The following is a 72,089-nucleotide window of genomic DNA, read 5'->3' as shown; positions in this document are numbered from 1 at the left end:
GAGAGAGTTGCCAATGCAATTAAAAAAATGTAATGTTGTACTTGAGCCCAAACATTCAAATAAATATTCTAAATAAGACATTCCAGCAATTGGAAACATTTGTTTGCTTGTCCTTTTTCTAAGCGAAAGAGTGTCTTAGGATGCTTAGTAGAGCTCGAGTTAGCTAAGCCATGAAGGTCATTTTTCCATTTTTAAATTTGATTTTTTGTCATTAGAAAATTATTATATGTAGCAACAATTTATTTGACTGCTTTAAATTTTCATTTGATTTACTATTATAGATTGAAATGTTGATTGTATTTGTAGATCCTTTTTAAATAAAATGGGTCATGTATTCAAATAAAAATATTTTTATTGGGATAATAAATACTTTGAGTGTTAGGGGTATTATTGTAAAAAATAAAATGTTATCATTTCCTTTCCTTTATGTAGTCTTAACAAACATGATTTTAACAATTCCTTTTCTTTTTTTTTCCTTTCCTTCCTATCCAAACAATCTTTATAATTAATTCATTCATTCACATTCTTTTCCTTTCTTTTTCCTCCCCATTCCATTCCTCTCTCTTTTCTTTCCTTTCTTTTCATGTTCTTTTAGATCCTTCCTTTTCCTTCACTTCCCCTCCAACCAAACAGAACGTAATGCATCACTTTGAGCGGAGCTCGAGTTTACCGTTTCACTCGCTAATTTTTATTGGGTCGAGTTCAAGTTCATTTAATGAAGCTTGTATAACCCAACTTGGTTAGTTTAGCTTGAGTAGTGGGTGTTCTTCTTTGATTCTAAGGGTGAATAACAATTCAAGCAACTCGAACTCGGCTCATTAAAGTTCTGCTCCAACTCGAGTTCTAGCCAGCTTTTCTACTCAACCATCCGAGCTCAAGTTGATCATTCAGCTGGTTTATTTTATTGGTTTATTTTATTGAGTTGAGTTCGAGTTTGTTTGACGAAGCTTGCTTAACCCAATTGGGTTCGTTAGCTCGTGTAACGGATATTCTTCTTTGGTTCTTCTATCGATGCTTCATTTTCCCATTCTTTTTCTCTCTCCTCACTCGCTTTCTCCTTTGTTCTCGTGAACCCCCACCGACTCCGCCAATTGTAGGCTAGAACATTGAATGCCAGTGTTCCTTGCTGGTGGGCGAGGGCTTCTGAAACCTCGCTTGTTTCGAAAACCCTTGCTTGGCAGGGGTTTTGCCCAAGCAAGGTTTCACCTTGTTCGAAAGTCTACAGACAAGCACATGAAATTGCAGGGTGTGGAGGTGGATTCTGGGTGGGGGAGAAGCAAGTAACGGCAGTGGCTGAGTCCGATGGCATCCACATTTGCGATAGTGAACTGTGTGAACAGGAAAATGCCTGTAGTTGGTGTTGGCAGTGGTGAAGATGGTGATTGGGGGCTGGGGTGGTTTTCGGTTCAACAGAACAAAGAAAAGGCGATAGTTGTGGCGGTGGTAGATCTCCAAGATTCCAAGGTGAGGCAGCAACCATCTCCATGGGCATAACAGTAGACGAGTTTATCGACTCGAGCTCGATGTTGTACTGTCGAGTCGATTTCGGGCTTGAGGGAGCTATGCGAGCTCGACTCAGCTCTTCTTCACCCCTAGGTTTAATACTAAGTTCTTTTCTTTTTTTTTCTTTTTTCTTTTTTTTTGTCTCAAGGGCGGAGCCAGAAAATTCTCATTAAGGGATATTAATTATAAATTTAAATTTTTAAAGGACACGAATGTGTAACGAGAAAAAAAATATGTTGATGTATCAATGTGTAAATAAGCCCTTTTTTTTATTTGTGTGGGCAATTGCCATACAGTACCTACACCTAGCTTGGCCCCTGCTATGTTTATTTGGAATCATTTATATGGGTTATAAGGTTTTGTGTTATTTGACATCAATTCGAGTAAGATAGATCATGATGTCAATAGCATCTCTTTCCACTGAATTTCAGGCAGGGGAAGGGCGGAGCTAAGATTTGATTCACATGAGGCACAGGGGCACTAATTCAAAAAAAATTTGATCCTGCCGTAAAAATGATCAAGGGGCACCAAATAAAAACAACTAGCAAACTCATTTGGGGCGAACCACTATGTAAATATGTAGATTTTGTTGGACTGTGTGGGCAACTGCCACATGCAGTCGGCCCCAGTTGGGTGCCCAACACACAGCAGGCATCTTCTCACAGAGTCATATGCGATGAGTTTTTTGTTCATTTTAATAAAGAAGGGATATTTTTAAGGATGTCAATGAATTGGATTCGTATCAGGAATAAGATCAAGCTGCTTCTAAGCAATCGGAAAAAGAAAAATTTGACATATGATTAAGAAATAAGATTAGAGATGGTTTTAAGAAACGACATAGATCATATTCGGATGAATTCAATTTTGAAAACATCCAATATGATTCAGGTTAGGATGCGGTTTGAAATGAATATTCAAATCTATGTGGTTTTGTATTCGAATTCGGACTCTTATCCTATATTTAATATTCATATATTTTGACTCAAATATGTTATTTGACTTTGCTGCATTCTTCTATGAATCTGAATTCTATGAACATAAGATAAATCGGATATCATTAAGGGTATATTGAATTCAAATATGAAGTATTTTAGTTATTTTTAAAAGTAAAGGGACCCCCTAGGTAGAGGGAACGTGAAAAGATGTATGTAGTTTCATTCCTGGGTGCTATCACTCTACACTTAAGGTATTGGGGTGTATACCTTATTTGAAGAATTCACCACATTTATTACCGACACTGATGCAAATCGGGACTCCAAAGGTATGAGAATTAGTGAAGGCCTTTTGACCTTTTTTCTAAGAATTATTAACTTCTTGCTCACCGGAAAAGTGAAAGGGTAGTTTGGTTATTTCAGACCCAAAAAATACGGACTATGTTTGAACATGATACATCCTTTATTGCATTTTATCTTTTGGTGAAAATGTTTTATTTCTGTGTGTTTGTTCAGCCCATGGGCTTCACCCAATGAGGTGAGCAGAAAAAGTATTTCATCTTACCGTCTAGATGAAGCTTCACCTAACTCTTTTTCTCCCTAAAGTATAAGACATGCTTTGAGTGCATCACGTTCTTGCCATACATCAACTTGCATGTCAGTGGCTTCTTTTTTATCAAATAGAGAATTGAAGCCCAAAAGATTTAAAATGAGAATTAACTGCATACAACCCCCACCTCAACCATTGTGACAATTTACTCAGGAATCATGAGCTCCACCCAACTCCTAAAACATTCTACACTAGCAACGTGCTCCAATGTCTCCCGGATGGGATTCCTTTCAAACCAATTGGACTACGAGAAAGTTGCCAATTTCAAAGATTATGATACAAGCAATTTTGATCATGATATAGTCAGCCATGTGAGGGCAAGTTTTCCAGTAGGTGTGAGCATGATCAGGTCCCAATCAGATAGGTATGTTAACGTAAAAAACATGGAGATTCCTGATTCTTTCACTTTGTTTAGAACTCAAGCCACGCTGACCGCCAGCCACATCGTCTTTTTTTCAGCCTGATCTGATTAATCCACGCGTTTCCACCTCACTGTTCGCCATGAATCTTTCTATGAAGAAAATTCGATTTTAATTTCTCCCTTTTATTTTATATAATATATATATATATATATATATATATATATATATATATATATATATATGCAAAAGAGAAAGAGAGATTAGTAAAAACTAGACACTTTGGTAGGGATAGAAACCATACCTTTTGATTTTTTGTTAAAAAATTATTTTAAATGAAATATAATCACCTTAATACGTTTATAAAGTTTATTTTGATATAAAACATGCCTTGATTTAAGTCGTTTTAACTAAAAATATATTATCATGGAATTGGAGCTGTTTATTTTTTTATTATAAAAACATCGTTAAAATCAAACAAATGATCAACATAGTATATGTTTTGCATCAACCTATTTCCAAGATCATATCAATAAGGTTAAAATATAAAAAAACATTTTAAAAACCAAAATCAAAGGGTCAGATTTTTATTCTTGACTTAAGTGTTTGGTTTTATATATATATATATATAAATATATATATATATATATATATATATATTATAAGTTGGATTTTTGACTGACCTGACTTTGAATTTTCCAGCCTCTTACTTGTCGGAGCAATGATCGGTTTTAGAAAGATATTCAGCATGCAGTCAAAAAGTTCTTTTGACTCAACTTAAAATGTGATCGTTCTTGCATATTGAATTCGAGTGACAGAAATATTAAACTTTTTTGAGATCAACCTGCTGTCTAAGTAGTTAAAACTTCGACTGGCTGTGGCTGGCAAGTCTTGGTTGTCAACCGATTTATGCTGTCAAATATTGGCGGCAAGTTGGTCCAACTAGTCAATTGGTCAGCATATGCTGTTAGTCAGCCCCACTCATGCCAGACCCTCGCTTGGCGTTTTGCTCCATTGGTTGGGGGTCCTTCACAGAGGACGTCACCTCCCCCATTGAGGAGGACGTCACCTCCCCCATTGTTGCCGGTAGGCTGCTGCGGCCTTCCACTGTGACTACAGCCTCCCTGTTTTTTTTTTTTTTTGACATTAATTAAAAAAAATGAGGCAAGGGAGGTCCTGCTGCTCTGGGGACGCGTCGGCCTGACCAGGAATACTGAAATACTGAAAAAAGAAAAAAAGAGGGAGTCCATCACCAAGAGGTGAGGATCGGGTCAAGCCAAGGTCTGAGCATAAGACCGGTTCGGCCCAGCCCGATAAGAGTCGGGTCCAAGTAGACCTGATACTCAAAAATTGAGTCAGGGCTTGGCCTGGTACCCAACATCTGAGTCCAAACTCAGTCTGATTAAAATAAAAATAAAAAATTTTAAATTTTAAATATATTTTTAATAATAAAATATATATTATTATTAAATAAACATAATTTTAAAAAAATAAATCAAACCAAATCGAGCCTCATCAGACCAACCCAAGCCTGAGCAGATTTTTTTCGGACCCGATCAACCCGAATACTAAGTACCCATTAGGTACCCAGACCTGATGCCCAAGCCTAATCAAGTCAACATCTGTCCACATCAAGCTTGACTCTAGGTGGGGAAGATATTGATATATTTGGTCAGCAACCAATAATTGGTTCAAGATGAAAACGTGTTTGCAACCAATTATTGGGCTGAGTTTGGGGATCAACAAACCATAAAATGCTTGAACTAAGATGAGTTTTGCCGTAATTTAGCAAAAAAATTCTCCAATTATTCATTATGAACCTTATTGTGAAAACGAAAGAGCATCACCTTTATGAGTTTTGAGCCCTATCTGCTTCCGAAATCCATTAGACTCACAAACTTCACACAATAACGAAGGTGAATTAACTGCACCAACAGCAAAAGAATTCTGTTTGTATAGCAGAACATCGTTTTGCTGGCCCTTGGTAATTAATCTTATACATGGAAGGAAACACCACGGTAATCAAGCACTAAAGTCAAGTAAAGCTAGTGTAGTTCATGTTTATTCTTGAGAGGTTGGTACATTGGATAGAGTAGGGATTGGCAATTAGCTAGTCTACAGTTTCAGTTTTTGGGACTCAACTTTTTGTGCTTCAAAAGTTGGCACTAGTATCAAAGTTGAAATATAGCGAAGATATCATTGAAAAACACCAAAACAGATCTGGTATCTTGGAGGAATGAAGAGAAAGGTTAGGGCCTTGGCTCTCTTGTTGGGCGAAAATGAAATATTCTTAATGTCCATCCAACAATAGGCAGTTCATGCTCGGAATCTGCCACTATCTTCAACGTTGGACCCTTCACATGGCTGCTATGTGGCTGTGGAGGGGCTTTTCTTCTTTTTGTCTTGGGCGAATTAAGTTTTTTCTTCTTTGTCCTTACAAGGAGGTGTCATCTTTTTCTTTTTGCTATTCAATAATGTTTGGTCATTTGACCCAAAGCATTGGCAGGGGCCATGGTCCCCCTTTGGATTTTTTAAAAAAAAAATCAGATTCAGAATGATAAATTTTAATTAAATCTATATAAAATTTGAAAATTTTATATTTTAGCTCTTGTTGAAATTTGAAACTATAGTTCAGTTCCAACGATGAAAAATTTCTAGCTCTGCCTTAAGTATAACTACAAAGGGCCTCAATAAGTACACAAAGTGGTCACAATCTTAAACTCCATCTTGGGTCTCTTTTATGCAGAGTTGTCCGTGCTTGCTTGAGTAAAAGTTCTTATGATTCAATGAGCCCTAGTTTCAGAGTTTTATAATACTGGAGATGCTGTGTTACTCTAGTTAAAAGTTCTTTTCATTTTAAAACTTAAGGGGCCATTTGGTAATAAAAACACTGCATTTTTTGGTACAAGTGTTCCTATACTGCATGGAACATGGTGTTCTATGATTATATGTTCCAAAGAAGGCAATGGCAGGGCCTGGAGGAGCATTCTATTAGAAATATTCAAATCTGGTGGGGCACTTGTGTGTGTGTGTGTACATATATATAAATATATATATATACAGACACACACACACACACATTACCTTCTTTCAGTGGCTGAGCAACATGATAACTGTCCACACCACTCTCTTAATTTTTTTTTAAGAGACATCTTTATCTTTATATATATATATATATATATATATATATATATATATATATATATATATATATATATATATATATATATATATATATATATATATATCTGTGTGTGTGTGTGTGTGTAAATGTTTAAAGATGTCTCTTAAAAAAAATTAGGAGGGTGGTGTGGACAGTCATCATGTTGCTCAGCCACTGAAAGAAGGTAGTGTTCATGTTATCAACCCTCCAAAACAATTTAGAATCGCTTTGAACTAGCTTACTAAATCTGACGTAATTGGAGTACATCTAGAGTTTCGTTCAGGCTTAGGATTAGATTGGAGGATTATTAAATTTTGAATCCACGGTTCTCAAATCCTGAGGATCTCAATTCCATTCCTATCAAACACACCCTTAGGTCTCTTCTCCTTACAATACACCTAGAGACCAACTACATCAAAAACCTTGGCAATGCCTTGTGAAAACAATTGATAGGGAATAAGCAGTTCCCACACCAATTCCCCATGTAGCCTTAAACTGCCCTGTTCATCCACCATATGATTAATTAATGAGAGCAACTGTGCACTCCATCAGCATAAAGACTAACCTCTAGACTTCACCAGCTCAAGTAGATAAGCCGCAGTAACTTTTCAAAAAAGATCCACCCTTTTTATTGACGGAAGCATTTAGCAACCGACCTTCCTTTATATCTGGCAAAGAAACCATGTATGGGTTTTTCTTTTATATAGAAAACTCATTTTAATGGTGAACAACTTTTGAGTTTTGTTTGGTGGGTTGAGGTCTGTTTTTGATTTTTGAAAAGGCAATTTAGTTCTTTCTTCATTGTGTTGATCCACTTAAAACTCTTGGGGCTTCCTGTAAGCTACTACTTGGTTATTTATCATTTCTAGATAGACTTGATGACAGAGGAAAAAAATAAGTGTTCAGAAACTGAAAATAGCCAGACTTCACTGTACCATGCATGCGATGATCAAGTTCTGAAGACCCTAGGTTGGTTGGGTCAGTCTCATTTTGATTCACTATCTTCACCAACATCGTTAGGGTTATTTGCTGACAATGACTCCACATTACTAGTCTGACTTGAACCGACTTCAGTTGCTTCTTCTTTGTTGTTGATGTTATAGTCCTGATTAAAAAATGATTCCTTCATTCTTAAAATTTCCTTCAAGGACAAGAAGTTTGGCAGTTTGTCTTGTTTTGATGGCTTTGGCAGTCTACGAGAGGCTGAGCCGCCTCTCCCAAGGTCCAGGGTTGCTTCGGGACCTCAGTGGTCATGGTACACCCTTGAGTGTTGTATATTGCTTTGATGGCTTTGGCAGCTTAAGAGAGGCCAAGCCACCTACTTTCCAGCCCCAAGGTTGCTTTGGGACCTCAGTGGTCCTTCGGTACACCCTCGAGTGTCGTATATGCTACAATTTGCAGTCCAGCAATACCCATCAGTGTCGAACTGAATACACGTCATCAACACGACACTCTGGCCCACCAGCTGATACAAACTTTTTTAAGTTTTAAATTTATGATCTAAAACTAACTACATTTTTCTCCTTCCTTAATTTACGCAGTGATGGATATGACTTGTCCACAGATTTGAACAGATTTTTTACTGATCTTAACCGACTCCAAATGAGATTCCTAAGGTTAGTAGTTGCTTCTATCAAGTTTAATAGAAACAAAATTAATGAGGGATTATACTGGATATGGTCGGTAGGAGGAGAATTTGTTAAAATAAGAATTAAAGTTTTTTTTTTTCTCAGGATTAGCGGTTATTTTTCCATCGCTCCAACAAGAGAGGCCATGGCCTTTTCTGTGTCCCTCACCTTTAGGGTTTACGGAGCATTCTTTAGGACCTTTTTATAATCCTGAAGAGTAGAACGGCGAACATAGGTTTCGTAACACAGATCCTCTTTGAAGTGGACTGTCTTGCCACCGACTTCGTAAGCTGATGGCTTCGACGAAGAAGAGAAGGCAATACCACAATAAATCTGAAACAGAGCACCAAACAACACTCATAACGAGCCTCAAACCTTTCCATGCAGCTCTTTCTCAAATTCAACTAGCAAGGTCAGAGTCCCAATTAACTTTTATTTAAATTACGCCATATGATAAGGGTACAACTTAGATACATTCAGATTATGACATACTTTGTTTACATTTTCATATCACATTGTTTTTACTGAGTCACAGGTTATATTCAAAACTCTTTTAACCCTCTTCTCAACTTCATCAAATCTCTGACTTTTTTCTTAAGAGATATTATCTCCAGTTAAACAGATGATGACTTTGCATTTTTATTGTTATCATTACCTGCAGTAACTTATAGGCTGTGCTTCTGTGAATCAAGTTGATAGGCCAATTCATACTTAGCACCAATAACCCTCAAATTTACTTTGTGCTAGTAATGAGTTGTGATCTATCATCAGATCTAACGGTGACAGTTTATTTGCTAAATTTTGCAGGACAGTTTTATTTGAATCACAATGAAACTTTGAGTTCCACCGTGAATTATTACTTTTTCTTTCCTAAAAGGAGGACTGCTGGATACTTTAAATTGAGAAAGAGACCATAAAAGGAAAGGGCACCCCAAATCTCATCTAAAAGGTTATCATGATTCATCTGTCTCAAGAGGCAGCTAGGTTGAATGATGGAATCAAACAGTACACCACTTTTTACCAATGTGGCAGTGCACCAGACATGTTCACACACACACACACACACACACACACATACATACATATATATATATATATATATATATATATATGGAGAGAGAAAGAGAGAGAGAGGTATTTGAACATATGTTCTTATGCGTAGTGTTCCAAGAAACATAATGTGATGCATACAACACTATATGGTGATCTCTTCTTTCTAAAATATCGAAGTTAGGGCCCATGGATCTTAGCGTTCGTAGGATCAGACCGACACCTGGGCACAGATTTGTATATCATTAGGAATCATTTGATTAATGAACACGCATCTTGTCCCACAAAACTTGAGCTATTTCATTGTCAAGTGCTTGATGAGCAACATAGTTTGAAGGAAATGTCACAGTCTGGACAGAATACTACTTGCCCATGCCAGCAGGCCTTTGATCATGGTGCAATTTTTCATGTTAATGATTTTAAAGAAAAGGAAAAAGGAGGGCACTGGTTTCTGAAATACTTGACACAGACTGCTGATCCATTCCATTTCCTTATACAAAAAATAGTATGACTACCTTTTTGCAGGAACTTACAAGAGAAGTTTGTGAGAGACGAGTTGCATATATTCGTAGGTGGGTTTGCTACCAGAACTTTCATACTTACAAGAGAGCAGAGAGGAAGACTGAGTTTACAGAAAAGAATGTCTAACTAAAATTTTGAGTGCTGCTCCCTTCTTCATTTTCCATCTCCAGCAGCTGAAACCTTACATGCTTTGAATGGTGATTTGGAACTCTGCGCTGAAACCTTCTCATCATGGCTGGCTTTGTTGGAAACAGCTTCCTTGAATTTGTTCCAGATTGCTACCTTCACCTGTCCCCTCTTTGGTGGCAATGGCTTCACGGCAGCTCCTGAACCTCTTTTTGCAAACTGTGTTCTGTCCATGTTGTTTACTCTGCACTATCTGATGGCGAATGGTTCGATGGTAGGCTAGGCGAAGAGCTTTCAGTTTGAGAAACAGTGGCAGTAGGAAGTAAAGAAAAGTGGTGTGTGCAATTTAAAGGCAGTGTAGAGAGAGAAATTCTTTGCTTCTATGCCAAGTCTTTGAATGGATCCATGTAGGGCCCCTTAAGATTGTAGAAAACACAAGCCTATTTTACGGAAATAGGACCCGGACAAGTGTTCATCTTTTCTTCAAAGTTTGACAACAGGAGTTTTTAGGGCACGTGACTGTCCATTGATTGCTTGACATGGGTCGATTATGATTTGTCTTGGTATTACCAAGGCCCACTTGCACCATTTAACAGATAGTTGACAGTAATAGTTTTTCCACTGCTTTTCTCCTTGGTGTTTGTCATCTTCCATTAAGTTGGTTAGGTAGTTGACAGTAAAAAATCATCCTGTGTTTTTCATCATTCATTTAGTCTGTTACATAGTTGACAGTAAGAGATCTCCCTTTGTTTTTTCTCCTTGTTGTTTATAATCATTCATTAAGTTGGTTAGAGCAACGATATTTCTGACACCGTAGTTATTTCTAACAAGATGATTGTTACATAGTGCAAACTAGCATCTTTTTCAAAAATTTGTTTCCCAACTTTGGATTTGCCTGCTTTTGCTTCACATAGATCGCCTCCTAAACCCTTTTCCATTTGTTGGTAACTATGGTTCCAAAAGCTTTTAATCACCCAAAGCAGGTCAAAAAAATCCTATTCAGCTGTAACTGCTAACCGCACAATGTTTTCCATCCCACGCTTCCCAAACCTAACACAGAATAAGTAAATGCAACTTGGTCTGAGCACACATCTAGTAAATTAATCTATTCATTTGTTTGAACTGATCAATGAAGCAAGCTTCTGACGACTATTTTATGCTAGAGTTTGTAACAACCATCTTGTCTTTCTTGAGTCAAGCCCATAGTTTTTAATGTCTTTTAAGATCACAGAAAAATGGACAGGCAAGGTAACAAGCGCCAAAGTTTCTGCATCAGTGCACCTCCGAGGTTTCCACTGCAAATTGCATCAGTTTATGCATATTACAGCAAAATTTCCTGGAATCATTTCTGGGATTGCTCCAAAAATTCCTACAAAAAAAAAAAAACCCTGATCTACTGAAAATCAATTGATCTCATGCATTTCTGTAAAATATAGGTTCCATGATTCATGATCCGAAGAGAGACCAGGAGATGGGACAAACCAAGAGCAGTAAATGTTCCACTATTTTAGACCAGATACTGCTAAAAGTAGAGCCATAATGGATCCAAAGATCGGCAACTTCAGCAGTCAAAGCTTATCCCCATGTACTGGAGAGAGACTCTTTTTGTCCCTAACGAGTCCCCAGTTTGTCAACCCATTCAAACCAGTAGCAAATAATTGCTCTCCGTCTCTCTTTTAATAGACTAACGTTTTGTCTACTTCTTAGGAGCACATGGGTTGGCAACTAAACTCAGTCATCAGAAGGCTGGAATGACCGCCAGAAAGGGCCCAGAAGTCAAAAAGTGAAAACCCATCCTAAAGAACACGTTTGACAGTGTCGGCTGCATGGACCACTTGATACTAGCGAAAGTCAGCTTCAATTATTTTGGAACAAGTTTTCTGATCATCTTTCTAACAAGAACAGCATCAAGCATATCGCCATCATCGGACGCCACCCCTTTCTTTTTCAGTATAAAGAGACTCAATGGAATACGAGAAGTAAAATGAAAGACTTCCAATCCAACACCCCGCCGGATGTTTAGGTCATTGCTAAGTAGACAAAAATGAAGAACTCGTTTTGTTAGCCCTTGGTCTTCATTTTGTATCAATAGCTTCCATCTCGGAAGAAAAACAAGAGATCTCCGTCCCCATAATGTGAAATCGTGCAAGGATTCTCTCTCTCTCTCTCTCTCTCTCTCTCTCTCTATATATATATATATATATATATATATATATATATAGAGAGAGAGAGAGAGAGAGAGAGGGGGTTTGGCCGCTCTGATATGAGTAATTTAAACATAGAGGAGTAAGTTTCGGACGAATTCACAATATAAAAATGAAAGACAGCAATCCCAAATTCATATCCTCAGCCCACGAGGCCGTTACATTTAGGACTGATAAGCCTGTAAAAATCCGTACTCTTCTTCTGGACTACGAACTACGAACTACGAACCATGGTCAGATTTGAAGAATTTAAACATCTTAGGTACGGATTCGGATTCACAAAAAGAAAAACAGGAGGAAATCCAAGAATGCATATGCTGAACTTCTACATGACCTACATGTGAGGGAGAGAGAGAGACCAAATTATCTTTACATCAATGAGAGAAAGAGGGAGGAGGTTTCATTTCTTCATGCAAAAGCCTCTTTACGCAGACTTGATCTGGCACTACTTTTCCTTATCATTGCCCAAGCAGAGATTTAGCCATCACGCGAATCAAAGGTCCATGTTCCCAAGCCCAAGTAGGCAACTAGCCTCGGTGACTACCACAACGCAAAGGATGGAAAGATTGCTGAATATGAATAACTTCAGAGCAAAAATTGCATTGAATTTTTTCACACACAAATCACAAGCATACAGGTACATTTTCTCCCTCAGTAAACAAGTTTTGAAGGAACAAATTTTATACAAGGCATTTACACCAACAACTCTTCAGGAACCAGTTAAAAAAAAAAAAATTGAATTTCTTGGCTAGAAAAATGGATTTATACAAGGATGATATCAAGAAGAATACAACTTTATGCGCACCGTTATGGGTGCCCGGCACAATGGGCACAATGACAATGTTTCCCCGCAATCCCTGCAAGTCTAAAAGAAGAGAACAATTGATAAAGTAAGCATTCAGCATCACACAAGTGTGCAAGCAGCAGCAGTAATGACAATTAAATTACCAGATGCCCACATCCAAAAGCCAAGTCCTTTGGGTTTGTTAAACAGATTGGACAAACCTAGATATCCAGCGAAAAATTAACCATACTTTGATACGATACAACAAGATAGTGAAAGAAACTTTAGCATGCTTAGATACAAGGGTCAATAAAACATGAAAGTGCATATACCTGCTCAACCGAAGCACTAGTTGCTGAGGCAGCGGCCGGCTGATAGCTTGTGGGGGTCGAATAAGCATGGGCGGCCTTATCAAGGACTGCCTTGTCATGATTGATAACTCCAGGAGGAGGTGGGAGGGGCAACTGGCCCGGAACTCTACCCTTTCGACGCCTACAGAGTCGCAGAGGGGAATTTAACACTTCAGATTAGAACTTGTACAAACAGCATTTCAAATTATTAAAAAGCATAGGAGAAATCATACCCTAGACAATTGAGCTCCTGAGTCGCTTTATACTGGAACGGAATTTCCATAAGAGCTGCTAGGGCAAATGCGGTTTCTTTCTTGGTTATGTCATGATTCTCCGACATTATCTTTGTAAAGTTCACAAACTGCAAAGGGCATGACCACAGTTGATTCACCCAAAAACCACTAGTAAAGGATGGAAGTCATATGCTCAAAGGTTTAACCAACAATAAAGACTGAGGTTATCACAGGACCACAGCATGCACAGCTCCTTCTTCCCTCTCCCCCACATCAACCTCGAAATGAAGGAAAATTTGAGCGGGGCAAAAAAATTCATTCATCAGAAAATAGGCCTGCAGCTTGATCAAGCAATTAGTCAAAATTGCCCTAAAATAGGAAGCCCTACAACTTATGCCACAGACAGTCCTGGAAAGGCACTGTCCCCAGGTTAACATGTCGTGACACACTGACTGCAGATGCAGGATATGGCTTGGACATAGCAGACTTATTTTTTTGTATTTTTTTGATATATTTTGATAAACAATGAATATATGTGTTTGTGTAAAATCTTGTTGTTGGTATATATATATATATATTGCGTTTATGTGTGTGAGTAATGCATTCAGAAAGTTCCTTTTTGGGACCGGCTGACCCACCCCTCACCTCTCATTCAATTCAATGCTCCATAGTGAATAGAGAGGAAGTAGGCGTAGGCAAAAGAGAGCAAGAGGGAGCGAGGGGTGGTTATATAAGTTTGGGCATGACGTTTGTTCCTTTCAGCATGGAGAGGAATAGGATACAATAGAATTATAGAACTAAATATGTGCAGGTTTCTCTCAAGAAGAAACCTTATCATCATGGATGTCTAGATAATGCATGAAAAGCATTGCACTGCTCCTTAAGAGGGTTGTGAAGATCCCTACCAGCATGGCACTTATCATCAACACCTGTCTCCTGGCCCATTGTTGTTAAAGAAAGTTCTTCATGTCCATGCTCAACTTAGGTTTTGGGATCTTAGAGTTCACAAATCCATTTTTTACTTTTACATATCCATTATGCTTTTGAAAAATTGCAGTTCGCTTTGTGGACAAAGACAAAATTGTAGCACTAAACCCTTCTAACATAGGACACAAGGTGGCTACTCACAATATGGTATTTGTAATATGGGTTGCACACTTGCATTTTTTTTTCTGGTCTACTCTTAATTGTTAGTTTCACATATAATTTCCCAGGAAGAGAGAGAGCATGCTTTCACAAATGAATAGTACAACAGCCAATGACATGACATAAAATAATAGCTAATGCACCATATAGTAAACATGAAAAATGAACAAATTATTACCTGGAAGTTGTCAAACTCTCTGTGGGGAATGTTATCATCAAAATGCTGCATTTCATCCCATGGCCCATCTCCAACACCAACCAAAATAATTGATAGTGGGTACTGACTGAACAGATCAACATTATTAGTAAAAGACAGAAATGCACAGAAGCATGTAAGTAGACGAGTACCTTGCAGAAACTATGGCATCTATAGTTGCACTTTCTTGGGGACTGAAACTTCCAGATGCTAAGCCAGCACTTCGAGTTACCTAACATATGGAAAAGGACAGAGTTAGTACGTACTCAACTAGCCAAAAGATTTTAACAACAAAAGGAGACATTAAGGTGAACCTGCCCATCTGCAATAATGACAAGGACATGATACTGCCCATTGCTTCTCTCAACAATGTCGATTGACGCATTAATTACAGGAGCAAAGGAAGTCGGTCCTGCAGATAAATCACATTAGTGGTAACAGAGAATAGAAATATTAAAAATAAAGTGAGAGAATAGAAATATTAAAAATAAAGTGCATGCAACATAAAAGGGGGCAAAAAAAACTCGAGACACTCACAAGGAATTTAAAAGAAGGGTAACTAAATAGTCCAGACAAGAATCAACAGTAAAAAGTGGCAGAGCCGGGGGGCGGAAAGGGCCATGGCAACCCCTGGGATTTTCAAAAGAAAATTTTACCATTAGAATTTTTCAAAATTCTCAGTTTAGCCCCAGTCCAGCTCCACTGGGTGTTATCCAGCTCTATCAGGTTTTGTACCCTGGCTAAGGTCCTCCAAAGACAAAATAGAGGCAGGGAACCAAAAAAAACAAAAAAAAGGAAACCCTTCAACCCCTTTTATGAAAAACCCCCAGCCTGGTGATTCTGTGAAATCCTAAGCTCCTCACTAGCTCCTCCGTAAACTCCTGCCTCCTATGTGAAGCTATACTGGAGAGAGACTGACCGACTGACTGAAGTCGGGTTGTCATTTCCCAACCCTTCATCAACAAACTGCAGTGATAACTGATATTGTAAGATTTTGAGATATTACGAAGAAGAGGAGGTGACTGCACGTGCAATAAAGAGAGAGAAGAAAAGAGGGCAGCAACCGTGGCCCTTCCTCCTTGTCATTAATATAACCTAATGTATGCTACAAGTAAATACAGAAAACAACAAGTATTTACAAGTATGCCACCGCCCATTATGTTTAGGTATATGGGCAAGATGGATCGGGTCTGTAGACCCGATCCAATTTGTACAATCTTAACAGCCCCCCTCAAGTTGTGCAAGAGGTTTGATCATGTACAACTTGTTCTTCAATTCCCAGAAATGGAGCCCTGTGAGCCCCTTGGTAAAAAGATCAGCCACTTGTTGAGACGTGGCTATATAAGTAGGAACAATCTCGGCTTCCTCGACCTTTTGACGAATGAAGTGTTGATCAATCTCTATATGCTTAGTGCGATTATGTAGAACAGGATTGAAAGCAATCTTGATCGCACTTTGATTGTCATAGAATAAAGATGACTGCGCAATGTAAAGGGAGAGTTCCCCAAGCAGATGACGTAACCATGAGGCTTCAGCTGTGCCTGCAGCCATTGCCCTATATTCTGCCTCAATGCTGGATCTGGCAACTGCACGTTGTTTCCTGCTACTCCAACAAATAAGATTGGAATCAAGGAAGAGACAATAACCTGAAACTGATCATCTATCGTCTGGATCACCTGCCCAATCTGCATCAATGTAGGTGGAAATGTTATGTCCATTCAAAATAGTTGACTGTCTTGTGTAAATGAGTCCATCCCCAAGAGTAGCCTTAAGGTAACGCAAAATGCGTTTGGTAGCATCCATATGCCCTTCTGTGGGTGCATGTGGGTGCATGCATAAACTAAGATACTTGATTCACTGCATACACTATGTCTGGACGTGTAAAGGTGAAATATTGTAGCATGCCAACTATACTCCGATAGAAACTAGGATTTGAGTATGCATCACTCCCATCAAAGGCATTCAATTTTGTGTTGAGAACACTAGGAGTATTCATGGGCTTGCAATTTGTCATACCTGCTCTATCCAGAATATCAAGAGTATATTTATGTTACGTAAGAGTTAACGTGTCACCTTTTTTGTCAGGCTCAACACCCAAGAAATACCGTAGTTCGCCGAGATCCTTCATCTTGAATTCTTGTTTCAATACCTCCTTAACATGAGATATATGATATGAAGAATTTCCAGTAAGAACTATGCCATCTACATATATGAGTAGCTAAGTGGTAATTTCACCCGCATGATATATGAATAAGGAATGATCAAGTGAACTTCGGAGAAAACCAGCCTGTTGTATATGAAAAGAAAATCTATCGAACCATGAGCGAGATGCTTGCTTAAGCCCATATAACGATTTTTGTAATTTGCACACCCACTGAGTTGGATCATTGGTAGCATAACCTGGGGGTTGTTCCATGTATACCTCTTCCTTTAGAAAGTCATGAAGGAAAACATTTTTAACATCCAACTGATATATAGTCCATCCATGTGAGACTGCAAGAGAGATGATAACACGGATCGTTCTCATCTTGATGACTGGACTGAAAGTCTCATCGTAATCTTCCCCATACTGCTAAGTGAAGCCTCGAGCCACAAGACGAGCCTTATATCTATCAATGTTTCCATCGGGTTTGTACTTGAGTTTGTACATTCTTACCATCTGGACGAGGAACAATCTCCCAAGTTTGACATTCATTCAAGGCAGCCATTTCTTCGTTCATGGCCTCCACCCAATATTTGTTTCTGCATGCATGTTCATAGCATTTTGGCTCCACCTTTTTGCTCAATTCTGTCATAAAAAGCTGAAAATCCAAAGAGAAATGACCATAACTTACCCATCTATCAATAGGGTGCGGCACACGTTCCGATCTACGTGGACAAGCAGTGACAGTTTCTGGAGCAATTGTTGTAATTGATCGTCGAGTATACACTACTCCTGAGAACCGAGTAGGTGAAGACATGTTGTTGGTCTGAGTAGATGAAGTTGTGCTGTCCAACTGAATATCTGTGGCTGTCTCGATCTCATCAATAATTCTGTCACTTTGTGCATGGAATGTATCAGCCCCTTGGCCTAATATTTCAGCATTCAGCCATGAATCATATACATCATCTCTTACATTAAGTGTTGTCTGTGGCTCCTTTAAATCCTTCAACCTAAGCTCATCAAAAACATGTCGTGAAATATACACGCGCCCAGTCTTTGGATTGTAACATCTATAGCCATTATTAATTTTCTGCATAACCCACAAATCTGCACATAACAGCTCGATCTTGAAACTTATTTCTCAAGGAAACATCAACATGTACGTAACAGACACACCCAAAAACACGTAATTCATTATAATTGGTTGTTCTTGGTGTAAAATAAAGAAAGGTGATTTTCCTTCAAGTAGAGACAATGGCAGTCGATTAATGACATGAACAGCAGTATGAAAAGCTTCAGTCCACAAATTCATGGGCAAATTTGTGTCATGCATCATACTTAGTACACTTTCAACTATATGTCTATGTTTTCTTTCAACAATGCCATTTTGTTGTGGTGTGCGTGGACAAGAAACCTGTCTAGTGATCCCATGATTTAGTAAATACTCAGTAAAATCATTTGAAATGAACTCACCACCACCATCACATTGGAAATGCACGATATTACTAGAGTATTTGTTTTGAACCAAGGCATGGAATTGAGTGAACAAGCAAAAAACTTCTGATTTTCTTTTCATGAAATGAATCCAAGTGTAACGGGAATAAGAATCAATAAAAACAACATAATATCTACTCCCGAAAGAAGAAAAAATAGGAGCAGGCCCCAAAACATCAGAATATATGGTATCAAATAACTTCGAATCTCGCTTATTTATTGACTGAAAAGGGAGAGCATGACTCTTACAAATATGACAGCTTGAGCACATGCTAAACTCATTTACTGGACTTAGACTAGACTTTTGTAATAGTCCGTCTACAACAAGACTTTGAATGAAAGACTGACTACAATGTGCTAAACGACCATGCCAAATGGATGGCTTATCATACTCTGCTATATTGACTTCACTATGACTAGGAAAAGATGAATCTGAAAGACAAGACTTGGACACCTTTGGAGCTTCTTCAATGACGAACATGTCTCCTTTGCGAACACCCTCAGCGAATGTCTTCTTGGTTCGAGCATCTTTGACATAAACAGAAGGAGTAAACTCAACAGAGGAATGAGTATCGTCAATAAGCTTTGACACAGAAATGATATTTTTCTTGACGTTTGGAACAACAAGAACATTCTTTAAAGGTATGCAGGAATGAGCCATGGATATGTGTGCATTTCCAATATGTGATATTTTGTGATGGGAACCATCTCCTGTGACAACTGAGCCTTTAGCTAAATAAGGGAGAGCACTAGAAAGCTTACCTGCATCACCAGTCTCATTAAAATTTGTTGCACATTAGTAGGAATGTTTGATGTTGCAATCGTGTTCAATACAGCTGACCCTGCTGCCTTATTGTCACGCCTGACTTGTTTTCCCTTGTTTTGAGGGTTATGCCAACATTCTGACCTCACATGACCTCTCTTATTGCAATAAAAGCAAGTAGGTATCCTTCTTTGTACATTTTCCTGAGCATTTGTATTTGGCGTTGGAAGAATACCTCTCCCCATGCCTGCTTGTGAGTTCCAAACCCTAGGACGGCTTCCTTGCAAAGCATGGGTCCTGGTGACTAACACATTGTGACTGCCAGAAGGAAATAATTCTTGTCGTTGTATACGACTTGCTTCATGTTGAATCAATTTTGCTTTCAAGTCTTCAAAAGAGGGAAAAACAGGTAATACCTCTAAAGCAGTGCAGAAAACATCAAAATCTGACCCCAAACCACTCAAAGCCTGTTGTACCTTGTCCTTGTCACTGACTGGGTGTCCGATGATTGCAAGTTGGTCACTGACATTTTTTATTTCATGTATGTATTCCAAAACTGAACGTGTTCCTCGATTGATATCTTGAAATTGCCTCTTGAGTTGTAGAAATCTTGCTTCCGATACTTGAGAATACGTGGTAGCGAGTACATTGTACAATCTTAACAGATATTACTTAAGCGTGAGCTCATCTTCTAGTCTTGTGACTTTTGTATTTGATATTTCGCTTTGCTGCAGACTGCAGGGATTCAAATGAGTCTCAAACAAATTAGGAATTTGGGATTACAATCTTGTCTTTCAGAAACACTCAATTTCCCCATCGCTCGTCGGAGTGAGTCCCTTCTAGTTTTTTCTTCTTCTGCTGCTTCCACTTGAATTGTGTCTCTTGTGTCGGCTGCCACAGATTTGCCTCATTGCCTGCTCACAAGACACAACTTACTGCAAGTCTCTCGTTCTTTTTCCTTTGTGTTGACTTAGGCATTTAATTTGCACTTTTTTATTGCTGCCTGTTTGGGTTTCAAGTTGAGGTTTTGGGTTGAAGATCTCTGGTTTCTTTTTTGAAGGTTCCAACATGTCATGCTTTTTTGGGGGGTTCCAATTTGTTGCTGGAAGCAAGACGAGAGAGAGAGAGGAGAAGAGGTGGAGAGAGAGAGTGAGAGAGAGAGAGAGAGAGAGAGAGAAAGTTCTATTCGTTATACAATAGACTGTCCTATTCTCACGTTAAATGAGAATTAGGGTAAGATAACAAAATTACAAGATCAGTCCACTATTGTGTGGATTATTTGTAAAGAGTTGTTCCTAAAACTCTTAAATATTTAAAAAACCACCTAACACAAATATTATTCAACACTCCCCCTCAAGCTGGAGCATAGATGTTAATCATGCTCAGTTTGTCACAACATCTAGAGAACTCTGCAATAGGCAAGGTTTTAGTGAAGATATCAACGGCTTGATCTTTAGAGGCCACATGTACAGTGGAGATGATTCCCTCTTGAACTATATCACGAATGTAATGGCAATCTACTTCAATGTGCTTTGTCCTCTCATAAAATACAGGATTATTGGCAATGTAGTTGGCAGCCCTGTTATCACAAAACATCTTCATAGGTATAGGAGTTGAAATACCAAGACTCTCAAGTAAGGATTTAGACCACGTCATTTCAACTGCGGTTTGAGCCATAGCTCGGCATTCAGACTCCGCACTGGACCTAGAAACAACATTTTGCTTCTTGCTTCTCCAAGATATGAGATTTCCTCCCACAAACAACATTTTGCTTCTTGCTTCTCCAAGATATGAGATTTCCTCCCACAAACACACAAAACCCTGTGGTAGACTTCTTGTCATCAACTGAGCCTGCATAATCTGCATCCTATGTCACAGTGGTACGTGGGATATGCAGTGGTACGTTTGGATCAGTTCCGGGTCGGAACTGATCCAAACCATATTTTTTTCAATTTTTCTTACATTTTAATTTATGTTAATTTATTTTATGCTTTATGAGATTATTCGTAGAAATTATGAAAGAAACTATCAAAATTTGTCTTAATAATGTGTTATATATATATACATACACACTTTTGTTTGCCATACCCCCATACCAAGATTTTCTAAAATTGTTGTATCCATACTCTGCATCGGTATAAGCTTCAACATTAAGAGATGTACCTTTTCTAAAGAAAAGGCCTTTGCTAGGTGAGGACTTCAAATACTTGACAATTAGCATAGATGCACCCCAATGTGACTTTTTTAGTTTTTCCATGAATTGGCTTAATTTTCCCACAGCGAAGCTAATATCTGGTCGAGTTACTGTCACATAAAGAAGCTTACCAATCAACGATCTATAGGCTTGTGAAGCTATCTCTTTCGAGCCATCATCATATAGATGTACCCTAGGATTCATAGGAAGAGTTGTAGGTTTAGCTCCTAGCATCCCTGTGTCCTGTAAAAGATCAAGAACATACTTCCTTTGTGATAACACTAGACCTTCCTTACTACGAGCAACTTCAATGCCAAGAAAGAACCGCAGCTGGCCAAGATCTTTAGTGACAAAGTGTTTTTGTAGAAATTTCTTTGTTTGAGCTACCTCCTGCTCACATTCACCTGTCAAAAGTTCAAAACAATATCATCAACATACACCACTAGCACAACTATACCTCTCGATCCTTTCTTGATAAACAACGAATGGTCCAGCGGAGACGTCTTAAAGCCACATTCGAACACAACTTCTGAGAATTTGTGAAACCAAGCACGAGGACTTTGTTTCAAACCATATATAGCTTTCTTCAACCTACACAACTTACTACACTCCCCCTGACATTCAAAGCCAGGAGGCTGCTGCATATAAATTGTCTCATCAAGATCCCCATACAAGAAAACATTTTTGACATCCAACTGATATAAGGGCCAATCATAATATACAGCAACTGACATAATAAGACGTATAGTGCCCATCCTGACCACAGGAGAAAAAGTCTCAAAGAAATCGACACCATATATTTGACAATACCCTTTTGCGACCAGACGAGCTCTGTAGCGTTCCACTGAGCCATTAGATAAATACTTTATGGTAAAAACCCAGTTGGAGCCCACGACATCACACCTAGAAGGGGGATCAACCAATTCTCATGTCCCACATTGCAGTACTATCTCCATTTCATCCTGCATAGCTTGCCGCCACTTTGGATCAAGTAATGCCTGGTGGTGACTAGAAGGAATTGAATGCACTGACAAGGCTGACACAAACTGTTGTAAGCTACCACCAATATTGTCAGTAAAAACAAATTGAGATATAAGATGCAGAGTATACTGTCGTTTGCCTTTGCGCAAGGCAATCGGTAAGTCCAATGATATTTCAAAAGCATCCTGTGGAGGAGGAGCAGTGAGGTCAGGTATACTTACATCCTGAGAAGCAACTGGTGGGCAGTCAGTCATGAGCAGAAGCATGTCGGCGGGTGTATACCAGTGGGGGATCATGAAATCTGTTGACACTAGGGGGTGAATCGATAGCACACGGAATAGACTGCAAGGGAACTGGTGGTATAGGTAAAGGAATAGAAACCGACTTGTCTGATAGTGATGGAGTAGACTTGAAATAAGGACGTGACTCAAAGAATGTAACATCTGCACTGATGTACTGCTTATGAGTATGGGAGTCAAAACAGACATAACCCTTTTGGTGTTTTGAATAACCAATGAAAATACATTTAATCGATTGTGCCCCAAGTTTGTCCTTATTAGTACCAAGGATGTGAACAAAGCAAGTACGGAAAAAGACTTTGGGTGGAAGGGAAAACAAGAGTCTATCTGGATAGAGAACTTGAATAAAAATTTGATTGCCAATGGACGAAGATGGAAGACGGTTAATTAGGTAACATGCAGTGAGTATGGCATCACCTCAAAATTGTGTCGGAACACAACTTTGTATCATGAGAGCCATGTCTAGTAGTTGACGATGTTTACGTTCAGCAATACCATTTTGTTGAGAAATGTGGGGACAAGTAAATTGAGAGCAAATTCCATATTTGGTATAAAATTGCAGCAATGTATTGGATTTGAACTCACAAGCATTATCAGTGCGAATGTTTAGAATCAAACTGAGTTTTTATTCCAATAATGAAATTTTGAAGAATACAAATAACTATAGACCTCTCTTTTAACAAGAACACCCAACTAAGACGAGAAAAATCGTCAACAATAACAAGGTAATACCTAAACTTGGCCTGGCTTACAACCCGGCTAGGCCCCCAAACATCGACATGAATGAGATCAAAAACTGCATGACTCAACGAACTAATACTGGAAAGAAAACTACTTCTAGTGTGTTTGCCCAATTGACAGGCCTCACACTGGAATGACTCAGTCACAGAAATATTAGGGAGGATACCACGAAGCTTGGATAATGAAGGATGGCCGAGTCGAAGATGCCACTCATACGGGGTAGGCTTAGATAGAGCCATAGATGCACACCCTCCACTGGTCCCGACATAAGGTAAACTCCCTTGTGCTCATGGCCGCCACCAATCGTCTTCCCATTTTGCAAGTCCTCAAAAATACATGAACCAGGATCAAATATGGCTCTACATTGCAAATCCTTTGTCAACTGAGTAACAGACAAAAGGTTAGCAGGAAATTCTAGAGCGTATAAAACATTGGAAAGAGATAGAATTAGAGACTTTCACATCCCCAACCCCCATAATAGGAATAAGTTTCCCATTGGCAAGTCTAATATGTTGAGGTTGTGCAAAACGATGCAATAAGGTAAATCTCCCTCTGCCCCCTACACCACGACCTGAGCCTCTTCCCCTTGTAGCATGTCCACGTCCTTCAAACACGGCTAAGGCAGCAGTAGGAGACTCACTCTGGAGCTGAGAGACAGATACAGCCAATCTACTGAGTCTATTATATGCCTCAGCAAGATCTGGAATTTCTGCGCCAGTAAGCATCTGAAACTTTAGCTACCTCATATTTAGAGGACAAACCAGCCAAGCACTTTGCCACCATTGTCTGCTCAAAATGAGTCTTGTAACATGCCTGATATGGAGGTTGAAGAGCCTTCAATCGTTCATACGCTGCTTTAACTGAAGCAAAGTATTGAGATAATTCCAAGTCACCTTGTTGCAGTTTGAGTAACTCCTCCTCAACTTGTAAAATTTTTGAAACATTCTTGTCATGAGAGTAGGTCTGTCTCAAAAAAGTCCACGTGTTTAGCAGTTGTATAGTAAGCAAGAGTAGGAGCAATTTCAGATTGCACACTGTTCATAATCCATGACATAACAATACTATTATCTTCTTTCTATGTGGCATACTTTCCTGTTTTAACATTTGGTTCATCTTCTTCAATGATATGGTCTTTCCGATGTCCTACTATAGACATCATGAACATACGCGACCAAATTTCATAGTTGTGACCATCTAATTTCACAGTCGAACCATAAAAGAATGGATTCCCAACAACTTTGTATTCAGTATGGGACTCTATCTTAGGGTTGTCTGTCATATTAGATTGTTGTTCCAGATCCATTGTGAGACACAAACAACTGAACCACACAGTCTGACTATAATACGCAGCAATAAGTAGAATATGCTGCAGCCTTGAGCAGTAAGTACACCACGCAGCAGTAAACAGAAGATGCAGCAGCAGTGAGCAGTAAGTAGAACACGCAGCAGTAGTCAAAGCAGTAAACAGAATATAAGAAGATTTCTGCTCAAAATAAAACTTCTCTTTATAACGTGGAGAACTGGTTCACGACAGACAAGAAGCAGGTCATCGTAAGTATGTTTTTCCATGCCTTGTTTAACTCCACATGTATCAGTCCTAACATCCACGTCACGCCACAACTTGAAGACTGATCATTTATTCCACAGACATGATAAAAATCACTTTTAAGTTTTTAACACTTACTGTTGTTCCCACGCTAAAAAGAAGTTACCAGCGACAAGGAAGAGGACTCTGCTGTTCCCACGTTTAGCAGAAGTTACCAGCGACAGTGAAGAATACTCTGCTGTTCCCACGTTTATCAGATTTTGCAACCACGTCCACTTGTTGCAACCACATCCACTTCAACAAGGCATCGATCTAGGGTTTTCATCTTTTGTTAAGAAAACCCTAGATCGAGCCCCAATATGCACGATCCACAAATTTGACCCACAAAATCTCCAACGAAAACCAAAAAAGAGGAAGAAGATGGTTAAGATGACGAGGGAGAGAAATAGGCATCAGTCCCAAGAAGGGTTGGGCTCTAATACCATGTTGCTGGAAGCAAGACGAGAGAGAGAGGAGAAGAGGTGGAGAGCGAGAGACAGAGACAGAGAAAGTTCAATTCGTTATACAATAGACTGCCCTATTCTCACGTTAAATGAGAATTCGGGTAAGATAACAAAATTACAAGATCAGTCCACTACTGTGTGGATTATTTGTAAAGAGTTGTTCCTAAAACTCTTAAATATTCAAAAAACCACCTAACACAAATATTATTCAACACAATTAAATCATTCTAATTTGACTACAGCCTTTCAACTTTCTGATTATCAGTGTCCTTGATCTTAATCCATAGCATCTTTATCTGTGTCTTAATTTTTGGATTGCATGCTCCTCAATAATCTCACTTAAGTTATTTTCTATTTCTTTTTATGGATAAGATGCATGAACAAACAATGATCCAATGCCGAAGAAGGGAAGAGTCCTGGCTCCGCCAGTGGCAGTAAGGGATCTCTTATTGGTACACAAATTATTGCTTCACTCCAAGTAATTTAAATACTAATACAAAATCTTCAGGAAAGAGGAAACAAGAAAAAAAAAATTGCACCCAATGAGATGGCATTACATGAGAAATAAGGATAGAAACAGTTTTTGTCAAGAGTAACAGTGTGCAAGGACCTGGGAACTCTTTTTTCATCCAAATCAATTCATTACTTGCATTAGTCAAAATTATGTCAAGGAATACAATGTATCAAATGTGAAACCATCATGTCTCAATTTGGAACAAAGAAATTAAATGCGTGCAGTAGAGATGCACTTCCAGGCTTGTTTCTGGAATACCATTGCCTTCTAAATCCAAGCATGAACTAGAAGCAAAAGTTTCTATTTCACGTACACATAAAATGCAGTATATGCATATGTGTGTGTGTGTGTGTGTGAGAGAGAGAGAGAGAGAGAGAGAGAACCACATTCAACTTTATGGACCTGATAATGCTAGATGAGGAACAATTTCTCTGTATCTCATGAGAACCTCTTCAAAACCATGACAACTCCGGTGATCCTGGAAAAAGCTGAACACATACTGATCATGGGTAGATGCTGCAAAATCAGAGATTATGTAAGTAGTCAAATTATAGAAAAAGTTGAAGATTAATGCTGAGAGTGCAAGACAACTGACCATCACCAAATCCAAAGCAGGGTATCAGATTGTCCTCATCAAAGGGAGATAGCGTACGACCAATTATAGAAATTGCCTGTTCATAAGGATTAGGGGTATCTCCAATTGCATGAAGGCTTCTCCTATGAAAAGAACGCTTCCCTGTTACAAGGGATAGCTCCATTTTATGCAAGTAAGAAAGATACAAAATGAAGTTCAGATAAGCTCCCATAAAATAGGAGGCCCATCTTAAATGAAGAAAAAAAATTGCCATCTACCTGTCCATTCGTTGCTCTTTGTAAAGTCAATTCCAAGAATTAAATTTGATGATTCAAGCCCACCATCCCTTAAGGCAGAAATAACCTGGAATACAGGGAAAGTTTTAGAATCTACATTCTAAGAAACCTTAATCAGTAGGCAATCACTGTGACTGTTGTCTGTTCCATTTAAAGGAATGCAAAGTGGCTACTACCAAGAAATAACCAAGGTCTGAAAGACTTCAAAACACAAAGAATGCAGTGAACAAATTCCAAAAAGCCTTACTGGTGATCAAACTCTCACACCTGATATATCTTGTGATACTCTTCGTCAGTCATAAGACTTTTATGGCCAAAAGAGTTTTACGGCTCTCTCCACTTTACTCGATCTAAAACTCATGGGATGCAAGGTAAAGCAACATACTTGATCACCTGTTACTAATGTTTCAATACATAAGCTTTCCTGTGACTACTGTGCCTACCTTTTGTCTATATCATCTTATATTGTTTCCTTCCACCAAGTTGTTCAAGATAAAAATTGAAAAGAAGCAATGTATTATGAAATGTCTGCACTAAGAGAAAACAATAAATATACTGTTACCATTTTGTGAAAAGAAATAAGTCGATTGGGTGCAAATAGATCTTCTAGATGAAGCAGTGGAGCTACTTAAAGACATAAGGCAATAAAGTAAGAAGGTAGTAATCATAATGAGACACTCATGTTGCAAAAAAAGCTTTTATTTGTTGCTTATCAGCAGTTTACAAAACTTGATTATTTGTCATAGCCAATTTGATAGTGCATTTCTTGATGGTGGTCCTTCTGGAGATGTATATAGGCACTTGCCATGAGAAAACTTCAAGAGGAGTCACTCGTCTACAAGTTGAACAAGTCTTTGCACAGGCTCATCCAACCTCCCAAAAAATGGTTCTTGAAGTTTCTCACATGCACTTCAATGCTATAGATCTTCAGTGAAAGTCTGACTTCTCTCTCTTTATTTTTATTGAAGAAAAAATCTATGTTCCAAGGATGGCCAGAGGGGTTTGGTTAACCTAAGTGGGTCAGTGGCTGGTAGGCGGCCAGTTGTTAGTCCATGTGTCAGCCTCTTGCTCTTGCTGATGCATTCTATGATGGGAAAGTAGCTTTGGAGTTTCACACTGCCAGGCAGGTGAAAAAGTTTCTCAGCCTGATGGGTTTCCCAAGTAGAATGAAAAAAAAAAAATCCCCAAGGGCAAGGGGTTTGGCATGCCTGGGATCTATAGGCAGCCAATCACTGGTTTAAATCTAATGGATGTCAGCATGTTGTTCTTGCTGACACATAACCTTGAGCGTGGATGAGTAGCTGTGGAGTTTTACATCACCAAGTGAGCGGCTGTCTCAAGTAGAACTGAATTTGGAATATTGTCCCAAACAAAATACACTCTTGAAATTCTAGAGGAAATCAGACTTCCAAGAGCACAGCCGATTGACCTTTTTAATATAGCAAAAATATGGGTTGCACCAAAGAGCCTGTGAGGGATCCAAATATATAATAGCAGCAACGCTGGCAAGTAGGCAGAATCTACTTGACTCAAACCAAATATTGTCAACTGAAGTCATATACTTAATACATTTCCATGATATCCTCAACAGCAACACATGCATGATGCACTTCAGGGTCCTACAATATCTAAAGCATAATCCAGGTCAAGGACTCTATTAAAATAAAGCATTCTAACTAGGACCCTAGGTCATCAAATGAGTTTGAACTTAGAGGGCTATGATCAAACACCTTGCGTGAATTTATTAGGCTCAAGAATTTACTACAAAACTTTCATCTTGATCTTGATTTGCTCACTGAGTTGTATTGAGATAATCAAGCTCAGAATCTACACAAATAAGTATGTGCATCATGTAACAAACCAAACATATAGACATCCACCAAAAAATTGCACTTCCACTAACAAATCCAATGGTAAAATGCCTTTCAATTTTTGCAAGCAAACTGGGTGTAAGACTTGCACATGCCAGTTTGTGGGGGAGTACTACGGATCATATTCTATTGTGAAGATTTGCTTGGAGACTTGACTTAAGGACTAAGAACAAGCACAGTGTGCTATCTTGCCTGACGGATATGGCTAGAGGACACTGCTTGCTACTTCTTTGGAGTCTTGGAGAATTTTTCGTGTGTAGCAAGTGGGATAATTTTCTATTGTAACCTTTCTATATTCATTGTGAACTTGCTTTATCCTCCTAGGTTAATACAAAATCTTGGTGCTGCTTACTTATTATTATATATCCTCCTTGGTATTCTTGTTTAAGGCTGAGCGTCGACTCGGGTACCTGACGCGTACTTGGCCCGACTCTGGCCCGGGCTCGGGTCCGAAAAAAAGGCACCGGGCCAGCCCGATAACTTATCGGGCCGGCCCGACTAAGCCCGGTTCAGCCCGATAAGATTTTTAATACATATTTTATTGATTTTTATATATAATATTTTATTCCGATTGATTATATTTATATATTATTTATATTAAATATTTTTTTTAATTTAATTCGGCTGGGCCAGGGCCGAGCTCGAGCTCGGCTTTTAGGTGTCGGGCCAAGCCCGGGCCCGGGCTGGCCCGAGCCCGACTTCTTATCTGGCTGGGCTGGGCTGGGCTGGGCTGGGCTGGGCCGGCATGATGCCCAGACTTATTCTTTTTTTATCTTCTTCTCTCTAAATGTGAAGCTGAAAATGTAAATCTACTGTTACATTGAGTGAGAATCAAGTCAGCCCATATTAGGTAAGGATTCACAGAGGTTCCCATTCATTCTTTGTAAAGTAGACTTACACATAAGTGCATTCCCTTAGTTGGAAATGGAAAACTATTAGTTAATGTAAAATCTTGGTGCTACTTTAAGAAAGAAATGAAATAAGCTATTACAATAAGCCAATAAAAGGACATATAGAAAATGAAAGCATAGGAAAACAAAACCATCATGTCTAAATAACGGAAGAAGCTTGTTGATTTGAATCGGAAAAATTTGAATTACCTGATCGAGGGAGCTGAAATTATCAGCAATGCGAGAAAATTGTGTGGGCCGGGCGAAGGGTCTCATAGTGCTTCCACTTGGATAAGGATAAGAATAATTCTCCACATAGGAATCAGGTAACTATTCCTGATTTCCCATCTGCAAATAATTCCATTTTTGAGTGATCCCATAATAAATACGAATCACAAAAGGATGAAGGTTAATCACCAATATTTATATCTGGAAAGAGGACCACACCAAACATAGTCATAAAGGTATTAGAAGAAGGCACTTTAATGTTTGACAACTTCAAAGTTTACCACATTCACAAAAGATCACAAATCTATGATCTACTAGCTTCATTTTTTCTAAAAGAACTACATTTCTACTAACACTTGCTCAATAACAAGGAAAATAAAATCCAAGACATTATTTAGCCAAGAGGTTCCTTACCTCATACACAAAATTGGCAATTTAACTTTGGGGATCACCCAAGTTGACCCAGATTTTCATGTTACTAGACCACCATTCTGGTATTAAGTTATTAACACATTCATAGAACCTTAGAAGAATTGGTGCCAGTGGGTCAGCAGTCTTGAATTGCATCAATCAATAATACATAAATTCATCAGTGAGTTGTATAGAATTTCTGGCCCATGATTCTAACTAGGTTTGATTTGCAAAGAAACCTCTTGATGACTTAGGTTTAGAGGATATCAAGTTCCTCCCCCCTTAATTGCTTGCCTCTACTTTCTGATAAGCACCAGCCTCAGACAGCGCCAATTACCTAGGTTCTCTTTCTTTTGCTATCCCTCTCCTCTCTCTTTCTATCTCTCCCTCTCTCAACCATGTCAACAACCAACCAACGGGCCATTGGCACCTTCCTTTTCTAAAATAGTGAAGCTTTATTGGGACATCTCTCTGTCGACCCATTGGAAATGAGAGAGGATTGGTGGATTTCTCCATGCAACAGTTAGTTGATGACATGAAACAAGAAAGGGTTCAAGCATTAGTTGATGACATGAAACAAGAAAGGGTTCAAGCATCTTCATCTCGTTCTTCAAATGACACATCTGCATGTAGACATTAGTTACGGTCAACAAGATAGAATGCATTGTTTCATTTGATATTTTTCTTATTACAGGACAAGATGGCCTCTATAAACCAGTCGCCCCATGACCCAGACCTAGGATTACCAATTTTCCCACTTCATTAAAATTTGGTCTTTCGAACTTCTCCAGGCCTCATCCTTGATCTAAAAGATCATGTCCTTCTAGACAATCTTTGGCAAAACAAAAGAAATCCCTCATACCCAAAAATCCTTTCTTTATTAGCCAGCCATCCCAACTTGAAAAACAGGCAACTTCAGTCCAAAACTCTGCCAGAACTCTCCCTGGATCATATACCCCTCCGACCTCAAAGCTTGGATGTTTATCTTACCCTAGAAAGGAGCCTAAAAGCAGCCCAAGCAGAAATAAGTTGGCGGAAAAAGAAAAAAGAAGAGCTAAATGAGAAATACAAGCTCTAGAAACAGAGAATAGACTCCTCAGAGAACATGTTGAAGAAGAAATTAGGAAATTAGGAGAAAAAAGAGAAACAGTTCCCCCAAACATCCCATTAGTCAAAGAACAGATCTATCATTTGGTGATGAAGGCAAAAAGAAAACAACAGGTTGACATGCAAAATCTATTGAGGACCATGGCACGACATTCAAAGAAGAAAAAGCCTGGTTTGGAATTTGTTTTGCTGAAACATAGACACAACCCCCATGAAGAAAGTTCTTTCTGTGAATGTGAACAAGGATTTTCCATTATACAAGCCACTCTTAACCTTAGAAAGTGGCAGGATCAAGAGATTCAGGGGATAAAACTTTCTCCCAAAACTCTTTTGGAGCAAGGATTTTTAAAACGAGCACTAGTCACGAAAGAAGAGCAAGTAAAACATCTTGATTTTCATTGGCGGTTGGCATACACATTAAGAAGGATGTTTAAACTGGGAAACATAAACCCTTATGGATATGTTAATTAGACATTGAAACTATTCATCCTTTGTATGAATACCCTTGTGACGCGAAACATGAGATCACAATCAACATCTATACTTCACAATTTCCCCTGTAGACCCGTATTCCTGAAAAAACTCTTCGAACTCTTCTCATTACTGAAGATGTATATTCACAACTAAAGCGTTGGAGCGCTTATACCATAGCTGCAGACCAACATGCCCGGTGGACAAGATCTACTTGTGTGGTAGCTGAAGATAAAAATACACGCATCTTCCTAACAGATACTTGGCTTACGGAGAAATTTTACATTCCTTTCCAAAGTATCTTACAGATAAACTCTGGCCTCTGTGAACACTTCTACCAAATTTATGACAGTAGTCCTGCAAAATGGACCGGTGATGACCAAAATGTCAGAGCAGTGTCATTCACAGAGACGACAATGAAGATGAGTGGAATGTTGGTGATGAAGGACAATGGGATGATAATGAACAATACGAAGAAGAAATTATCGAAGAAATTGGAAACAACTAGAAAAAAGTAGAGACGAAGCTGCTCAATCCTTAACCCTGCAGCCTAACGTTTATCAAGAGCGGTAAAACTTGACCCTTGTAAGTCATGGTTAAACTTTCCATGGATACAGTGCTTCCCATGTAAAACGTAAGCATCATCCGTTTGAGAAGAAACGTGATAAACTTCTCTTTGGGAAAATCCCCAAAGTTAAACATAGGATTTGCATTGTAAATCATCGCCTCAAAATCTACCCTGGAAAAACCCTCTAGGATAAATATGGGTTTACCGTTTGTAAATTTTCGGCATAAAAATTTACCCTGTGACGCACCCCACAGGATAAGCTCTGGGTCACATCCTGAGGCAAAACGTTTCGAGACGCTTCTAGAAGATCGATGTAGTTGCCAACCTTCTTTATGTAAATAAAGCAACATTATGTGAATAAAGACGAAGGAATGTTACAAGCGTCAAAAAAGTGAACACGTGGCTCTCCATTGAAGAAAAAACGAAGCGGCTACTGTAGCAGTCACTGTAGCACTTCGGCGGACACTGTAGCGCACTGTAGCACTTTTTGGCTTTTTGGACACATACGACTGCCACCTCATCCAGCACACGACAACTGTCCACCTTCGAGTTCCTTCGAGTGTAACTGCTTTTGTTTGTTTGTGTTTAGCTTGTTCGGGAAGGAATCCTATTCCTTTTTCATATTGTAATTTGTTTTCAAGTCCGGTGCCTATAAAAGCACCACCCCAGCATCTGTATCCATCATCTTCACAACCTTCAACACATCCTCACATCCATCCTCACATCTATCCACCATCCACATCCGAGTGCTTGAGTCCCTCTCCCTTCTTCGCTCCCCTTCTTCCTCTTCTTCTCCACTCCCATGCTGTTGTAAGAAGCGAACCGGCGCTTTCGTGCAAAAATCCGGCCCCCCTTTATAACTGGTAAGGATGAGACCCAGAGCTTTTACTGTGGGGTGCGTCACAGGGTAAATTTTTATGCCGAAAATTTACAAACGTAAAACCCATATTTATCCTAGAGGGTTTTTTCAGGGTAGATTTTGAGGCGATGATTTACAACGCAAATCCTATGTTTAACTTGGGGGATTTTCCCAAAGAGAAGTTTATCACGTTTCTTCTCAAACGGATGATGCTTACGTTTTACATGGGAAGCACTGTACCCATGGAAAGTTTAACCATGACTTATAAGGGTCAAGTTTTACCGGTCTTGATAAACGTTAGGCTGCAGGGTTAAGGACTCAACAGCTTCGTCCCTACTTTTTTCTAGTTGTTTCCAATTTCTTCGATAATTTCTTCTTCGTATTGTTCATTATCATCCCATTCTCCTTCATCACCAACATTTCACTCATCTTCATTGTCGTCTCTGTGAATGACTGCTCCGACATTTTGGTCATCACCGGTTCATTTTGCAGGACTACTGTCATAAATTTAGTAGAAGTGTTCACAGAGGCCAGGGTTTATCTGTAAGATACTTTGGAAAAGAATGTAAAATTTCTCCGTAAGTCAAGTATCTGCTAGGAAGATGCGTGTATTTTTATCTTCAGCTACCATACAAGTAGATCTCGTCCACCGGGCATATTGGTCTGCAGCTATGGTATATGCTCTCCAACGCTTTAGTTGTGAATATACATCTTCAGTAATGAGAAGAGTTCGAAGAGTTTCTTCAGGAATACGGGTCTGCAGGGGAAATTGTGAAGTATAGATGTTGATTGTGATCTCATGTTTCGCGTCACAAGGGTATTTATACGAAGGACGAATAGTTTCAATCAATGTTATCCGTATCGTACGATACGGACGCGTATCGTACGATACGTATCGTCTGTATCAACAAAAACGATACGACACGCCTACAATACACGATACGGAGGTGTATCGTAGGCGTATCGCCCGTATCGTACGATACGGGCACTGTATCGTACGATACGGTCGATACACCCCCGTATCGTACGATACGGGGGAAAAATGGCAAAAGGGTCCGATGGACCCTTTTTTTCATTTTATTTCAAAAGATATGCTCCTCTCTCTCTCTCTTCTTGTTTCTAAACATTGCAAGAGACGTGGGAGGAAGAGATTTTCCACATTTGCTTTAAGTTTTGCCCGTGAGATAGCTTTCTTTCTCGTAGAGGGCACAGTGGAAAGCTTGGAGAAAGAGGGCTTTTTGGATCATGAAAGATGATAACTATGTCTATATGTTTTGACTTCTGAACTTATGAATTGTGATGTAATCGAATACTCTTCCGCTGCTTAGTATGTTATTTTGATTTTTGAATGTCTGATTTCTTATTTTGGAATGTGTTGTTCATATTCATACTTCATAGTTCATACTTCATATACATGAATGATGAATGTTCCTTTAAATACATTTTTCTTGATTTTTTCTTGTTTTTTCGAATTTATTTAAATTTTTTCTGATTTTTTCTATTTTTTTATAATTTTTTAATATTTTTTACAAATTAAAAATTAATTTTACGATACGTTACGATACATTTACGATACGTTACGATACGGCGTATAGGTTGGCCCGACCGATACGCGATACGATACGCCAGTGATAACATTGGTTTCAATGTCTAAATTAACATATCCATAAGGCTTTATGTTTCCAAGTTTAAACATCCTTCTTAATGTGTATGCCAACCGCTAATGAAAATCAAGATGTTTTACTTGCTCTTCTTTCGTGACTAGTGCTCGTTTTAAAAATGCTTGCTCCAAAAGAGTTTTGGGGGAAAGTTTTATCCCCTGAATCTCTTGATCCTACCACTTTCTAAGGTTAAGAGTGGCTTGTATAATGGAAAATCCTTGTTCACATTCACAGAAAGAACTTTCTTCATGGGGGTTGTGTCTATGTTTCAGCAAAGCAAATTCCAAACCAGGCTTTTTCTTCTTTGAATGTCGTGTCATGGTCCTCAATAGATTCTGCATGTCAACCTGTTGTTTTCTTTTTGCCTTCATCACCAAATGATAGATCTGTTCTTTGACTAATGGGATGTTTGGGGGAACTGTTTCTCTTTTTTCTCCTAATTTCCTAATTTCTTCTTCAACATGTTCCCTGAGGAGTCTATTCTCTGTTTCTAGAGCTTGTATTTTCTCATTTAGCTCTTCTTTTTTCTTTTTCCGCCAACTTATTTCTGCTTGGGCTGCTTTTAGGTTCCTTTCTAGGGTAAGATAAACATCCAAGCTTTGAGGTCGGAGGGGTATATGATTCAGGGAGAGTTCTGGCAGAGTTTTGGACTGAAGTTGCCTGTTTTTCAAGTTGGGATGGCTGGCTAATAAAGAAAGGATTTTTGGGTATGAGGGATTTCTTTTGTTTTGCCAAAGATTGTCTAGAAGGACATGATCTTTTAGATCAAGGATGAGGCCTGGAGAAGTTCGAAAGACCAAATTTGAATGAGGTGGGAAGATTGGTAATCCTAGGTCTGGGTCAAGAGGCAACTGGTTTGTAGAGGTCATCTTGTCCTGTAATAAGAAAAATATCAAATGAAACAATGCATTCTATCTTGTTTACCATGACTAATGTCTACATGCAGATGTGTCATTTGAAGAACGAGATGAAGATGCTTGAACCCTTTCTTGTTTCATGTCATCAACTAACTGTTGCATGCTTAAAACAATGTCTAAAAGATCATCACTAACTTTTCTGATCTCGATGGAGAAAACAGGGTTAAGGTCATGTAACCTTACTCTGGATTGGTCGAGATAACTTACAATTTTATTAAGTCTTCTAATTTCTGATTCTTAAACATCAATGTCTCTATTCATCTTTTAGATGTCTACTTATTCATCAATGTTTTCTCCTTTTATGTGTTCAAATGTTACTTTATAATTTTGGTTTATAAGGGTATCTTTAAAGGATATCCATCTTCTCTGACTTATTCTTTTAGAATCTTTATTCTCATAAAATTTTACAATAGCATCACAATCGGTCCTAACTATTATTTCTTTTTTGTTGAGCAAAAATAACCGAAAACTATTGAGCCCATATATTACTGCAAGAATTTCCTGATCTATACTACTGGAGAGTCTCTTTTCTTTGTACTGGCCGCTGCTATATCTGCAAACGACTTCAGTTACTTTGGATGCATAGTTATTGAGTTTCCTTTTTAACACTGCTCCCCACCCGTTAATACATCCATCAGTTTCAATTATTAAAAAATCTGAATCTAGGGGTAGATACATTTCTGGTAAGTAATTTATTGCTTCCTTGACTTTTTCTATTTGTTTCATATCTTCTGTATTTAAAAGCTTTAACCCCAGTTTGGCCGAGTTTACTATATAATGGGCCGACCATTTTTCCTAAGTCTTTAATAAATGGTCGAGCATAGTTTACAAATCCTAAAAACCGTTGGAGGCTTTTAATATCATGTATCTCAAATTCCAAAGCTTTAGTTGCTATATGTGGTTGTAGTTTGATTTTTTCATCACCAATCTCTACACCTAAATATTCTATGTGTTTTCTAAAGAATTGTGCTTTTTTACTACTGATTATAATTCCATTACGTAGAAATTCTCCTAACACTATTTTTAGGTGGCCTATATGATCTGGTTGTGTTTTACTATGAACAAGAATATCATCTATATAAATACACACAAATCATCTATATAAATACACACAAATCCTCTATATTAGCCAAATATCATATCCATTTTTCGTTGGAATATAGCAGGAGCAATTTTTAAACCAAAAGGCATAACTAACCATTCAAAGCTTCCTAAGGGACAAGTAAATGCAGTCCATTGAATACCATCCGTATGCATTTTTACTTGCCAGAATCCAGATTTGCAATCAAATTTACTAAATATTTTACTGTGTTGTATACTATTGATTAGTTCGGTTTTATCAGGAATATCATAAAAGTCTTCTATGGTATTATCATTAAGTCGCCTATAGTCTATGACCATTCTTGATTTTCCACGAACTTGTTCACTATGTTTATTAACAATAAAGGCAGGACTTCTGTGAGGGCTTATGCTTCTCCTTATGACTCCTAGTTTCAACAATTCATTTATATGCGTTTCAAAATCTTTAATATTGTCATTCGTAGCATTTATCTTTTTGTTGGAAATAGTAAATCCTGGATCTTTTATCTGTAGGGTACATTCTATTTTATAACGATCCCAATGTTTAGTAGGTATTTCTCCTATGATTTCATCCTTTTCTAATATTCCGAGCAAGTCATCTATTTCTGTACAACTTGTTTCTAATTTATTATAGATTTTTTGTATATTTATAAGGTTATAATCGGGGTCTATTTCTAATTCTTCTAGGTCATCTTCTTCTTTTGGATAGGTTAGGTCAATTTTTTCTTTGCAGGTGTAGAAACAAAATGTGCACGAGAGTAGAAGAAAGCACACAGATGTAACGTGGAAAACCCTCGACTCGAGGGAAGAAAAACCACGGGTGAGGAGGTCTGGTGCCCACTAGCCTCCAGACACTCTCTCTCTTCAACACTTCATTAACTCAAAGATTAGGGTTTACAGAAGTATAAGTAGTCCTAATTAGGACAAACCGGATCGGGTACGGATCCGGACCCGAACAACAAAACCCGTCAACACTCCCCCTCAAGTTGGGCATACATATCAAACATGCCCAACTTGGATACATTTCTCTCAAATGGAGTTACACTTAAGGTCTTGGTTAGGACATCAGCAGTTTGGTCTTCAGACTTCATGTAAGGTAGCGTTAATTCCTTAGCATCAATTCTTTCTCTGATGAAGTGACGGTCGATCTCCACATGCTTTGTTCGATCATGAAGAACCGGGTTGTTAGCCAAGTTAATTGCAGACTTATTATCACAATACATCCTCATAGGCCCTTCAATCTCTATTCCAATATCTGTCAATAAGATCTTCAGCCATAACAATTCTGATACCCCAGTAGCCACAGCCCTATATTCAGCCTCTGCACTCGAGCGGGAACACACATCTTGTCTCTTGCTTCTCCAAACAACCAAATTTCCCCCCAAGTAGACGCAGTATCCTGAAGTAGATCTTCTGGTGTCAACACAGCCTGCCCAGTCTGCATCAGAATACCCTTCAACTTCAATAGATCTTTGTTGCACATATAGAAGTCCCTTTCCGGGATTCTTCTTCAAGTAGCACAAAATTCTATCTACAGCCTTCAAGTGCATATCTGTAGGTGCATGCATGAACTGACTCATCACATTTACAGCAAATGTGATATCAGGTCTAGTCAGAGTGAGATAAATCAGTTTGCCAACTAGACGTTGATATCTCCCTTTAGCTTCTTCACCCAACAGTTCTCCATCTTTGCTACCAAGTTTATGCCCAGCATCTATAGGAGTAGAGGCTGGTCTGCATCCCAGTTTTCCTGTCTCCTTTAGTAGATCCAGGGTATACTTCCTTTGACTAAGTACAAGAGTTGTACCTGATCTAGCAATTTCAATACCCAGAAAATACTTCAGCTTACCAAGATCTTTTAGATCGAATTCAGTAGATAGTAAACCCTTTAATCTTGCTATCTCTTCCTTATCATCACCTGTAACAATCATATCATCAACATAAACCAATAGTAGAGTAACTTTACTCTCTCTTCTCTTTACAAACAGGGTATGATCTCCATTTCCTTGTTTGTAGCCATGTTTCTTCATAACAAGTCTGAGCCGTTCAAACCATGCTCGGGGAGACTGTTTCAGCCCATACAAAGCTTTCTTCAATTTACAGCATTTTCCAGGCTTCTCAAAACCTGGTGGCATGCACATGTACACTTCCTCTTCGAGATCTCCATTGAGAAAGGCATTTTTTACATCAAGTTGGCACATCTCCCAACCCTTCAGTACCGCCAATGAAATAATAACTCTAACAGTCTTCATCTTTGCAACAGGAGCAAACGTCTCTAAGTAGTCGATCCCATATTTCTGACTGAACCCCTTGGCCACCAATCGTGCTTTGTACCTTTCAATGCTACCATCTGGTTTGTACTTAACAGTGTAGACCCACTTCGACCCAACCAAGTGGGCTGCTTCAGGAATATCAACCACCTCCCATGTCTGATTTCTGTCTAAAGCTTCCATCTCTTCTTTCATTGCATGAGACCACTTAGTGTCACCCTGAGCCTCTGTAGCATTCCTGGGAATCACAACCACAGCCAAGGAGGATACAAAACATTTATAGTCAGTGCTCAATCTAGAGTAAGATACGAAGTTACCAATAGGGTGCTGGGTACATGACCTGACCCCCTTTCTCAAGGCAATAGGAAGATCCTCATTTTCTTTTCCAACATCTTGCTTCTGAACACGACTTGGATCATCCAAGGAAGAAGTAGGATTGGGATTCGGTGTAACCTCATCATCATCAATCACCTTGTCAGTACAAGCTCTTCTCCTGGAATACACCTGTCCAAACATACGATTACCCTCTTGTTCTGTCACCAAAGGATGCTCTCCCTCCTTCTCATGTTCATGTACATCAGTAGTCGTCCCCTCTTCATCTTTGCCATCTTCATCTTTGCCAAGCACCTTGGCAACAGGATTCTCTTCACGCCTGTAATCCATAAAGTCTGTAAACTGAATTTCCTGTGTGGGAGAATACTCTTCCTTAGACATTAATTTCTCCCCCTGAAGAGAATTCTCACCAAAATAGGAGACATGTTCCAAGAATGTGACATCTTTGGTAATGTGAAGACGACCAGTGGTAGGATCTAGACATTTATAACCTTTTTGAGTGGAAGAATACCCAAGAAAGACGCCCTTAATAGATTTGGGATCAAGTTTTTTCACATTGGGGCTGTGGTTGTGTATGAAACACACACATCCAAAGACTCGAGGAGGAAGATGAAAAGGTTGACTACTCCCTGGAAGCATAGAGTATGGAGTACGACCCTTTAGCACACGACTGGGCATGCGATTAATCAAGTAGACACTAGTAAGGATTGCATCACCCCAATAGTATTTTGGGAGATGTCTTTGGAACAGTATGGCTCGGGTGACATTGAGCAACTGACGATTTTTCCTCTCAGCAACCCCATTTTGAGGGGGGGTATAACTACATGATGTCTCATGAACAATCCCCCTCTTTCGAAAGAATTCTTCAACAGTGAGACACAGATATTCACGAGCATTATCAGACCGAAAAGTCTTGACAGAATTTCCATATTGGTTTTCCACTAGGAGGATGAAAGTTTCAATAATGTGAGGCACCTCACTACGATCTTTCAACAAATACACAAAGGTACATCTTGAATAATCATCTATAAAGGTTATAAAGTATTGAAAACCACCACGAGAATGAATGCCCGAAGGCCCCCACACATCAGAATGAACCAAGGAGAAAGCTTTATTAGAACGACTATTTGAAATTGGATAAGAAGCTCTAACATGCTTCGCAAACTGACACACATCACATGATAACATGGAAATGTTTAAACTAGAACATAGTTCAGGGAAAAAATGTTTCAAAATCCCAAATGGGAGATGACCAAGGCGTTCATGCCAAAACAAAAATAACTGACGACACTCTTCCTCCTTCTTCTCTGTTCTGCTGACGGCTGACATAAGAGCTGTGACAACGCGTATAGGAAGCCGATACAGCCCATCAGACACCAAACCAATCCCAATCCTCTTCCCTGTCACCAAGTCCTGCAAAACACAACGTTTTTCAGAAAATATAAGCTCACACTTCAGTTCCTTGGTAATCTTACTAACAGATAACAAATTTAAGGGAAGATGAGGAACATGTAAGGCATCATGAACTAAAAAATTATTTAACAAGGAAAGACTCCCTTTCCCTGCCACTGAAGTAAAGGAACCATCGGCAAGGGACACACGTTCCTTTCCCGAGGATAGCTTGTAGTCATGGAAAAGCTTGGGGTTGCCAGTCATGTGATGAGTGGCACCGCTGTCAACAATCCATTCACCCATAGAAGAAGTACCTTCTCCCCCTGAAACAGCCAATGCCTGATTGATCTTCACCTCATCTGGTGTATCTGCCTGACCAACATCCATCTTGCTCAAATATGCTCGTAGCTCACGAATCTGCTCTGCAGAAATAGAACCTTTCCCATCACTCAGACTTGTTGCAGACGATACAGGCTTCTTCCCACTCGAAGACCTCCCCCTACTATCCTTCTTCTCTGGATACAGGTCCCAACAAAAATCCCTAGTATGACCAAGTTTTTTGCAATGAGTACATTTTCGGGAAGAACGAGGAGTTCCCACAGGGGCACGGCTAACATAGGCAGACTGTTCTTCCCCCTTTCGTCCACTAGAGAGCAGCCTTCTCTGTTCTTCAGCTTCAACACGGGAATAGACATCTTCAATACTAAATGATTCGTCAGAGTTAAGAATCTGACTCCTTATATTTTCAAAGTCATCATTCAGTCCGGATAAGAAAAGGAATACCCTGTTTTCCCATTTATCAGTCATGTACTGCATCTGGTCGTGAGGACACCTCCATGGAATATCAGAGTGATAGTCAAGGTCCTCCCACTTAGATTTTAATGCTGCATAAAAGTCTGCAACCGAGAGAGCACCTTGTCGCAGGGAATACACATCCTTCATAAGTTGATACACACGAACTTTCCTTTTCTTTTGGCCATACATCTGCTCCAAAATAATCCACATATCCCTTGCAGTCTTCTTACGAAGAATGAGGGGTTGGATATCCGGGGACACTGAATTGACAATCCAGGTTTTGACCTGGTTGTCTTCAAGAAACCATGTATCCCAAGCCAGACTATCTGCAGCAGGTTCAACCTTTCTCCCATTCACATAGGCAATGCGTCCTCGCCCAGCAATCCCCATGGTAATCGCAGCAAACCATCGGGAATAGTTCTCCTTGGTAAGTTGAATGGTGGTAACCTGAACCGGTACATGATCAGTCCGCGCAGACACAACATCAGGCAGAGTAGTGTTGACTGAAGAAGAAGACGAGTCAGCCATGATCACGAGGTAGAAGTGGCTGCCAAAGAACACACACAGCAGCAGTAACCGAGAGAAGAGGTGAGATGACGCAGTCGGGGATCAACGGCGGAAGCGGCGGGAGCTGCGAAAGCAGCAGGACGCAGCAGGACGCAGCGGGACGCAGCAGGACGCAGCGGAAGCAGAGGGCCGCGCTTGGCAGCGCGCGCCGAGAAGAGGCGACGGCGTCGGACGTCGGCGTCGGTGGTCGGACGTCGGCGTCGGCAGAGGCGTCAGCAGAGACGTTGGCGTCGGCAGTCACGACACCAGCGACGCAGCAGTGGTCACAGCCACGGCGGGGCAGCGACGGAGGCAGTCACGTGGCCACGGTGCGGCGACAGCGGCGGTGGTCACGGTCACGGCCAGGACAGCGGCGGCGCAGCAAGGGCAGCGGCGGCGGTGGTGGTAGCGACGGCGACGGTGGTAGCGGCGGCGGCAGTCAGGGTTGGAACTTCACAACCATAGAACAAAAAACAGATTTTGTTTTCTCCAAGTCCGACGGCTCTGATACCATGTAGAAACAAAATGTGCACGAGAGTAGAAGAAAGCACACAGATGTAACGTGGAAAACCCTCGACTCGAGGGAAGAAAAACCACGGGTGAGGAGGTCTGGTGCCCACTAGCCTCCAGACACTCTCTCTCTTCAACACTTCATTAACTCAAAGATTAGGGTTTACAGAAGTATAAGTAGTCCTAATTAGGACAAACCGGATCGGGTACGGATCCGGACCCGAACAACAAAACCCGTCAACAGCAGGCTCCTGGAATTTTACATTTACAGTCTTTGTTTCCATATAATTTCCATTCTGGGACCCAAGAAACTTGGTTGGTAAGAAAAGAAAGGCCAGTCCTGGTTATGACACACCCGGCCATATTCTCTAGAATGAAATTTAACCCTATAATGCATTTTGTACTATCATGTAATTGCATGTGTCTAATGAATGTCTTAGGCCCTGGTTGATAGGCAGTATGTTCTTCTTCAGATAGTCTAAAAGCTATTTTATATTTGCATATTTCTTCATCATATTTGTGTAAGGATCCATCCATTTTTTCTGCCCAAAGTTGTAAGGCAAGGTCTAAACTTCAGTGGTATTCTGGTGGAACTAATGCTTTGTCTAATACCGAGACGCTACACCCTGTGTCTATTAAGGCATCTATTTCTAATTTCCACTTATCTATTTTGAATATACAAGGAATCCTGATAGTTGTTCTTCTTTGTTCCCTATGGTCAGTCTTTATATTGGGAAATGTTATAGTAGTTAGTGCCCTTTCTCCTTTTTCCAAAATTATGCCTTTTCCCTTGATATTTGGCATCTCGAAATTTGTTGGATCAAGCTTTATTATCTTGTTTTCTAAAGATCCTAATTTTAGTTCAGCTATGGCTAAAGTTTTTTCTATATCATCCATTCTATTTTCAAATAGAAGAATTCGTTTTTCTATAGTGTCATCTTTTCGTCCAATTTTTTCTAGAAGAAATTGATCCTGTCTTTGTTCTAGACAAAATTTGCATGCTTCAGTCATACAAACCTTGCACTGAAATCTTAGTTTTAGTTCTATACTAGGATACCCATTACAAAAGATGCATGGATGGTCGCTACTTCCTGATCTACGTTTCCATTCATGCTCATGTTTATACTCTATTTTGGCTAAGGTTTTCAAAATATAATCCATATTCAGCGTAGGATTATTTGCTTGATTTCAGTTATTAATTTTATGATTTCAGTATTATCTTTATATTCTTGTAAGCTTCCTAGTTTACTCAAAATTGTGGCTAGTTAGTCCTTTAGATATCTTTGGTTTTCTAATATGTCTTTAAAAATATTTCTTAAAGTATCAAATATGGGTTGTAAAAAGACCTGATTTTTAGTATTGTAGGATTCTAGGCTTTGTGCTAAGGAAATGTGTAGATCGGTTATACTATTCAGTTGTTGAGACATAGGACTAGTGTCCTCATTATGAAGTAGATGTTTTCCATTTTGAAAATAACAATAATGACTAAATTGGTTGTTTTTTACAGTACTTCTAGACTTTTGGTATAGTTCTAAGTTGAGGTATTCTAGCCGATTCATATGGTGGTGTAGTGGTATGGCAAACGTTCAGTGTTCGTACCATTCGTTGTATAAATATTCTTCATAGTCTGAGTAGTCTGTGTAACTATCATCTGATTGATAATGTGCATAATATTCTAACATATGCCATTGTTCCTCTATCCTGTTATTAAACACTAATTGTTTTAATTTTTTTATAAATTTCTTAACAATTACAAACTTTTTGAGATATTTTATAACTTTGTTTCTAGCTATTTGTTTCGCTTGTCTATTGTAAATTTTTGGGTCTGTTTGAGTTAGCATATTATATGTTTATGGTTTGGGTATATTTCAGGATTCAAATATTTTATTTTATGCATATAATAATACGAAAAAAAATCAGTAAACTATTAATTTTGGCTAGTAAATATTTTTGGATTTTTTGAAAAACACAGTTTTCTGGAATCAAAGGGTGCTTAAGGTATGATTTTTCGAAATCAAAATGTTCTTGAGCTTACTAGGTACTCATCTCTTTTTATCCCGCAGTCCTATGTATCAAGCATACAACTTCACACTCTATTTACGAGTCTTTAGTTTTAGGTTGGAAAAATTCCTTTCACAGGAACAGGGTTTTACGAACAGATAACACATCTATTATAAAAAAGAACAAACTGAAACATGGTAAGCTTATGGTATGATTCCCCCGATTTTGAAAACTTGGTATATTCTCCTTTCATAGAACACTATGTGCGACACCTTTGTCATCCCATTCAAACCTCACCGTTTGTGTACTTTTTCCCCTAAACGGCCTTCTCGCCTCACGGGTACCTCTTTTCCACAATAGCCTTTTGGTCTTAAAGGATTTACATAGCGGCTCGTCCAAAGAATCAAGAACTCAAAAACACGGGAATCAGATCATGAACAAAACATGTTACAGCAGGTTCTTCCTTATAAAGCATGGTTCCTACGCATAGATTCTGGCTAGGGCCAGAACTTCCAACATAAAACACAAAGATTCATAACAACAGATTATGAAGGCGTATGTAAAGATACATCCTTCCGGGGAAGAGACTTTCCCGTTCAGCTTATAAGCGAAGCACGAAAGAAAACGTTAAACACACATAAAAACTTTCATTAAAAGCATAACATACTTACAAGACCAAGAGCGTACTAGGCTCTAATACCAGTTATAAAGGGGGGCCGGATTTTTGCACGAAAGCGCCGGTTCGCTTCTTACAACCTATGTTTCAGCAAAGCAAATTCCAAACCAGGGTGGGGGAAAAGGTATTAATTGAAGGTTTCAGAAGTTCGAAACATTCTTCTACTTGAAAGCTGGAAAGTGTAAAAAAGAAAAATTAATAATAAAATAATAATAATACAAGCATGAGCCTCGAATATCACGATATTTTTTGAAACAACGTGATATTAAAACGTAAAAAATATATTTATCACATTTTTCCTATCTCTTTCCTTTTTTTTCATTTTCTTTTTTTTTAAGGTTAATGACATCATGGGTTCCCCTAAAACTTAAATTAAATTATTTAGTATCATTTTTATCATCATTAAGACATTATTTTATCATTTTATCTAGTTATGTTAAGGTTTTCTTATTTGTTTTAATTTTTACCTAATTTTTAAGATTTATTCATGTTATCAAAAATTATCCAAGATTTTCTCAAAATTTTCCTAAAAGACAAAAACAACTTTATCAAAAAATACCCAAGAAAAATCTCACCATTAAAAACTTGAAAACAATATTTGTGGCCATGGCATATTATGCTACAAATTTCAGTTCTTAATTGTGTTGAACCAGTGAACAAGATTTAACACTTCAATATATCATTAATGTATAGCTATCTGACTGTAGTTTGTTGTCACTTCACAGTTATATTCAAACTCGTTCATGAAGTAAAAAAACACTACAAAAATTTATGATCTGACCCAGACGAGTTATAAGCCAAAGCGCTGACTCACAGCAGCCAGCTGATCCAAGTCCAATAAGCAGGTTTGTAGACTATGCTCTGTACTGATTTTATTGATCATTAGTTACAAGGATACATAGTTGACAGAAGTACAGAAGCAACAGACTAAGCATCTGAAACAAGGAAAAAAAGATAAATCCTAATAATAAGCAAAAGTAGGCCATATGCTTTGTATGTCTTCGCAGTCATCGTGGCCCATCAACCACTTCCATATAACCCCATACGCTGCCATGTTAACTGCTTAGGCAATCCAAGCATTTCAGGATACCAGCACAATGAACGGGAAAGAGCCAGCAGTCAGATAGCAGAATAGAATCAGCTTCCAGACATGCAGGTTTTTCATCACATCAAATTTTCTAAGCCCTTTAATTGCCGAGGTAGCATAAAGTCCATCAATTTTAAGCAAGAGCACAAAAAACAACTTAAAAGCACACAAGAGAAGACATACACCTATCTTTTTCTTAATAAAGGTGGGGAGCCTATCTCCCAGAACTCCTTCATTGGACGACATACACCTATCTAAGCCGGTAACCATAACCAACATGTCACAGTTGCAATTCACCACTCAATTCCGGGTCCTTCTTTATAGTTGCTTAAAAGCTAAAAGAAAACAGAAAGAAAAGGAAAGAAAACCTGCCGACCACAAATCATGCTACCACAGCCAATTCGATTTCAGACAAAGAAGGATTTTCATAAACAACCAACAAATTCAAAACAGTAAAAAATAAATCAGCATATCACGAATCTAAGAAAAAGCAAGCAACAAACTTGAAGCTAAAAGCAACAATCAACAACCACACAAGGAACTGCTCACGCAGAAACTTCATCCCAACACAAAAGAACCAAAAAAGAAAAAAAAAAACAAAACAAAGAGCGAAAACATTTCAGGATTTCAGCCAAAAGAAGCAGAAAATCAAATAGATTGAAAGAAGGAAATTTCTGGCAAAGACCCACAAAGACGAAATCAGTCCAAGAACTGATCAATGGCGAAAGAGAGAGAGAAAGAGGAAGAACTTCCGGAAAGTACCACAAGAGAACAAATTAATACCAATCTCACTAACGACGACAAATATTGAACTACGATAGAGAGAAAAAAGGAGTTACCAGACCCCATCGAAGGGAGAAGCGGGTCGTCACAAGGCTGCTCTTCCTCCACGAGAAGCAGGAAAGAGGAAGGACAAGCCGCTGGATAACAGGGAAGTTTGATTGCAATTTGCACGGCTCGCGATAACACGTGGCACAATCCAGAAATTTCTTAAAGCACGCGATACTTTTGGAAACAGTGTCAAAGCGTGCCGTGTAGTTCACATTATTACATGTGGCATCACCTTTTAGAAGACAACACTGCGTCAACATAAAATGCTAAAACTAAATATTTCTTGCCAAAAATATATTACATAAAATATAAATTCAATGATAATAATCTATTGAAGGTCATTTAATTTATATTAGGTTAATGACACGTGCATTGATAATAAACTAAAGTGCATAAGCAATAGTTGAGCTACTTGTTGGTTGTTGGTTGGGGTGAGCCACTCTCACATCAATTCATCAAAAAATTCATTAACATTATATTAACTTCACATATTGTTATGACTCTAAAATTTTATGCAATGGCTACAGCAAAGTTGTCACCAATGCAAGTGCTTAAGGGATAGAAAATATTGGCTTATGCAAGTCAAAGTCAAAAGATCTTTTATCCAAAAAAAAAAATTTCTTTGTCCGTAAAATTACTACACTTGATCTTAGCCAAAAGGCTGAGGAAGGTGTTGTTATTAACATAATATGAATTATTTTCAATAGATTATTATTATTATATCAATTTTTATGTAAATAATACTAAGTTTGCTAAACTTTATTTAGTTTTTTGCATTTTATGTTGAACACATAATTTTTTTTTATTTGAGGAAATCACTCCTTGATTGAAGGACTTAGTTGCTCGAATGACCACTTTAAATCTCAAAGCCACTATCTTGTTTCGAGAGTCATAACAAACATAACAAAGAGCAAGAAGCATAACCAAGAATAAGGAGTCAGAACCCATGAGACTTGAACCAGCAGCAACTAGCGCTTGCCAGTTGGAAGTGTGTTACACTCATTGAGGCAATATAGAGGCAATATAAGATTGAGTCAATAGATTTGAACGTAATTTTTAAGAGACTAGGATTATACTTATTTAATATAGATGGTTGGGTTGACGGTCATGTCAAACCCATGACACTTGAGTTGAAGGGTATAAACCAGCTAGGTCTCAAAATAGCCTTAGACCCTATAAAAGCGAGAGAAGAAAGGGTGGCCTCGCCTCGCCCCTTTTGAAAAACTACCAACAAAGTATATTTTGTATCTCAAATGATGCTGATTAGACATTTTCTCATCGTTGAGATTCCACCAAGCCTTCGAGGGTCAAGATTATTAAAAGTTCGTGTGAGAGATTGAAGGGCTAAAGATGCCGATCATGGTTATAAGTAAAAGAAGTTATAATTTTTTTTGTCAAAAGAAAAAGAAATATAATAATGCAAGAATGTAGCGGGGATTTTATTTGTTTATTTTTTTTTTTTAATGAGGAGCGTGGGATTTGTCAAGGGACTTGACATGGCTGATGTATTTTTCAAAATATTTATAAGGGAAAAAAAGGTTAAAAATTTTATTTTATTTTTTAATGCTCCAATTATAGGGGGCAAATCAAATAAGGGCAGGGCTAATAATGTGAAAACTGGCGCATCATCCCCATCAATTTAAAGGGGTGCATGTGATACCAATATAAGAATACACTATTTCCTTACCAAGTACCGACACAGTCTTAAATCCTAGAGGAGGTAAGAAGGAAGGGAAAGACTTACTCATTTTCTTGGCGGGAAGTAATTCTCAAAGTAAAGGCGACAAAAACAAACACTAATTATAGTGGATTGATTTCAACAAAGAGGCATGAAACGTAACCTTATTATAGTGCAAAACTTGTTTTTTGAAAGGGAAGTAAAAAACACACCATCCCCTAGGTTATTCGCAACAAATAAAAAGTGTCTTGGTCGTATTATCCAACGTACGAACCAGTTTTTCAAAACTGATTTGAAAACTATTTTTTATTTAAGAAAATGAAAAAGCACTGCCTAACTTTTAAAATTTAACAAATAAGCACTCAAATAAAGAAATTGTTACAAAAAAAAGCATTATTTTTATGTGGAATAGCAAAGTCCCCTCTTAAAAATTGGCTGTTTAAGGTTTTAAATAGGTATTTGTAAGTGGATTAAGGAGGAAAATGGGCACACGCACTGCAAAGATTATTTAATCGACTGTGTCTAAATGAACTCAAGAGGGACAAACGAAACCCCTTCTATAAGGACAAAATGTAAAAATTGATATTTTTGTCTTTTTCTAAAACAGAATTACCTCCTACAAGGCTACAAAAGAGAAAATACTGTGAATTGAAAACAAAAATGCCCCCATCTTACCGAAATTCACTCCTTTGCAAATTGCTTGCATTTGTAACAAGCTGTATTGACCAAAACAGATTTATTACATTGACATATGTTTACTTTGTTAATAAAAACGTAATTAATTAAATTGTTTTTGAAAAAAAAAAACATAATCTGAAGGTACATTCTTGGACACACACAAACACTAGATAGATGTAGTTACCCACAATTAATTTGAAGTAATAAAAAAAAAGTAATCGCAATATTTTCTTATCTAAAAGCAAACACAAACTTATTTGGTTTCCATCTTCTCTCTCATTTTCCATGTTTTTTATATCTTTTATGAAAGAAACAAAAACTTTTTGAATCAACCCTGCTGAAAATTAGGCCTCCACCTTTATTAATCAAAAATAAAAAATTTGCCATACAAAATTTTTTCAGACAGCCCAAACTCCTGGCCACCGGTGAGCGATCGTCTGGACAGCCCCTTGGTGACAACGACAGCGCAAAGGATGGAAAGATTGCAGAATATGAACAACTTCAGAACAGAAATTGCATTGAATTTTTTCACACCACAAATCACAAGCATACTGGTACATCTCCCTTGTTTGACAAGTTTTGAATGAACAAATTTTATACAAGGCATTTACGCCAACAGCTCTTTAGGAGCCAGAGAAAAAAGAAAAATTAAATTTCTTGGATAACTGAACAATGGATTTATAAAATGTAAAAGGTAAGGCTTATGGGAAACAGATGATGCTCACCGTTGAACTTCTAAAATCAAAACGCAAGAAAGTCGCTGCTGATAATCTCGATAAGATGTATGACAGGAAACGCGTGGCTAACAGATAGATAACAGAATCAATTTTTTTGTGTCAATTTGTACATATCTGTTTCTTCCATTTTTACAGTATTACCGTTCTTAACTTCTGTATATCTTTGTAAAATTCAGTGGAAGAGTTAACGGGTTGCTCATTCAATACTTTCTTCTCTTCGATCCTTGTCTTCTACTTTGCTCGTGTGAATTCTCTCATGGTATCAGAACGACAAGGAGCAGTCATGGCTGACAAGGGGAAAAACATCGGCAACTTGGAAAACTTCCAGGTGACATCTGATCCCTTCTACCTGCATCATTCTGATAATCCGGCAAGTGGGTTGGTAAAAGGGAAAGAAGCAAACACAGTGACACAGGGAATTTTAAATTTTAACGTGGTTCGGCTCAGAAACGAGTCTACATCTACGAACAAATTATTTCTCTCTCACACGCCTCAATCATTTGTGTTAGAGCTTCCATTGACATTTAAATGAATACAAGGATCATCCATTTCTTGATTTTTAGGATCTTGATTGGCATCAATATCTTGACCATATTGTTGGTTACACCTCTGATTTCCTTTCCTAATCTTCTGCAACAAAAGCGACAACAGTTTTGCCAGCAACAGTCTTGCCTTGAGTGTTATCTTCAATAGTTGGTATCTCAACTACTTACCATGGACAATTATGCAGTCTAGGACTGTGATCATGGCTCTATCAACCAAGAATAAGTTAGGCTTTGTGGATGGGACCATCAAAGAGCCAATGGAAGGTGAAAGTAATCGTGCATGATGGATTAGATGTAATAACTTAGTTTATCGTGGATCCTTAATTCTGTCAGCAAAGATATTCTTGCTAGTATTGCATACTCAACCTCAACACAAGTAGTATGGGAAGAGTTAATGGAAAGATAAACTCAAAACCTTACACCAAGCATTTTTCAATTGCAAAGCAAAATATGCCGCTTACAGCAAAAAATTATGCATGATACCACGTATTATACAAAAATCAAAGCATTGTAGGAAGAACTTAGTTCTTACACCCCGGCGCCATCATCCGAAGGCATAAAAGCACACTCAGATTAGATTCAAAGAGAATGAGTAATCCAATTTTTAATAGGACTTAATGATTCTTACCGTGTCATTGGAGAGTAGATCCTTTTGCTTGATCCACGTCGCTCCTGAGGCTGCCTTGGCAATATCTCACAAGTAAAGTTGAAAGTGGAGGCATATGATCATATCTCAAGTTTAAAAGCCATAGAGGAGGATGCCAAGGCTGCCTATCATGTAGCTGTTGCCATAAATACAAGTCATGTGAAAGAAAAATGCTTCAAGTTGATCAGTTATCCTCCAGGACATCGGTTGTATGATCCCAACTTCAAATCATTAGTGGTTGCAGCAATAGCATATAATCAAAAGTCTGCCTGATTCCTACACAACTGGTGGTATTGATTCTTCTAGCAACAGTGGTCAAGGTAGCAAGGAAGTTGTGCCTTCATTCACTATGGATGAGTATCAAAAACTCTTGTCACTTGTTAGAACGTCGTCTACCTCTATTAACTTTGCAAGTCATTTTTTTTTTTCATTAGATGTTAGGCATGTTCCTTAGATTGGATTATAGACTTGGTGCACCTGACACATTTGTGCCTATAGCTCACTACTTCAAAATCCAACCAATTGTTGTGTGCCCATAAAACTACCTAATGGACATATATATTCCTATCTACCAGACCTGTGACATTAGGCTATTACCATTAACTCTTGAAAGCACCTTGTATATCCCATTCTTCAAAGTGAACCTGCTTTCTATAAGCCAATTAATCAAAATTTAAATTGTTCAATAAACTTTTGCTACCTAGCATTGATGACAACAATTGGTGAGAGTAAAAAAAGAGGAGGCTTATATGAATTTTGTCTAGTGGACTCACCCACAAGCTTTTTTAATGTGACTTCTTCTTATCAAAACCTTTTGGCATAGGCGATTCGGTCATCTTTCTTTTTCTCACTTTAAACTTGTTCATTCATATTTGGGATTGAATTGTGATTTGAATAAAGATACTTAATGTGATGCTTGCCACCATGCAAAGCAAACTAGTTTGAAGTTTGATTTAAGTAGTATTTCAACTTTGAAACCTTTTGAGTTAATATATTGTAATATTTCGGGAACATATACTCAGTCTACTTTTAGTAGAGCACATTTAAGCATAGTAGATCACTATGCCAGGGCCACATGGATATTTTTGATGCAAGACAAGCGTGAAGCATTTTCTCATTTGAAATTTCTTTGCATTCATAAAAAGTTAGTTTGGAGATTGCATTGCAAGTGTGCACTCAAACAATGGCTCTGAATTTGTTTAACACAAAATGAAGTCTTTTTTTCAAGTGCAAGGTATATTGCATGAAGACAGTTGTGTGGCTACTCCACAACAGAATGGAGTAGTAGAGCAAAAACACTGACATCTCTTGGAAGTAGCTCGAGCTTTAGGATTTGAAGCAAATCTATCAAAACGTTTTTGGAGAGAATGCTGTTTGACCGCAATGTATTTAATTGATTGCACTCCAACTCCAATTTTGAAAGGAAAGTCACCTTTGAAAAAGTTTTTTGAAAAAGAAAACCAATTTTTGAGCATGTACGAGTTTTTGGATCACTTTGTTATACTACAAATGATGATCACAATAGAGGAAATTTTGATTCGAAAGCTCATAGATGTATCTTTCTTCATTATCCTGAAGGATAAAATGCATATAAAATATTGATTTAGAAAGCAAAGGAGTTTTTACTAGTTGGTATGTCATTTTTATGAGAATATTTTTCCTTTCACACAAAAAGAAGATGAAAGTCTGATCATACTTACGTTCTTGGCTGGGATCCCAGCCACCCTGACCTATTTCACATTCTTTATATCCCATAGCGCTGGAACACAAAAAAACCATGCTGCAAGATTCAGCTTCAGGGTTTTGATTACTGATATGCAAACAGCTTATAGATGTCCTCACATAAAAAAACTGACCTAATAAGCCTGTCTCCCCTTGAATAGCTTTACCCAGCTTGTCTCTCCTAACATTGCAGTTGGTCCGAACCACTATGGAGCCAACGTTTGAGGAGAGTGTGCTTAAACATTTGTTGAACACCCAAGATTCTGAAAACAGTCGACCGATCTAGTCCAGCAGCAAATACCAAAAATATATTGTCCGTCCTTGTGTTTAACCATACCTGCCATTCGATTCAGCCCATCTCGATTCCAAGAGACAATCTGAACGTTGTATGTTGTCCCTTCTTGGAAAACCTAGTTTGAAGTGAAAAAGCCTAGCCAAATCCAGACTTCAACGCATTTTGCATCCTTTCCGCTCCATGCTATCTTCTTATACTACTCCTTGCAATAGTTCCAAAGTCTCACAGCAGCGCTCTCATGAGACTGAACCCTCATCATGCCACCAAATGAAAGGTTATGCACCAGATTTTCTTCCATACCTTACTTTTGAACTTTCTCCTAGGCCACCAAATCGGTCCTTGCTTGATCGTTTGATTCCTTGGGGCAGACAGGTTAAATTTGCCCACAATTACTTGCCGCAACCATCTATACTTGGGGTACTGAAAAAAACAGATGGCTTCCATTTTCTTCACTCCTGTGGCAAAGATCACACCGAGAAGCCATTTGCATCCAAAAACTTTTTCACTATGGCATCCAGCATTAGTTTGCCTTCATTACCAACGTCACGAGAATAGCCATTCTTCACCCATATTAGTTCCCTCCATTTCTCTACGTCCTTTCGGATCCTAATCTTCTCCCAAATACCATTGTGAGCAATGGAATTGGAAGGTTGTTGTACCCAGACAAGGTCATTTTTTGGTTGTCCAATAAGCACTATATTTCTGAGCTCAGCCTCAAACTGCAAGCTTGATCGAAGATCTCTTGGTTTCTCTGCGTAACATTTCACAAACGGTCAGAGCACCACTGGAGCGAACAAGTATAAAGCAGTTGCTATCAATCCATTCCAGGAAAGGGCTACCCACCCATCTGCCTTTCCAGAACTTTACTTGTATTCCATCCTTCACTGCCCAAGTGACTGAATCTTTAATAAGTTTCTAGTGTTTAGCATATCCTTCCATGTAGTGGAGCTATTTGAAGGAGCGTTTGACTGCCACATGCTATGCCTAATGATATATTTTGTCCTGACATATGAGGCCCAAAGACTGTCTGGCCTCAACAAGCCAAAAAGGCAAAAATTGGCCATGTTAACATCCTTAATCCTCCTTATGCCCAACCCCATCCCACTAGTTTAGGAGACCCGAGGTACGACCCCTCGGTTCAGGGATCGAAGTACCAGCCACTAATCATCTGAATTGGGCCATAACGAGCATGGAACCGGTTTCCCGACCAGCCTGGGTCGCAAACGGGATTGTAGATCGCAAATTCGGATCAAGACTCTTCAGGCAGGTCCAGTTTTGGGCGTGGGCTTGAGTCGCTTGATCTCACCAGTCATCCCTCTCCTCCACCGCTTGCCGGCACATCTCCGCCTGGCTAGCTGCTTGTAGTCCGCGCCAACGGCATCGCCTAACCGGTTGAGCACAGGTGTTGGCCAATCCGGCCGGTTGCAGGACGAAGAGCAGATGCCCCTCTTTTGAGGGAACAAAACCGCCACCACCGCCACCTAAAGTTGCGTAGTCTGGCTTCTATCCACTTGAAACAGGGCATCCGACCTCTTCCCCATGGTCACCACCATGTCAACTATCTTACTATGGATGGGGATGGGCAATGGGTTCGGTTGTGAGGGTGGTCTGCCGGAGCTCCTTTTCCTGCCTAATATTGTTGAGGAAACTCAAGAAGGCATCCTGCTTTAGTTGAAACGAGAGCACTTCCTCCTACAATGGAGGAAACTAGACTGCATGGCTCCCGTTGATGGACGGAGTCTAGTTGGAAGTTGGTCGGCATGAACTTCCCCATGCCTGCCCCTGCTGTTCGTCGGAGTTTTGGGGACAACAATGGAGTCACCCACAGCTCCTTCACTTTCTTCGAAGCTTTTTGTACAGTATTTTTCCAATGTCACGATTCTGTTCTTGTCTTCCTTCGAGCATGTCTTTTGAGGGTTTGGTAATGCACCTTTGAAGTTGCATCCATTCCTTCCACCGAATCGGTCAATAATAACTGCAGTTTTTCTTTTCACGGCGTTCATGTTTTCTTGCATTGCAACGATCGAATCTCTAGACGAAGCAATCTGATCTCCAATGCTTTTCTGTTGTTCCTCAGGACTCTTCCTTGAACTGTGTGTCATTGAAATCAAACTGAGAAAGATGAACAAAGGCTCTAATACCAAGTTGATGCAGTGGAAATGAATACTTATCCTCTAATCCACGATCAAACACCTAACTAATCTAGGGATAATTGAAAGAGAAGCAAAATGGAAATATAAAAGGGGAAAGGAAATCACAATAACTCATTCTGACACTACAAGACTAGCGGAAAGAGGAAGGAAAGCCACCCACTGCACCAGTTGACAGGGACCGAGTTTTTTACTCTGATCCAGTGGTCCAGTGTTTACAGGTTGTGTGGTTCGCTGAAGAACGACGAACCTTGCGGCCACTGAACTTCTTGCCGCATTATTGGACCGCTCAGACCACTAGAGTGTGTGAAGGGCTCACTCACGACCGGTGCGAAAGACTTGGATTCCATATGAAATATACATCCATGTCTTTCTTTTTCGCGAGGACATCCACTCGCTGAACCAACCTTTCTTGCCGAGGCTGCGGGGTCTTTGATTCCTGCTTGGCGCGGTATCGTAGATATCCAACTGGGAGATGAAAAGCCTGTGAGAGCCGACGCTTCGTTCCGTGCGTCAACACGTCTTCCCGGAAATGTTCAACAAAAGTTTTTCCCCTTTGGCGGCTGTGCCGCCCTGTGGAGTCGACGTTCTTAAGGCTCCACTTGACAGCCTTTCGATCGATACACAGTTGAGGAGGCCGATCAAGAACGCTACAGGTGTGGGAGCGATCCTGGTCAGGGAAGGCTCAGACGGCGCACAGAAGAAATTGCCTTTTCTTTGCTGCTACAGCGGAAACCCTATGAAAGTACCAACGGCTAACAGCCCCTCTTCGAATAAGAAATGAAAGACCGGTGTACTACAAAATTAATTTGTTTTGGATGAGTTCAAAACTCATTTGTATGTCATCAGTACTCACCATACCAAACAGGTCAGGACTTATTGAAAGGTCAAGATTCATTATGGAAAAGTTAGGATCTCGTGTTCCTCCCTGCTGTAGCTTCATTGGGCTTGACCCGTCATCGGCGTAGAAGCGAGCTTCTATAAGTACTAATGACATTTGTTTGTCAAGTGAGTACTAATGACATTAAATTGCAATGAGTCCTGTCGCTCGTAGGCCTCTCTAATCTCAGTCAGCTTGGTTCCCCCGAATCACATCACGCTTTTTTTGAGTGGTTTGGATTCCTGACTTCCCCCTCTTCAAAGTCGAGACAAGATTGGTACGCTCACTCTCCGTGGACAGGTTGCGAGGAATCCCACATTAGGGTTTTTTCATTCACTCAATAACTGACTACAGAATAGGCCTAAACGCCTTAAATAGGCTAAAAAATTGATCTATGGATCTTGCACCATGCAAAAGGAAATAACAAATAGAACTCCAAAATATGAAAATAAATCTAGTTGCTTTGCTCCTGTGTCATTTGTCATGATTGATAAGTTCAGGAGGGGGCGGGAGAGGAGGTGGGCCAGGATCACTTCCCTTTTGACGCCTACACAGATGCAGAAGGGAATTTAGCATTTCAGATTGAAACTTATATAAACAGCATTTCAAATTATTAACAAAGGTAAGAGAAAGCTTACCCTAAGCAATTGAGCTCTTGAGTCGCTTGATACTGGAAAGGAATTTCCATAAGAGCGGCCAGGGCAAATGCAGCTTCCTTCTTGGCTATCCCATGATTCGTTGACATTATCTTTGTGAAGTTCACAAACTGCAAAGGGCATAACCACAGTTGATTTTCCCACAAGCAAAACCACTAACAGTAGGTAGGGGGTGGATGCCATATGCTCAAAGGTTTAAACGCTTTAAACAAAGATAAAGACTGAGGTTGTCACAGCACCACAGCATGCACAGCCTCTTTCTCTCTTCTTTCCTCCCCATTCATCATAAAATAGGCCCGCAGCTTGATCAAGCAAGTAATCTATCAAAAGCCTACAAACTGTGCCACATGGACACTCCTGAAAAGGCACGATACCTACAGAAGACGCAAGAAATGGTGGACCTAGGAATTTTTTATTGTCGGGGCCCAACTATAGTTTCAAAATTTCAATAATTTTTTGATATATTTTGAATTTTTGATAACAATGCAAATATGTGTTTGTTTAAAATATTATAATTGATATATATATATATATATATATATATTATATTATATTATATTATATTATATTTGTGTGTGTGTATATATATATATATATAGTCATTCCTGCACCTAAGTTTTTTGAAAATGCTTTCCACCAATGCATGCTTGTGTGTGTGTATATATATACATATAGTCATTCCTGCACCTAAGTTTTTTGAAAATGCTTTGCACCAATGCATGCACCTACACTCATATGTACCTGCACCAATTTGACATAACCAGCAACTAATGAGCAGCCATACGAGCTCAGCTGCTTCATTTACAAATGAAATCTACATACAACTTCATCAAACAACCTCAGCAACTAAAACCGAGAGAGATAGGGATCAAAGAAAATTGGATGTCTCTCGATTCACTAATCTACTATATCACAAAGTGACAGAAACTCATTCTTTCCAATAGAACACCTCTCCCAAAATGGAGCATCATTGCACACACACACACACACACACACACACACACACACACATATATATATCTATATATATATATATATATATATATATATATATATATATATATATATATATATATATAATTTATTTATTTATTTATTTATTCTAGTTACAAATTTTTTTTTCAAAAAAACACGGAAAAACACGTGATAAATTAAATGGCTGTTTAAAACTTTGTTTTGAAAAAAACGTTAAAAACAAAAATGTGTTTTTAAATTGTTTTTTCACATTTTTTATTTTTTCAGTTTTTCAATGGCAAACAGTTTTTTTTTATTTTCCATTTTTTATTTGTTGCAAATCTATTTATCTTTTGATGTTTGTGTTATTAGTTTCTCATTTATTTTATTTTTTCCTCATTTTTAGTTCTTTAAAATTTTTAAAATTTACCATATTTTTTCCATCTTTTTTCAAGTTCGCCGTATTATACCTGAGAAAAACCTCGCCGTTTAAAACTCTAAAACGTTATTTGTGACTATAAATATATATATATATATATATATATATTCTCTTTGTGTGTGTGAGAGGGAGTAGAGATATGCATTCAGCTAGTTTCTCTTTGGGGCCAGCTGAACCACCCTTCCATGGCGCTCTTTCTCTCCCCTAACCCTCTTACCTACCCTCTCTCCTCTCATTCAATGCTATAGATCTTTAGTCAAATGCTGATGTTTCTCTCTTTACTTTTATTGAAGAGAAAATCTATGTTCCAATGGAGCCCGAGCAGTTTGGCACATCTGAAGGGGTCAGTGGGTGGATGGTTGTTACTCCAAGTCCTGTGGGTGTCCGCCTCTTGCTTTTGCTGATGCATGCTACAACCCTTGGGGTGCTAAAGTGGCCTTGCAGTTTTACACTGCCAAGCACACAACCAAGTTTCCCAGCCTCAGGGGTTTCCGAAGTAAATTGAAAAAAAAAAAATCCCCAAGGACGAGGGGGTTTGGCACACCTGGGATTTTTAGGCAGCCAAATGCTAGTTGAAGTCTCATGGGTGTCAGCATCTTGCACTTGCTGACACATACTCTGACCCTGAGTGTGAATGAGTAACTTTGGAGTTTTACACCATCGAGCGAGCGTCTGTCTCAAGTAGAACCGAATTTGGATTGTTTTGTCCCAACAGAAATACACTTGAAATTCTAGAGGAAATGGGACTTTCAAGAGCCTAGCCCATTGATCTCTTCACCCAATATTGTCAGCTTGATTCATATACTTAATACATTTACATAATATCCTCAACAACAAACGCATGCATGATGCACTTCAGGGGTCCTAACATATCTAAAGCTTAATCCAGGTCAATGACCCTATTAAAAAAGCAATGTGTCTAGGACCCTAGGTCATCAAATGAGTTTGAACTTAAGAGGGCTACGACCAAACACCTTGTGTGAGATTATTTGGGCCAAAAATTTACTACAAAACCTTCATTTTGATCTTGCTTGCTCATTGAGTTGTATTGTGAAAATCAACCTTAGGCTCTATACTGCTAACTGCTAAGTATGTGCATCATGTAACAAACCAACATACAGACATCCACCATCAAATTGCATCTGCATGCCCACTAGCAAAGCCATTGGAAAAATGTCTTTCAATTTTCGCAAGCAAAACGGGTGTTAAAAGTTGCACTTCTTAGTCTTTATATTCATTGTGAATTTGCACAGAATTTTCGTTCAAATCAAAAGTAGTTCAGCTTGTATTGTATAAGGCACAGATTTTCTGTTCCTATCGACCATAAATCATGGTACCATAGACAATTCGATTTCAGAGAAAGAAGGATTCTTGTAAACAACCAACAAATTTCAAACAGCAAGAAGTAAATCAGCATACATGAACCTGGCAAAAAGCAAGCAACAGAACTTAAAGTGGAAAGCAACAATCACATAACGAACTTAACCTGGCACAACCATTTCGATTTCAGAGAAAGAAGGATTTTCATAAGCAACCAACAAATTTCAAACAGAAACCACAAAGAAAAATCAGTACCAAGTACTGATTGATGGCGAAACTTGAACTCCGAGAGAGAGAGAGAACTTCCGGAAAGGACCAAAGAGAACAAATTCATACCAATTTCACTGACGATAACAAATAAAGAACTACGAGAGAGAGAGATACCAGACCCCATCGAAGGCCGAAGCAGGACGTCACAGGCAGGGGCCATGACGCCCCGTCAGTTTTTAAAAAATGAGAGACAGAGACAGAGAGACCAGACCCCATCGAAGGGAGAAGCAGTCGGAAGGGTCCGGCAGGGCGCCCTCCACCAAAATTTAAAAATTTAAATTTTTAAAAAATATTTTAATTTTATAAAATTATATCTTGACCCCCTGTTTAAAGTGTAGAACTGATCCTTAGATTTGAAAGGTTGATTGCACGGTTCCTTATAACAGGTGGCACTCCAGAAATTTCTTAAAGCCGCGATACTTTTGGATATAACATGAAAGCGCTCCTGCGTGGTTTAGATTATTACCTGTGGTATCACCTTTTAAAAGACAAAGCTATGTGCTCAACATAAAATGCTAATCCTAAATATTTTTTTACCAAAAATGAATTAGTATTATTTTACATAAAAATTGATTTATGATAATAATCTATTGAAAGTAATTTGTATTAGATTAATAACACGTGCATTGATTAAAAAAAGAAGGTGCATAAGCAAGTCCAAATCATTTTCCGCAAATTTCAGGAACCGAATAGCAGATATGCTTGAAACAGCTTCCGTTTAAGTAGTCTTTGTCTTGGACTACACTTTGATCTTAGCCAAAAGGCCAAGAATGATATTGTTATTAACTTAATATAAATTACCTTCTATAGATTATCAATTTTTATGTACAATAATACTAAGTTCTTTTTGGTAAAAAATATATTTAAATTTGGCATTTACGTTGAGCACAAAGGCTACTCTGTTGTTTATAGAGTCATAACAAGCATATGCAAGAGCAAAACGCCAATGCCCATGAGACTTGAACCAGCAATTGGTTGGTTGCCTCCCTGTCAAAGGTACGCCACACCCCTTAAGGCAATTTGCACAACTGATTAGGTCCAGTGGCATTGGTAGAAAAAAATTGCTTATTAGCAAAAAATTATCAAAGAGATGCATATTAGCAAAATGCATTATGTTTATATGGAACAAAGTACCTCATGGTTTTTCTATTGTATTCTTTATATTCATTGCAAATTTGCTTTATCGTCCTTTGCTTTCTTGTAGTAGTATCTCCTTGTCTCCAAATATCGCGCTGCATTTCCAAATTTTTTCATTCAATGAAAGTAGCTCAGCCTGCATTGTTTAAGGCACAGATTTGCTGTTCATTATATTATTTGTAATATGCATGTGTTCGGTTGCCCAAATGAGCCTATTCTTTGAGTTAGAGCTGGGAAAAAACCGCAGGATAATGTAAAATCTTGGTGCTATTTACTTATTGTATATCCTCCTTGGTATTCTTGTATCATCTTGTTCTCTCCAAATGCCAAGCTGCAAGTGTAAATCTGCTGTTACATTGAATGAGAATCAACTCAGTCCATATTAGGCAACGCTTCACAGAGGTACCCATTCGTTCTTTGTAAAGAAGACATATACATAAGTGCATTCCCTTACTTGGAAATGGAAAAGCATTGGTTAATGTGAAACCTTGGTGCTATTTTACAAAATAAATGAAATAAGCTATTACAGTATGTATATGGAAAGAGGGCAAAACCAAAGATACTCATATAAGTAATAGAAGAAGACACTTTAATGTTTGACAACTTCAAAGTTCACCATATTCACAAAAGATCACTAATTCATTCTCTATTAGCTTCATTTTTTCTAAACGCACTATACGTCTGCTAACACTTGCTCAAGAAAAAGGAAAATAAAATCCAAGAATTATTCAGCCAAGAGGTTCCTTACCTAGTCAACCCGGATTGGCATGTTACTAGTCCACCGTTTAAGTTACTAATCCATTCACAATCGAACCTTAGAAGAACTGGTTCCAGTAGGTCAGCAAGCTTGAATTGCATCAATGAATAATACATCAATTTATCAGCGAGTTGTAAAGATTTTCTGGCCCGTGATCCTAACCAGGTTTGAGTTGCGGAGAAATCTTTCCATGACTTAGGGTTAGAGGATATCCAGTTCCTACCCACCTTAACCGCTTTAGGCCAGAAGTCAGATAGCAGCATAGAATCAGTTTCCAGATACGCAGGTTTCTTCATCACATCAAATTTGCTAAGCCCTTTAATTCCCGAGGTAACAAGAAACATGAACGCACACAAGAGAAGACATACACCTATCTAAGCCAATTGACCGTAATCAACATGTCGCAATTGCCATTTACCACTCAATTCCAGGTCCTTCTTTATAGTCGCTGAAAAGCTAAAAGAAGACAGAAAGACAAGGAAAGACCCTGTCGATCACAAATCATGGTACCACAGCCAATTCGATTCCAGAGAAAGAAGGATTCTTGTAAACAACCAAACAAATTTCAAACAGCAAGAAGTAAATCAATGCAACAGAACTTGAAGTGGAAAGCATCAACCACACAACGAACTACTCACGCAAAAGGCAGATAACAGAACCTGTTCCAGCCAATTTGATTTCAGAGAAGGAAGGATTGTCGTAAACAACGAACAAATTTCAAACAGCACGAAATAAATCAGCATACCTCGAACCTAGCAAAAAGCCAGCAACAGAACTTGAAGCGGAAAGCAACAATCGCACAATGAATTACTCACGCAGAAACTTCATCCCAACACAAAAGAAAACAAGAACAAAGTGAGAAATCATTTCAGGATTTCAGCCAAAATAGGCAAAGAATACAGGTAGATTGTAAGATGGAAATTTCTGGCTTAGAGCCACAAAGAAAAAATCAATACCAAGTATTGATCAATGGCTTAACTTGAACTCCAAGAGAGAAAGAGAGGAAGAACTTCCGGAAAGTACTAAAGAGAACAAATTAAATTTCACTAACGATAACGAATAAAGAACTATGAGAGAGAGATACCAGACCACATCGAAGGTAGAAGCAGGTCGTGACAGTTAGGGGCTGGCAGGGGCCATGGTGCCCCGTTAGATATTTAAAAATGACACAGAGACAGAAACAGAGATACCTGACCCCATCGAAGGGAGAAGCAGTCAGAACTCGAAGGGGTCGGCAGGGCCATGGCGTCCCATCAAAATTTTAAAAATTTAAATTTTTAATAAAAATTTTTAACTTCATAAAAAAACTTAAAAATTATATTTCTACCCTCTGTTAAACTTTCCGTGCTGGATCCTTGATGGCACGGTTCCTCATATCAGGTGGCACTTCAGAAACTTCTTAAAGCCCCAATACCTTTTCGAAATAATAAGAAAGTGTGCCTGTGTAGTTTACATCATTACTTATGGGCATGGCGTCACCTTTTAAATGACTAAGCTACATTCTCACCAATACTAAATATTATTTTACCAAAAATGACTTATTATTATTTTACTTAAAAATTGATTTGACGATAATAATCTATGAAAAGTAATTTATTATAGGTTAATAACTTGTGCATTGTTCAATTCTTGGGACTATGCTTATTCAGTATTATTAATGGGGCTAGAGGTAGCATAGTTCAATTGTTGTGGGTGATATTCATTTGTACTTCAAACAAATTATGGTTATTATGGTTGCACAACACTTGAGTTAAATAGTATATCATAAACCACCCAGTTTTTAAAACAACGCTACACTTTAACGGCGGGGGAAGGGGGGTGGCCTCACCTTTCACAAACCACCATCAAAAGTTATTTGGTTTTTGGTTTATGATTTCTTTCTAGCAAGAAATAAAACTAATTAAACATTTTCTCTTAATTGAGATTCTACCAAGCCTTAAAAGGTTAATATTATAGAAAATTCATTGAAAGATTGAAGGGTTAAAGATGCCATTGAGGAGTACAAGCTAAAGATAAGAATGTTATACTTTTTTTTTAATAAAAAAAAAAAGAAAAAGTAAAACTGCAATACCAATACAGATCCAAACCCAAGGGGCAAAGAAAAAGGAAAGGGAATGTGGGGGGTGGGCCCCTTCGGGCTGTGGAATAACCCTCCTGCTCACCCAAGGTAAAACTGCAAAGATGAAGCATGGTTTCTTTTTTTTCTCTTTTCTTTCGAAGAGGGGAGGGTGGAACTGTTGAAGGGACTTTGACAGGATCCAATGTATTTTCCAAAATTTTTATAAGGGCAAAATATTTTAGAAAATTTAATTTATGAATGCTCTAATTTTTAGGGGACTGTCAAAGTCTGGTAAGGAATGGGGGCCCTGCTATGCCCTCCTTAGCTTTGCCCCATATAAGAGCATTTAACTCTAGCAAAGATGACCACACCTAAAAGGGGAGACTACAAGGGGGCTAGGGATGCGAAAATGATGCATCACCAGTTCAATTCATATGGGATCCATGCTCATGTGCAATACGGACCCAATGTATTTTTCAAAATTTTTATGAGGGCAACAAAGAAATTTTAATTTTAATTTTTTGAATGCTCCACTTAGGGGACTAAGTCAAAGTCTTCTAAGGAATGGGGGCCCTGCTAGGCCCTCCTTAGCTCTGTCCCGACATAAGAGCATTTAAATCCAGCAAAAAGGGTCATACCTAAAAAGAAGACTCCATTAATGGTGGGTTAGAAAAGTGAAAATGAAACATCACCAATTCTATTTATATGGGGGCCATGCTGGTGTGCAATATGAGATTAAGTGTGATTCCATAATAAAAGTGCACTATTTCCTTGCCCTGTACTGACACAACCTCACCCTAGAGGTAAGAAGAAAGTGAAAGGCTCTGACACTTTTCTGGCAGGATGTAATCCTCAAAACAAAAACAAATGGATGGTGACAAAGAGTAATTCTAGTGGATTGATTCCAACCAAGAGGCATGAAACATAACTTAAGAAATCATAAGCTTTAAAGGCCAAGGGGTGCTAGAATAGTGAAAAACAACCTCCAAGACGAATATTTTTGTCTCATAATATATACTCTTGTGGCCCTTTCCGGTGACATTTTTGTGGGTGCTTACGAGGGTAAGGAGAAAATGACAGACCACCATCGTAACTGGAATACCAATAACCCTTTCGAGATAGATCACTTTGATAGCACTCACATATATGTATTCGGAAGGACTGCCAAAATAGCTAAGCTATGAAACACCCAACATCCATGACAACCTCTATATTTATCATAATCAAATTTTGGTCCATAATTTTTGTTAAAATTCTGTTGCCAAAATGTTGGTCCGCACTTTTTGATTAAAAAGTTTAACATTTTTTTACGAATTCACAAATTGCTTTTTGGTCCATATAAATTTTCTATGACTTCCTCATTTAACTACATTGTGGATTTTGGAGATGATGTCCTTGAAATTCTTATAATGCGTGAATTCGTTTTAACACTATACTTTACCTATGTATTTAGTTGTTGCATGCCTCAAGACACGGAAAGGAGGCATTTTCTTGTGTTTGGTACCATCATATGCTTTTCTTCTCTAATACCAAGTCATTGAATAATTTCACCATTTAGTATACGTTGTCAAGTTTTTTCTTATCTTCCAAATGTCTTACTAAGTTATGCTGTGTTTGATATCCTTGGATTTCATATTGGAAATGACATGAGATATGATCAAGTATAGATCTCATATATGCATGCCTATCACAAAGACCCCTTACTCCCTTGGACCATAGGCCTGCATGAATCAATTCACTGAAACTAGTGTTAATTGCAATGAACTAAACAGAAGGTATCACTATTCTAGGTAAATGGAACTTTTCTTAATGAGTTCTCTCATTCTTTCAAAAGGCATAGCTCTTACAAATAAAAACATGCTCAGCCTTCACAAAGGGAACCATGCTGCCTTCTTTATCCATCAAAAATAATTCCTACCAACTGCTACTCGTGTCATTTGCTTTGTTTATTGGGGTATTTAATTGTTTTGAGTCAAATAGTTTCCAAGCTATGAAGTAGATTTTTTAAGTTTTCATTCCTTTACCATGTCATGAAAACCATAACTCTCTCTCTCTCTCGCGCGCACACACATACACACCCACATTCTTAACCAACTTAAGTCATATCTCCTTATTTGAGCTATGTTAATCTTTTCTCATACTTCATACATGTAATCTAATTGTTTGTTCATCTTTTTATTTCCTTGGCATGCATGCACTAGAAGATGATGCCTCGTTCCAGTTACAATGATCTAGAAGAAGATCAGACATATAAGTTCCAGTTACAATAACCTAGAAGAAGATCAGATGTATACAACACGTGGGAACCTTGTCATCAAAATTTTACTTGTTGTAATGAACTAGAAAATGATGTCTCCGCATTGTCATTTGCTTAATGGAGTTATCATAGTTACTTGTGTTTGTAGTAGGACTGACCCTATTGTCTAGGTTATGAACATTTTTTATGTCCATGTATGCCAACTTATTGCCCTTAACTTTTGATTTCTTGTGGGTGTATTTGATAACATTTCTTTAAACTTTTGAATATCTAACACTAATAATATTTTGGTGTTCTATGTATTATCTTGCTTTAACATGATCAAGTTATTGAATGTGTAAATTTTGACTTAACAGGTTTTATTTTGAATTTTGTAATAGGACTGTTATAACATACTCTTCTTCTATCAAACATAAAAATGATGCATGATTTTTGTGAGCTGTAACTTTGTAGGAACAGATTGTACGTGTACAAAACAGGCAGAATAGATTGTACGTGATGCAAACACTAGTGTACAAAACAGGCAGAATAGATTGTACGTGATGCAAACACTAGACAAAATGGACAAAACATAAATCAAACATCAGATAGAACGAACAGGACATACAAGATAGACAATGATGAAAACAAACATTAGATATAAGGAACATGGTGCTATATTTCTAAAACCACCAAATGATGGACAGAGAACATCAATAGCATGACAAACATGTCAAGAGTATGGTAGGCAAGACGTCATGTTCATTAGGTCAAGAAGGACAGTTATCAAATGCCTTTAGGGTCTTTTCATTCACTAAAAAATTGATTGCAAAATGAGACTTAAATGCCCTTAAAAATGGTTGAATGGAATCTATGGATCTGGAACCAAGCAAAAGGAAATAACAAAAGAAAATAAAAAATATGAAAATGAATCTGTTTGCTTGCTCTTTTGTCACTTGTCATGATTGATTACTTCACGAGGAGGCGGGAGAGGAGGCAGGCCAGGATTACTACCCCTTCGATGCCTACAAAGATGCAGAGGGGAATTTGGCATTTCAGATTGGAACTTATACAAACAACATTTCAAATTATTAATAGGGTAAGGGAAATCTTACCCTAGGTAATTGAGCTCTTGAGTCGCTTTATACTGGAAAGGAATTTCCATAAGAGCTGCCAGGGCAAGTGCAGCTTCCTTCTTGGTTTTGTCATGATTCCATGACATTATCTTTGTGAAATTCAAAAACTGCAAAGGACATAATGACAATTGATTCACCCACAAGGAAAACCACTATAAGTAGGCAACAGGTGGATGCCATATGCTCAAAGGTTAAACAAAGATAAAGACTGGCGTCATCATAGCACCAAAGCATGCACAACCCCTTTCTCTCTTCTTTCCTCTCCTCCACCCCAACCTCCAAATAAAGAAAAAATTGATAGGGGCAAAAAAAGAAAAAAAAAACTCGTTCATCTGGAAACAACCTGTATCTTGATCAAGCAGTTAGTCAAAGTTGCCCTAAAATCAGAAGCCCTACAATCTATGTATCACAGACACTCTTGGAAAGGGACCGATACCTGGGTCAATACTGCAAATGCAAGATATGGTGGAGCTAGGAATTTTTTATTGTTGGAGCCAATCTATAGCTTCAAAATTCTAACAAGGGCTAAAACTTATTTTGTGTATTTTTTTTATATAGTTTCATAAATAGAGAAAATATGTGTTTGTTTAAAATAATATTATTGCTAAACACATCCATATGACCATCCCTACACCAAAGATTTTTGAAAATGCTTTGCACCAATGTATGCACCTACACTCATATGTAGCTGCACCAATGTGACACAACCTGCAACTGATGAGCAACCGTATCAGTTCAACTGGTTCATTTGCAAACGAAACCTAAATACAACTTCATCAAATGACCTCAACAACTAAAACCCAAAGATCTAGGGATCAAAGGAAATTGGATGCCTCTTGATTCACTAATCTACTATATCACAAACCCATTGTCTCCAATAGAACCCATTTTCCAATGGATCATCATTGCATTATATGTGCTTCTGTATATATGGTGTGTGTGTGTGTGTGTGTGAGTGAGTGAATGTTTGAATGAGTAATATGCATTCAGCCAGTTTCTCTTTGGGGCAGACTGAACCACCCCTCCATCATTATCTTTCTCTCCCCTACCCCTCTTACCTACCCTCTCTCCTCTCGTTCAATGCTCCATAGTGAATAGAGATGAAGTAGGCAAAACGGAGAAAGAGGAAGAGAGGGGGTGGTTATATAAATTTTGAGTTTTTGGACATGATATTTGTTCCTTTCTGCATGGAGAGGAATAGGACACAAATAGAATTATAGAAATGAATATGTGTAGCCTTAACTCAAGCGGAAACCTATCCCCATAACATTTACATAAGGTTCACAACTTCAGAGAAAAATGATAACAACAAGAATCTCATCTTCAAGTGGCTGTGCAGATTTACAACAAAAGCTATGGCCAAACATTTAAGAGCATATACTTTTCCATTATATCTCAATGGAAGACATGCTTCACAAAACACACATTGGGGGATAATAGGGATCTCTATATAATGCATGAAAAGCATTGCAATGCTCCTTAATAGAGGATTCTGAAGATCCATACCAGCATGGCACTTATCATCAAGACCCGTCTCTTGTGCCTTTGCAGTTGAAAAAAGTTATTGATGTCCATGCTCAACTTAGGTTCTTGCATCTTAAAGTTCACCAATCCATTTTTTACTTGACATATCCATTGAGATTTGGAAAAATTACACTTTTTTTGTATACGAAGACACAATTGTACTATTAAGCTCTTCTAATCCAAGACACAATGGCTAATCACAATGTGGTATTTGTAATATGGGATGCAAACTTGCATTTTTTTTTTTGCTAGTCTACTCTTAATTTTCAGTTTCACATTTAATTTCTCAAGAAGAGACATCATAGCATGTTTACACGGATTAATAGTACAACAGCCAATAACATGACATAAAATAATAACTATAGCACTATATAGTAAATGTGAAAAATAAACAAATTATTACCTGGAAGTTGTCAAACTCTCTCCGGGGAATGTTATCACCAAACTGCTGCAATTTATCCCATGGCCCATCTCCAATAACAACCAAAATAATTGATAGTGGGTAGTGACTGAACATGTCAATATTATTAGTAAAAGAAGGAAATGCACTGAAGCATATAAATAGACGAGTACCTTGCAGAAACTATGGCATCTATAGTTGCACCTTCTTGGGGACTGAGACATCCAGAAGATGGGTCAGAATATTTAGTTACCTACCCATGGAAAAGGATAGAGAGTTAGTAGGTGTTCAATTAGCCATAAAGTTTTTAATGACAAAAGGAGACATTAAGATGAACCTGCCCATCTATTATAATGACAAGGACATGATATGTCCCTTTGCTTCTCTCAACAATGTCGATTGATGCATTAATTACAGGTGCAAAGGATGTTGGTCCTGTAGATGAATCACATTAGTGGTAACAGGGAATATAAATAATAAAAATAAAGTGCATGCAACATAAAGGCGGTTACAAGGAGTTTAAGAAAAAATGGCAACTAAATAGTCTAGACAAGAATAAAAAACAAAACAGAGGTGAGAAACGACAAAACCCTTTCACCCATTGGCAGCTCCTATTTGCTATCTCATACACATTATCTCATATCTATTTTTCATCTCATACACATGCTATCTCATGCACATAGATATCCAATGTTTGGGCATGAAAGTAAATATGCATATTGATAGTAGGGTCCACATCTGGCGTATGCTGGTTATATATACGGGGGGCAGCATATAGAACTAGCTCTCCTGTGAACCCGTCTCCTTCTATTTGAAGCTATCTGCAGGACTGACAGAAGACGAGTTTTCATTTGCCAGCCCTTCGTCAATAGACTACGGTGACATTACTTGAGCATGAGTTCTTCTTCTCCTTTGTTCTTTCATTTTTGGTTTTGTGACTTTTATATTTGATATTTTGCTTTGCTGCAGCCTGTGGGGCACTAGATGGGTCACCAAATGAATTTTGATTTTGGGATTACAATCTTTTTTTTGAGAGCCATTCCGGACAATGACTGCTTGAGGGGTAGGCCCCCATCCTTTTATTGCAACAAAATGAAGAAGTATTTATAGCAAAAATGGGTCCGCAAGGACCTCAGTCCCTCAAAGTATTTTCTTTTAATGGATCCCACAGGGTATCTGTAGGATTCCATTTGGTATACAGTCCATTATCTGGAATAAACAACAAAAGATTAGAGGCTTCAGCAAGAGGCTATCTCTTGCAAATGGCCAACTTGCTGAAGAAGCTATTTATCAGTGGTGAGTTAAGTGCAGTGTCCGGCCTGCAATCTATGAAACTGCAAAGGTGCTGCTTGCAATCGCCATCATTTGCCAGTATGTAGATGCGCCCTAGATTATCTTCCAAGTTAGCCAAATTTAGGATGCATTCCATTAGAACCTCAGTCTCCTGCCAACCAGAACTCATCTCAAACCAGCAAGCCAGACCATACTGAAACTGTCCTGCGGCGTCTCTAATGAGGTCTGCTACCCCTTTCCTGCCAGTCTTAAACCAGGACGTGATACTGATTTCCACCTGCGTATCATCTCTGTGAACTCCATCACTCCATAGGATCCCAGTACATAGCCAGTTATGGGTTTTCACTTGTTGCGAATTCGTCCACTGATAAGTCCACCCATGCTCACTACAGTTTGACCAAAATTGTTTGGCCAAGTTGCCTAAGAGAATGTCTTCTTTATGCTTGAAGTGGTTACGGGTTCTCCAAATAAACCAAATTGCCATGTGGAAGCTATCTTGCCAGCATTTGTCGAGAGTTTTATCTTTGAAGCCTTTCTGATGCCACTGACTAAGTGCTTGCATGATGTTTGGGGGGCTCTTATGCCATGGTGCAGCCTTGCCAAACATACCATAGATGCAGGTCCAAATAGAACGAGCACCTTACAGTAAAAAAAAAGGTGTTTGATATCTTCACTCGCGTGCTTGCAAATAGGGCACCTGGAAGCGAGAGACCGACCTTGCTTTTGCACAAGCCCATCCATAGGAAGACGACCAGCATTGCCTAAATAGACCACCCAGATAGACCTTGGAAGTTGTCTCCCTTTCTACACTAGAATATAGTCATTAAACTCGTTGCCTTTCTTCCGGATCCTCTTCCAGATTCTGTGCCGGTTGATCTCACCTTTATCCCCATTCTTCCATACCAGAGCATCTGACTGCTCAACTTCAATCCTAGGGCAAGTGAAGGGGATGTTAAGGCTGGCTAGGAAGTCCATAATGTGCTCCCCATTCACCTCAATGATCTCCTTTACAGAATAGGTGATACTATCTTGGACTAGATGGAGATGAGTTATAGGGATCATATCTATCAGCCGTTCAGCTACCTAGTGATCTGTCCAAAACTTGACCAAAGAACCATTGCCGATCTTCCAAGCGACTTGCTCTTTAATCTTGCAGCGTCTTGCGCCAAGCTCTGGACACCCTTTTGCCCCTCATGCTGCTGTCTAGTAATCCTTTCCG

At 38.6% G+C, this 72,089-nt stretch overlaps 4 protein-coding genes across 12 annotated transcripts; all 4 read right to left on the bottom strand.

The window, feature by feature from the left end:
• Nucleotides 1-12,673: 12,673 nt before the first annotated feature.
• LOC116266789 (E3 ubiquitin-protein ligase RGLG3-like) lies at nt 12,674-60,559 on the bottom strand. Of its 7 annotated transcripts, XM_031648148.2 has the most exons (13): nt 47,367-47,394; nt 45,436-45,520; nt 29,826-29,963; nt 26,837-26,921; nt 26,580-26,720; nt 26,387-26,500; nt 15,121-15,218; nt 14,959-15,038; nt 14,789-14,894; nt 13,465-13,592; nt 13,214-13,373; nt 13,046-13,102; nt 12,674-12,962 (listed from the first exon to the last, which is right to left on the bottom strand). In XM_031648148.2, the coding sequence occupies exons 3-13, from the start codon at nt 29,889-29,891 to the stop codon at nt 12,876-12,878; spliced, it is 1,122 nt and encodes a 373-aa protein (XP_031504008.1). In that variant the 5' UTR covers nt 29,892-29,963; nt 45,436-45,520; nt 47,367-47,394; the 3' UTR covers nt 12,674-12,875. The 7 variants fall into 7 exon arrangements, with proteins under 7 accessions (XP_031504008.1, XP_049937161.1, XP_049937162.1 ...); XM_050081204.1 differs by lacking the exons at nt 45,436-45,520; nt 47,367-47,394 and adding an exon at nt 60,535-60,559; XM_050081205.1 differs by lacking the exons at nt 45,436-45,520; nt 47,367-47,394 and adding an exon at nt 60,443-60,458.
• Nucleotides 15,226-26,488, bottom strand: LOC116266791 (uncharacterized). Of its 3 annotated transcripts, XM_031648153.1 has the most exons (3): nt 26,371-26,488; nt 17,641-18,056; nt 15,226-16,491 (listed from the first exon to the last, which is right to left on the bottom strand). In XM_031648153.1, exons 2-3 carry the CDS (start codon nt 18,043-18,045, stop codon nt 16,207-16,209), a joined length of 690 nt encoding a protein of 229 aa, XP_031504013.1. In that variant the 5' UTR covers nt 18,046-18,056; nt 26,371-26,488; the 3' UTR covers nt 15,226-16,206. The 3 variants fall into 3 exon arrangements, 1 of the variants encoding a protein (XP_031504013.1); XR_007575167.1 differs by lacking the exon at nt 26,371-26,488 and having other exon boundaries at nt 16,880-18,054; XR_004175423.1 differs by lacking the exon at nt 26,371-26,488 and having other exon boundaries at nt 15,226-17,548; nt 17,641-18,054.
• Nucleotides 40,806-45,419, bottom strand: LOC126410684 (uncharacterized). The gene is made up of 2 exons (XM_050081207.1): nt 41,227-45,419; nt 40,806-40,933 (listed from the first exon to the last, which is right to left on the bottom strand). The coding sequence occupies exons 1-2, from the start codon at nt 42,233-42,235 to the stop codon at nt 40,890-40,892; spliced, it is 1,053 nt and encodes a 350-aa protein (XP_049937164.1). The 5' UTR covers nt 42,236-45,419; the 3' UTR covers nt 40,806-40,889.
• Nucleotides 60,560-67,469: 6,910 nt separating the features above from the next.
• On the bottom strand, nt 67,470-71,932 carry LOC116267003 (E3 ubiquitin-protein ligase RGLG3-like). The gene is made up of 6 exons (XM_031648548.1): nt 71,752-71,932; nt 69,915-70,012; nt 69,751-69,830; nt 69,581-69,686; nt 67,633-67,760; nt 67,470-67,542 (listed from the first exon to the last, which is right to left on the bottom strand). The coding sequence occupies exons 1-6, from the start codon at nt 71,930-71,932 to the stop codon at nt 67,470-67,472; spliced, it is 666 nt and encodes a 221-aa protein (XP_031504408.1).
• Between the last annotated feature and the right edge of the window lie 157 nt (nt 71,933-72,089).

Source organism: Nymphaea colorata, chromosome 13, assembly GCF_008831285.2.
Source record: "Nymphaea colorata isolate Beijing-Zhang1983 chromosome 13, ASM883128v2, whole genome shotgun sequence".
Taxonomy (NCBI): Eukaryota; Viridiplantae; Streptophyta; class Magnoliopsida; order Nymphaeales; family Nymphaeaceae; genus Nymphaea; species Nymphaea colorata.
The sequence above is the reverse complement of the archived record's forward strand: the minus strand, read 5'-3'. Positions and strand labels throughout refer to the sequence as shown.

Excerpts from the sequence above, each read along its gene's own strand:
- LOC116266789 (XM_050081204.1), bottom strand. The coding sequence starts at position 29,891 with ATGAGACCCTTCGCCCGGCCCACACAATTTTCTCGCATTGCTGATAAT. Across the intron at positions 15,039-15,120 it reads TCATTATTGCAGATGGGCAG|GTAACTCGAAGTGCTGGCTT; the intron begins GTTCACCTTAAT and ends TCCATATGTTAG. Across the intron at positions 13,593-14,788 it reads GAGAGTTTGACAACTTCCAG|TTTGTGAACTTTACAAAGAT; the intron begins GTAATAATTTGT and ends TGCCCTTTGCAG.
- LOC126410684 (XM_050081207.1), bottom strand. The coding sequence starts at position 42,235 with ATGGCTGACTCGTCTTCTTCTTCAGTCAACACTACTCTGCCTGATGTT. Across the intron at positions 40,934-41,226 it reads GGCTGTTTCAGGGGGAGAAG|GACTTGGTGACAGGGAAGAG; the intron begins GTACTTCTTCTA and ends TGTGTTTTGCAG.
- LOC116267003 (XM_031648548.1), bottom strand. The coding sequence starts at position 71,932 with ATGATCCCTATAACTCATCTCCATCTAGTCCAAGATAGTATCACCTAT. Across the intron at positions 70,013-71,751 it reads ATGGAAGAATGGGGATAAAG|GACCAACATCCTTTGCACCT; the intron begins GTGAGATCAACC and ends ATTCATCTACAG. Across the intron at positions 67,761-69,580 it reads GAGAGTTTGACAACTTCCAG|TTTTTGAATTTCACAAAGAT; the intron begins GTAATAATTTGT and ends TGTCCTTTGCAG.
- LOC116266791 (XM_031648153.1), bottom strand. The coding sequence starts at position 18,045 with ATGCAGAAAATTAATAATGGCTATAGATGTTACAATCCAAAGACTGGG. Across the intron at positions 16,492-17,640 it reads CGCACCCTATTGATAGATGG|ATTGGGCAGGTGATCCAGAC; the intron begins GTAAGTTATGGT and ends ACATTGATGCAG.